This window comes from Triturus cristatus, chromosome 10, assembly GCF_964204655.1.
Source record: "Triturus cristatus chromosome 10, aTriCri1.1, whole genome shotgun sequence".
In the NCBI taxonomy this organism is placed as follows: Eukaryota; Metazoa; Chordata; class Amphibia; order Caudata; family Salamandridae; genus Triturus; species Triturus cristatus.
The window spans coordinates 1,048,023,540-1,048,095,628 of NC_140593.1; the positions used below are offsets into that span (position 1 = coordinate 1,048,023,540).

The 72,089-nt window shown below is 44.7% G+C and overlaps 1 protein-coding gene and 1 pseudogene across 1 annotated transcript; both read left to right on the forward strand.

Moving 5' to 3' along the window:
* Positions 1-478: 478 nt before the first annotated feature.
* LOC146796530 (actin, cytoplasmic 1-like) lies at positions 479-36,074 on the forward strand. The gene is made up of 7 exons (XM_085629146.1): positions 479-589; positions 3,334-3,458; positions 15,736-15,864; positions 18,421-18,636; positions 33,158-33,596; positions 33,710-33,891; positions 35,598-36,074. The coding sequence occupies exons 3-7, from the start codon at positions 15,742-15,744 to the stop codon at positions 35,739-35,741; spliced, it is 1,104 nt and encodes a 367-aa protein (XP_085485272.1). The 5' UTR covers positions 479-589; positions 3,334-3,458; positions 15,736-15,741; the 3' UTR covers positions 35,742-36,074.
* A 33,329-nt stretch (positions 36,075-69,403) lies between these two features.
* The window catches only part of LOC146796531 (propionyl-CoA carboxylase beta chain, mitochondrial pseudogene), a 42,402-nt pseudogene continuing 39,716 nt past the window's right edge, over positions 69,404-72,089 (forward strand).

Below are 72,089 nucleotides of genomic sequence, written 5' to 3' on the forward strand. Positions count from 1 at the left end.
GAGGGCCTACAGTAGAGAGTTTCTGTCGGTTTTCATGCACTGTGACCTCACATTTACTTTCACTGATGCTTGGCTTGATAATATAAATTTTTTAGTCTGACAGCAAAAATATACATATATACAAGAAGATATTGTCCTTATTTGGCACAGACCAAGTCAAGAGTGACGTTGCCAGTGTAACAAGGTGTGGGCAGTTCAGAGCATTCACCAGCTGAGGAATGCAGGTGTTGTGCCAATGTGTAATGAGGTCATCCTAGGTTTCTAAAGTAACACATGCAATGTAAATATATTGTATTCACTACAGGTAGGGAAGCAATAAAAGCGTTAAGCAGGTGTATCAAAAAAAGTTGTGCAATAAACATGGGACCTCGTAAAGCGTCTACGGAAGAGACCCATCACCCGTGACGATGACGTCATCGTGATCAGTCAACTCCAGCACCCGCCACACTTTAAAATGCAGAGCTGCAGCTGGTCGGTCGTCAGTCTGAGCTAAATTCCCCGAGGTGTGCATTCTTTCTACAGCGCCTGCTGCTCTCCTTCGGGCACGTCAGGCCTGACGTACTCAGCGCACGTGGAGGGATTTCAAAAGGTGAGAACAACATCCTTAACACTGCTAAGCCGGGGTCAGACTGGGAACGAAAATAGGCCTGGGCACCAGTGTAAAAGACTGGTGATAAACAAGCATTGGTAAAGCCAGTAGGTCTCGCCAATGGGCGTGCTATTTATTGGCTTTGACAATCGCGTGGGGTGGGTGACATTGGATAACTGGGTGGTTGGAGGAAGCAGAAACAGGTATGGGTGGGGAGAAAGTAAAAAAAGTGCTATGATGCGGCTAGCATTGACAGTCTCATAGTGCGTTTTTTTAGAAGAAATATTACCTGAATCAAAGTGTGAGCAGCGGATGGCCAGCGGAGGAACACTAATCAAATGTAATTAATCTGCACTTGGTCCCTGCGCCACAGAAAGAAAAGGAAGTGACACACGGCAAGTGCTGCCCAGCAACAAAGAAGAGTGACAATGATGCCAACGAATGAATTAATGGGAGGGTTCCAAGCCCATTATTAAATACATGAGGCTTATAAGCGAGAATGCAAGCTCACGCAGGTTCAACCAAAAAAGGGGCACTCATTTGCAAATTGTAGAATCTTGGAACACTGGGCCATATGTACAAAAAATTAAGAATAGTGATTTCGAAATTTGCAATGCTTACTGAATCAGTTTGGAAACTGAAATTCCAAATGTACCAAAAAATATATTTAAAACTAGCCATTCCTATTGAATATTAATGAGGAAGGTCGCAATTAGTGTACTACTATGAAGCACACCAATCACAGTGATGGTGGCATGCTAGTGTCACCAGACACCCATGTCTGTGATCGCTTTTTAACCCCTTGCATGCTTCTGACGGAACCACTCCGTCATGAGCCACGGGCACAGTGTGCTCATGACGGAGTGGTTCCGTCATGCTGCGGCCGTTGGCGGCCGCTCCGCCCACGCGGCGCTGTTTCCCCGCCTGTGCGGGCGATCAGCACAAGTGGGTGGAGTCATGACAGAACCATGCCGTCATGAGCACAGCTCGCCCGTGACTCATGATGGCGTGGTTCCGTCATGAGCATGGCGGCGCCGCGCTCACCCCAAACCCCCCCAGCGCTGCGGCGGAATTCGCGCCGCAGCGAAGGGGTTAAAAAAAGAAAACTTTTTTCTTTGAATTGCAGTCCGTTTTCCTTAGGTGAAAACAAGCTGCTTTTCAAAAGAAAATTGAAACTTTTAAATTTAATTTTTTAAGAGATGGCACTAGCCTGTGGGACCCTGCTTGCTCTCTGGACCATTGCCTGGTCTTAAAAAGTATATTTTTTTTAATTCTCAAAGGGTTCCCCCATGGGACCCCTTCCCATTATCTTTCAGCAGTCAGTAAAAAATGAATGCTTTGCAACTGTTACTCGGTCTCAAAACATTAATACATACCACTGTGAATTGGAATTTGAAAGGGATGCCTTAAACACGCCCCTTCCAAGTAACAAATTGCAATTTGGTATTTGTACATTTGAAAATGTTTTTTTTCCATCGCAAATGGCCCAATTTCTGCGAATTGGGCCATTTGCGACTTTCAAAAAAGCTTTGTACATATGGTCTTTTGTGACATGCAGTATGGATCCCCTCTGAGGATTGTGGGACCACTGACATTTATGCCTTCTGCTGGCAGTGATTGTGGCAATACTGGGGAATGCTACAGCGGAATTTATTATCCTCCCTACTTCTTTCTACACCGCGTTGTTGCTCGGTCATTGCCGACGATGATGAGATACTCACATCCGCCAATCACCTTCATGATGCTCTCAATCTTCGCTCCTCCTTTTCAACCTCCTGTCCCACATTTAAATCTCAGTTGTTGGGGTCACCTATCTGAGGGGGCTTGGCGAAGGTGACTCAAAACCAATTTAGAATTGTTTTAAAAAACATTTGTTATCTTTGGGGAATTAGATGTGAATCATACTAAAAAACCCACAAATCTGCAGTCGTAAGGCGCATACAAATCTAAGCTATATTTGTTTATGTAGGGACCTTGTGAGGGTGGCCAGGACCAATTTGGTACTTTTACTTTACATTAAGCCGAATTTGGGGCCATATGTATGAACTCATTTTCCCATAGACACAGAATGGGTAAAACCCTTTGATACATCTGGCCCTTAGTAATTTGTTTAGAAACTATTACAAATTAAATACAATAAAAAGCAATTGGAGTTTGATTAGGCAAAGAATATGGGATGGTAGGAAGGAGAAGAGGGGATAACTTCAGTCTCTTCTTGGGGTGATGGTGTTGTTGGCATTGGTAGTGAATGAAACCGGGTGAGGGCTTTGGGGCGGAAGTACAAGGGGACACCAAACTTGTTGGTAGCGTCCTTTATCCTTGTCCTGGGCTATGGAGTTGTTTTCTCCATAAATGCCCTGCCAACCGGAAAGTATTTGGTGCACCTATCTCACAAGTGCTGAAAGGGAATGCAATGCTTCCTGTGGCTTCTGATTCATTGGTCAGGAATGAGATATCCCGTGGTCGTCCTTGAAGACAGGGGAACATGGAAAGTGATTGGGAAGAAAGAAAGAAAAATGTTCAAGTTATTTTCCTTGAATGTTTGTGCGCTTTTATTTCCTTTTCTGTAGGGCTTCTGGGGGGTGGGTGGAGGGGGGTTCTTCATTTCCCTGGAATTTCCTATCTCAGGGCCCAGCATGCTCTTCCTGAAGCACCATCCAGGGCCCACTTTTCTGTGAGTATTTTGTAGTAAGGGGTTTTAGTTTTCTTATTTATCATCTTATATTTCCTGATTTGTTTTGCAGAGCCGTCGTTTCCTTTCCTTTGTTCTAGATTGAAGTAGTTGGAACATCTGTCTGCTACAGCACCCAAGACATTCCTGACCGGGGAGGCGGCCATTTCTTAATAGCTTCTGATCCCTGACATTATTGTGAGTTTGGAAGAGGATGTTGTCTGGACCACTGGCAAAAGAAGGTAGCCTGGTAGTGGTTTTCTCGGCCGCATAGATTTTGGTGCCGCTATCAACAGTGCAGCGGGTGCAGTGGCACTGGTGCCCAGGGGTGTGAAGGAACTCTATACTACAACTATGGCTGTATTTTACTACCTAACCATGAGGAAGGGGGCTCAATTTTCTTTCTTGTATTAGTGCCTTTGCTACTAAATTGGCTTAGACTTTACTAAGCACCCCCTACGCTTCTGCCTCCCTTAGCTCAAGCTGATTACTTCTTTCTGGGCAGAATAATCAGCTTTGCCCCTAATTGTTTAGAATCTATATGTGTGATTGGGCATAAAAGGATGGTATGTTTATTGCCTTCCATGGCAGATGATGAGGTGGGGAGAAACTGAGGGCAATGAGGGGGAAGGGCAAGAGAAGAGGGTGAGGTGGAGAGAGATAAGAGGGTGCGGAGGGAGGAATCGGGGTGTGATGTGACCGGGACAGCAAGGTGAAAAAGAAAGAAAGGAATGTGAAGCGGGGACAGAGAGTGATGTGGGGAGAAAGGAAGGTGACGCATAGAGAACAGAAAATATAAAGCATATAGACACTACCCCTAGAAATACAGAGTCAAAACTAGTAGTCACAACCCAGGCAGTCGGTAGAGTAATCAGCTAATCCCTCTACAAGATCATCCAGCACCCCCAGACCCAGATCTGAGACACCTGGGAGACATGGAGCAACCCATGCTTCCTCATGGCCCTCCCCTCCCCCTCTCCTTTCACGAATCCAGGACCCTGGCCTGGTAGTAGGTGCACTGATAGTGAGTTGGTGTATTTAATTACATCAGCCTCCCAGGCTGTAATTTGCGTGGCACGCATTGCTCTATCCTGTTGCCAGTGATTTTATAGGAGATTGATTTCATGGAATACTATTACTGAGAATTCATTTGACCTAAACTGTTTAATTAAAAATTATAGGTAGAATGGCATTTACCAGTTTATAGAAACTAATTAATAGAATTGTGTTGCAATCTTGGGAAAGGTTAGAAGCCTACTATGTCATGTCTGGAACTTAGCTGTGTCTTGGAATGCGGTGATGTATTCCTCTGGGCAGATCTGGCATTCGAGATCTGAGTATCCTGCTGTACAGTTGGTGCTGTATCTACATGCTGAGATTCCTGATTAAATCTTCTTTTACAACTACATGAAGAAGATGCCTTATTTCAACAAATTGCTTCTTTTTCCAAAATTGGCTTTAGCATTTTTTAAGTTGTAAAAGCAATGGATGCCGGTCTTACTTTCAGAAACAATTTTGCCAGAAGTATTTATATTAATGCTTTACTTTAGGGGGCATTATTTTGGATTTATGTCTTACATTGTCAAACAATTACTGCCAGTGCTTTTAATTTGCTGATCTCTCACAGTTCTTAAACAGCATCCACTCCTGACCCCCACACAACCTCTAAACACCATCCACCCCTGACCCCTAGCAACCCCTCACCAGACCTAAACTACACCCACCCCTGAACCCTAAAAGTCCTTTCTACTTCTAAGTTCCACCCATCCTTGTGCCCTAAAAATGTCTCACGACAACTAAACTCCACCCATCCTGACTGCTAAATTCCACCCATTCCTGAATCCTAAAAGACGTTTCTACCCCTAAAATCCATCCATCATAAGCCCCAAAACCCCTCACTACCTCTAAACTCTACCCATTCCTGAACCCTAAGAATCCCTTTCTCCGCCTACACACCAAACATCCCTGAACCCTTAAAATCACTCACCACCTCTAAGCATCACCCATCCCTGACCCCTAAAAACCCCTTACTACCCTTAAACTCCACTCATCCTGAACCGTAAAATCCCCCTCACTGTCCTAAACTCCACCCATTCCTGAACCTTAAAGCTCTTTCTGCCTATAAACCACACCCATTCTTATCTCTTTAAGTCCCTCACCACCCCTAAACACAACCCATTTCTGAGACCTAAAAACACTTCACCACTCTATCCATCACTGAACCTTAAAAACCATTATCAGCCCTACACTTCATCCATCTGTGAACCCAAAAATAACCCTCGACACCCCTATACTCCACCCATCCCTGAATCCTAAAACTCCTTCACCAGCCCTCAATTCCACACATCGGTGAACCCCTAAATACCACCCATTCTTGAGTCCTAAAAAACCTCTCCGTTCCCAAACTCCACCCCTCCCTGGACCCTAATACCCCCTTTCCATGCCTAAACTCCACTCATCCCTGACACCTACAGACCCCTCATCTCTCCCTAAACATCACCCAGCCTAAACTCCAAAATCCCTCACTACCCCTAAATCCACCCAAGTTTAATATAATGTTTGGACTTATTCATAAAATGATCTTTCCTTTAAATTGTATTCTTTATTTTTCAAATTATTTGTATTTCCTTAAAATCGGCTTCTCGTGATTTGATTTCCTGCAATGTGCCTTCTCAGTTTTTTATTTTTCCATTAAGTCACATACATCACTCTATTCACCCACCTGCACCTGTAAGTACTGTGCTGCTGCAGACAGTGCATACTCATGAAACTAATGGGTCTCATTTACAATATTAGCCCATCCACAACCACAAAAACAGGCTCACGCACAGCCACAAATCTGGCTGAAGCACTGTCACGCAAAGCTATGCAACTGCATCATCTTCCTTATCTCAGTAAGGGTAACCATATCTAGGGGCCAACCTATGAAAGCCAAACACTCGGTCTGAGAAACCTGCAACATTAGCTCACTCACTACGTTGGCTGTTTGTGACGACGCTCACGCCCATCAGTATGGATAACACTCTTGACCTCACAGAGCACTATATGAATTCAGTGTCCAAAATCATGGACATCCTTGCACCTAAACATCTAAAAAGGATCCTGGGGGGAGGAGCCTAGCGCGCAACCAAGATGGCCGCGTAGGCTTACGGCTCTCGAGGGCCTCCGCAACCTCCCACGTCTATCCTGACTTAATCCTGGTTTATTTGACGGGCTTTTGCAGATAAACTTGCGCTGAGGTGCCACCCGTTTTCCAAATTCAGATCGGACGCCGGGAACCGGACTGGTTGCACTCCGAAGTTTGCGGCCTGCTCTTGCCTTGGTTCCGATCTCGAGCTGGTGAAGTGCCCGGGTACGAAGTGAACAACAGCGGCTGGCTGGGCTTGACCTGTCACGGACCCCGCACTTTCACTTTCGTTTTCCAGCTTGTTTTCAGATATCGACTGAGAGACTTTGGTGTTTCAGAGGGGCGCGGACGACGGAGTGTCTGGCCTGACTCTCGGACTATACATGGGCTTACTGTCGGCGACGGCTGTGTTCAATTGAATTAGCTACCTGGTCCCTTTTTCCTGGTGCGGGCGGGTGCCAACCTTGGTGGCCTCCGGACGATGGCGGCTAGACTAGACGGAGATAAGTCGAAACCCAAGTCAACCCGGAGGGGTGCCTATACCCAGGTCAATAATATGGATCGATATGCGCAGGCAAAGGGATCCCCTAGTGGCTCGCATAAATCGCCTGAGAGGTCTAAAGAGGTCTCAGACCCATCGTCAGAATTGACTTTGCTGGACGTCATGGGCGCCATTGAGGAGATGAAGACCGCTGTGGGTCAGCAGTTTGATACCCTGGCTCATAAATTGGACGCGGTCCTGATCGATGTGAATTTGGTCAGGGCAGACCTGTCCAAAACTAACGAGCGGGTCGATTCCTTGAGTCAAGCGGCGTCGAGCCTACCTGTGGACGTGGCCGCCCTGCAGACGGAGGTCCGTAGGTTGCGGCTAGCCAGTGACCTGACGGACCGTCGACTTGAGGACTCCGAAAGCAGGGCTAGACGGAACAATGTTCGTATCATTGGAGTGCCGGAAAGATCGGAGGAATCTGCTGCGGATCTTTTTGTGGAGGACCTGGTGACCAATCGTCTTGCGCCCAAGGGACTGAGCAAGTTCTTTGCGGTGGAGCGGGCCCACAGGATTCCGGGTGGTGCGCCCAAAGTGGGTGCTCCCCCGCGGCCTATAATCGCCCGACTCTTTAACTTTCGGGATAGGGATGCTATCCTTCAGGCGTCGAGGGTGGCCGGGCCGCTGAAGTTTGAGAACTCTAATGTCAGCTTTTACCCGGACTTTACGCAAGCGGTCCAAAAACAACGGCTGGGATTTTTGGGCGTCAAACGGTGCTTGAGGGACATGGAGCTGAAATATGCGATGTTATTCCCGGCTAGGCTGCGGGTTGAGTTCCGGGGACGCTCACACTTTTTCGACCGGCCGGAGGCGGTTGGAGACTGGTTGGATGCCCTGCCTCGGGGACAGGATCGAGACAGTCGGATGGCGGAGAGCGGACAGGATTTGGTGGAGCAGGACTAGAACTTGGTTCCTGGTGATGGACTGGACTGGTGACGTTTTGTACCTTGGCTCAACTGGACCCTAGTTTGGCACAATATGCCCTCCAAATGCCTGGGGATTGTGGGGAGCTTATTGGGGTCCTTTCCTCCTTCTGGGGTTCTCTTTGTGGTATATTATAGGGCGACAGGCACACTGCGAGTTGGGGGGGCTGTTTGGGCTCAAGCAGGGGTGCAGGGAGGGGGGAGTTGTGGTTTGGGGATTGTGGGGGAGGGGGGTTGTTGGGGATTGTTTGTTTGTTTCGCAAGGCAATGTGAAGTTCTCTGCTGACTTATCCGGTTTGTGCTTTCCGGGATGTGGGTATCATGCACGGGAGTGGGATGGGGGGTAGGGGCTTGAGAATCCTTTCGTGGAATGTGAATGGACTGGGGGACAGGATCAAGCGCGGGGTGGTGTTGCAATTTTTGAAACGGATTTCGCCCGACATTGTTTTCCTGCAGGAGACACATTTGATTGGGAACTCCTTCCATGCCCTAAATAGGAGGGGCTATCGCCTTGCCGCCCACTCTGCTTTCACTTCTGGCTCTAGGGGAGTGGGCATTTTGGTTAGGGCCTCTCTCCCATTGGAGGTGGATGAGGTGCTTCACGATGATAGGGGGCGCTATGTGGCACTGGTGGGGAGATGGGAGGGTAGGACTGTTTCGCTCGTTGCTGTGTATGTGCCTCCGGGGTTACAGACGGCTACATTTGCTGATTTGGGGCGTTTGGTCCTGGGACTCCCTGGGGGGGTTCTGGTGTTGGGGGGTGACTTTAATGCTGTTGTCTCCGGGTTGGAGGACCGTCACCCCCCCAGGGATCTCCCTAGGGCTCAGGCCTGGTTGGGTGGCTTTTTGGACACTTTGGGACTTGTAGATTGCTGGAGATTGATGCACCCGGGACAGGCTCAATATACCTTTCACTCGGGGGCCCATGGGAGTCTCTCGAGACTTGATTACATGCTTATGCCGGCGATCCAAGCTGGTATGATTGGGGAGGTGCGTCATTTAGCCCGAGGTATTTCTGACCATTCCCCTATATGGTTGCAATTGAAGGTTGTCCCTGGGGCAGAGGGGAGAGTAGCACCCATTAGCCCCTGGTATATACGTAACCCTAAGATCTGCGCGGAACTGGTCAAGTCCCCTGATCACTACTTCGATGATAATGTGGGGTCGGTGTCGTCGGCCGTCTCCCTATGGGAGGCTTATAAAGTGGTGATCAGGGGGCAGGCCTTGTCCCTTATCTCCCATGCTAAGAGGTGCGAGAGAGCAGAGGTGGTTCGCTTGGAAACTGAAATAGCTGAAATGGAGGAGGACTTGGAGCGGGGAGTTACTGATGAGAAATTGCACGTTTTCAGCCTCAAACAATCAGATTATAGAGCGCTAGTCACGGAAGCCGCTAAAGGGATGAGTAGAGAGCAGCAAGGACGACTGTATGATGTGGGGGATAAGGCCGGAAAGTTAATTGCTTGGTTGGATAAGAAGGAGAGAGCGAGCAGGGTGGGGCCCGTTTTGGAGAGAATGGATGGAGTGCGTGTGACTGACCCGGTGGAGATCGTTGACTGCTTCGCGGATTATTTCCGCGGGGTATACTCTCCGGTTTCTGTGCGTTTGGAGGAGGATTCTCATCTGTTGCTTAGAGACAGTGCATTGCCAACCCTATCGGAGGCTGATGCAGTATTGATGGAGGCGAAGTTGTCGTCAGATGAGATCGCTCTGGCCACTCGCTCGATCGCATCGGGTAAGGCTGTGGGTCCTAATGGTCTTCCCATCGAACTATATAAGTTGCGTCCCGATAAGATAGCGCCATATCTTCGGGACATGTTTTTCGCGGCACGTGCGGCGGGCTTCCTCCCCCCTGACCAACGCCTCGCCAACATAGTTGTGATACACAAAGAAGGGAAACCGCGAGATCGCTGCGCCTCCTATAGGCCCATTTCGCTGTTGAACGCAGAACCCAAAATTCTGGCTAAGGTATTGGCTAATCGACTGGTTCGGGTCGTGGGCGACTTGATTCATCAGGATCAGTCCGGTTTCATACCCCATCAGAATACCGCTCTGAATTTGAGGCGGTTGCACGGCGTGCTTGCTAGAGCGGAGTTTATACGTGAGCCGGCCATCTTGGCATCTTTAGATGCTACTATGGCGTTCGACACTTTGGAGTGGCCGTATATTTGGGCCGTGTTGGCGAAATTTGGGTTCAGCCCTGAGTTTATTGGTTGGATGAAATTACTATATGCTGACCCACTGGCTCAGGTGGTGGTGAATGGTAGGGTGTCGGCTCCCTTCGCACTGGGGAGAGGTACGCGGCAGGGATGTCCGTTGTCACCCCTTCTCTTTGCACTTTCTTTGGAGCCTCTCGCCGCCTGGTTGCGTTGGGAGCCGTCGCTGCGAGGCATTAGATGGACGCCGGAGTTTGAAGTCCGTGTCTCCCTTTACGCGGATGACATCCTTCTGTATCTCACCTCTCCCCGACAGTCGCTAATTGTATTGATGGACGTACTGAATTCCTTTGGTCGCAACTCTGGCCTGGTCATCAACTGGGCCAAGTCGTGTGTTTACGTCCTCTCGGGCGAGGCCCCCCTCCTGCCACGGGATTGCCCCATCCAGATTGCTACACTGGGGTTCAAATATTTGGGAATCTTTATCTCTCTGGATCCCGCGGTCCGCTATGAGCGAAACCTTCTCCCTCCCCTCCAGCGATTGAAGGCCGACGTCGCGAGGTGGCGACGACTTCCGCTCTTGCCGCTCGGAAGGGCGGCATTGTTTAAAATGATGTCGCTACCTCGCTTCTTGTATGCTTTGCAAAATACTCTAGATGTTGTGCCAGCCCGTTATTTCCGGGAGGTGGAGGGTCTTCAGCGCCAACTGTTTTGGGACGGGCGGCCGCGGATCGCTCTCGCCAATTTGACGCTCCCTTGGTACGATGGGGGGATCGCCCTCCCCGATATTAAACGATACTATTGGGCGTCTCAGTTGGCGGCGGTGAACCACGGGATATACGGTCCTGCCCTGAATCCGGCCTTCGAGATGGATACATTTCTGCTCCCGGGTGGGGATTATAATAGGGCGCTGTACTCGGTGACCCCGGACACGCGGTTGACAGGACCCACGCAGGTTGCGGTACGTGTGTGGCACGCGGCGAGTGCTGCGATGGGGTGGAGGGATCGCTTGACTCGGGCGACGCCGTTATATGCCTCCGGGCGGCTGGGCTGTTTGTGGAGATCGAAAGGCTTTGAGAAATGGGATATGATTGGTATATGTAAGGTGGGTGATCTTTGGGCGAAGGGGTCTTTCAAAACGTTTGAAATGCTTAAAACTGAATATAAATTAAATGATAGAGAGTACTTCCGGTATGCGCAAGTCTACCATGCGCTGTGTTCGGTTTTTCCGGACGTTGCTGCTATCCCCGAGTATTCCCCACTGGAGGATAGAGTGTTGGACGGCTACGTGCCCGACAGCACTATTTCTCTGATCTATAAGAAACTCATTAATGATCGCGCGGACTTGCTGCTCCGTCTGCGGGAGGCATGGACGGGCGATGGCTTGGAACTGGACGATGAGGACTGGGTATCGGCGGTGGCCTCCCCGAAAGAGGTGGCGATCCCGGCCCGCTTACGATTCGTACAGCTGAAGATCCTTCATAGAGTGTATGTCACGGGGCCCGGTTTGCTGCGTATGGGTTACTCGAGGGATGGACTGTGTCAGCATGGATGTGGCCTGCCGGGTACCTTTCTTCATATCTTATGGGAATGTTCGGAGGTTGTGCGACTTTGGAACGGTATCCACACCGTAATGGAGGAGGTCACGCACGTTGCTCTGTTGCCAGAGGCTAGGAGGTGTTTGTTGAATGTCTGGGAACCGAATGATTATAATGCGGCACAGACGCAGTGGGTGACTTTGGGGTACATGGTGGCTAAGCGTAACATTGCACAGCTGTGGGGCTCCCCGAGGCCGCCCACGATCGAGGTATGGAAGGAGAATATGGACTGGTGTATGTGTAGGGAAAAGACGGTGTATGTGGCGAGAGGCAAGCCAGGGAAATGGACTAAGGTATGGGGTCCATGGAATTTATATCGTGGACGTATCTGCACCCCGCCTCTGCCATTAGAGGTCGATATTGCTTTGTCCCCCTAGCCACACATTCTGCGGGATTGTGTGAGGTGTGTTCCATGCTTTGTCTTCCCGTTGCCCCCCACTACCGCTTCCAGACAAGAACTGCTTTGGACACTGTACGTTGTTCCCCGTCCTGGGAAGAGCACGCTGCTATTTCGGACTCTCATGGCCTTGAGTGTGTTTTGTATTTAATAGAAAATGAAACTGTTTTTTCCGATTGCTCCTGGCCTATGGCCACGGCCTGTTACATGTGCTCGCGAACTGCCGGGAGCTTTGCCTCTGGTTCGTGTGAATGTGTGGCATCGCATTGCGGGCCCTCGGGCTCTATAGCGGCCGGCCTTGGTGGTTGTAGGCCCTTGTCTGTATTTTATCGTGTATTAACGGTTTCTAATAAAAAAAAAAAAAAGGATCCTGACCAAATGAACCAACCCCTGGTTCAACTGTGACCTTAACGAGGAACGTTGTCACCTCAGACTTGCAGAAAGAGCCTGGAGACATACCCCCTCCTTGTCCAACCTCAAACTCCTACGACAAAAAGGAGCATTTACAACTGACACATCAGGAACTCTAAAGCAACCTACTTCCAACATCAACTAGACACAGTAACTAATCGACCAAACAAGCTGTTCCAAATTATCAAAAACCAGACAATACGCAAGCCTCAGCCAACAAAACACTACCTAGCTGTGCAACCTTTGCCACCTTCTTTGCTGAGAAAAGCATGCTAATCTCCAGCGAAATACAGAACGCTATGCAACTCCTACCACCCATACCCCTCTTACATTCCACCCCTCATGATTAGGACGGCTGCTCTCGAACTCCTTCTCCCATGCTCACCCAAAAATAATGCCAGCTGGTGCAGCTTCAAAACCTTTGGAGAAAATTACATCCTAAACATTTTGACCTCTCTTAAATACTCCAACCCCTTTAACGACCCTCTCCCCTCCAAATTCCTCAACTAGTCCATCCACCTCCTACTCCCATCATGGACCATGATAATCAATGCCTCACTCACTCAAGGCATCTTACCTGATTGCCTCAAAAGCGGGCAGGTCACTTCTATACTAAAAAAAACCAACACCGACCAGTCTGATCCCAATAATTAGCGCCCTTTCTTCAACATCCCTACCTTAGCCTAACTCATAGAAAAATGTGTACACTTACAGCTTTGCATTCACATTGAGCATTTCCAACTCCTCGACCAATGTCAATCTGGCTTACAAACAGGTCATAGGACCGAAACGGCCTTGGTCCACATGTCGATGATGCCTTTCACTCACTCAAGCAGAATTAATCTTGCTTATTTATTCTTCTAGACATGTCAACAGCATTCAACACTGTCAATCCTTTTACCCTTTTGAACTTTCTAGAACACAGGATGGGTCTCCCTGGCACTGTACTAAAATGGTTCTCTTCTTTTCCCGACAACAGATCTCAGTGCATCCTAATGAAGCATGCTCTCTCCGGTCAGTCACCAGTGTTGTTGTGCGTACCCCAATGCTCTACTCTCTCCCCAACACTGTTTAACTGATATATGGAGCTCGTAACTGAAACCCTCAAACTTGCATACATTTTCAACCACATGTACGTGGACGATACCCAACTTTATATGAAAATCTCTCCTGATGGCATCAATATCCTCAACAATACCCTGACACAAACACAACATTGGCTGACACTTAACCACGTCAAACTCAATGCCCTCAAAACAGAATTCCTACTGATCTCACAACCCACCCTCACCTTCCTCATTTTACTGCCTTGAATTGTACCCCACATATCATTAATTTTGCTAAATACCTAGGTATAACCGTAGACAAAGCCCTTTACATGCAACAAGACATCAGTTCTACCACCAGAGGAGCTAATCATCAGTTACACATGCTAGGAAAACGTAAACCTTTCCTCCTCTTGGCAGACCTTTAAACAGGGATTCAAGCTTTTGTGCTATCGAGATTAGACTATGGTAGTGCCACCCTTGTGGGCCTTCTGACAATTGAGCCCGCACCCCTGAAAGCTACCCTAAATGCAGCTGCTAGGATCATTACTGGCTCAAGAAAACGTGATCATATCGCTCTCGACCTGCAATCCCTGAAATTGCTACCCTATGGGCCAGCTCTACCTCAAAATTGCTTGTATGACACACAAACCACTGCACCACAATACTCCCTCCTACCTGACCCAGAAATTGACATTATTGGGTGAAAACAGAACCTCTAGAAGCACAAGCTTCTTACAACTCAAACCACAAAAATTCAAGAAAAAAGAAGAACTACAATCAATCCTTCTCCGGAATTGCCCCCACAATTTGAAACTCTCTCCCCTACCAAGGTTAGATGCAACCCTTCCACCTCCATCTTCAGGAAAGAAGTAAAAACTCAACTTTCCCACAAATTCCTATCAAAATGAGGTTCCTACCTCCTTATCCTCATGAGCGACCATCCCTTGCTACTTTTACCATTTATATTTATATTTGTAAATATTGTTCTTTGTGATCAATATCATGTCTGTACATAATCACCATTTGTAGCTCATTGTTCATATTTGTAAAGTGCTCTGTCACCCGTAAGGGTCTTGTTTGCTCTACATAAAACTCTAATAAATTAAAAACAAAACAAAAAAATAAGTAAGGCTTTGAGAGGACCTTGATGCACCTGGCTGAAAGGTAGAGCATATGGTATTTTACCTTTATCATGCATGGAATTCTCTTCCTGAAACACTGAGACTTTCCCATGACTAATGGCATTTCCTATTACTGTTGAGTGGCTGTGCTCCACTGCACTCAGTAAAATATTGACGCCTTTCTGTTAGGTTTACACTATGTAGTCATATAGGTTTCTAAATGAACGGATAAATATTTATCTTGTAGTGACTTTGGCCATTCACCTCGGTCCCTTCCCTCGTGCTTTCTTGGGACAGGGCTTTACCAAATATCCCAGTAGCCTTTGAGGGCCGAAAAGGATGGGAGGTAGTGAAGAACTGCAACAGAACTAACTTTGGAAAATTTTAAATGATGTTGCAGGTGGAGGTACATGTACACCCAAGGTAAGTATTCATGAGAGTGACAAACAAGCGTCTGTGAAGTGAATTCACTACCAGAATCAAGCACGCTTAAGAAACCACAAAGGGGCTGGTGGTGCAAGGACAGTGAGTTATCCAGAAACTGAGATGAGTCCATAATGTTGCCTTGATGTTGTGATGGGAGCCTCTGTCAGGCAGATACCACCCTAGGGGGCAGCAGAGCTTGGGCACACCTGGCAAGGACATTTGAGGGAGGAAGGCAGCAAGATTGCTTCATGCAGCTAAATACTGCCAAAGTCTTCTATTAGATCAATAGTTTCAGAGTTCAGAATACTTTTGGGTTTTCTGTTTCACTTCTTTACAGACACCACTTAGTCTTGCCCAATTGATTATCACATTATCATTGAAGATATAGATATGGATCTGGTGACACAGAAAGAAGGAGTAAAGGAAATGTACCTAAATCAAAAGTTTTAATTTAGTCTAGAAAGCCACATACCAAGGAGCAAAATAGTTTCTCCTATATAAAACTTTGCTAATAAATAAAATAAAATAAATAACTAATATTGAACACACTGGGCGAATCGTATATTTTATTTTTGCATCTGTACTTGCTATTGATTCCAATGACAATATTTCTGTAGGTAATATGGGGCAGAATGAGTGACACATGTTTGAACATTACATTGCACGCCCCAGTTTCCCATGTCCATTATACAACAATACCAGTGACTTTTGGCCCATCCACAGATCACCATGAAGGATGATATTGGCACAGTGGTTATTGACAATGGAACCCACATGTGCAAAGCCGGATTCGCAGGAGATGATGCTCCAAGTGTTGCCTTTCCAACCATTGTCGGACGCCCAAAACAGCAAGTATGTGCTCTTCATTTACAATGAGCGAATGGTCTAGGTTGGCTGTTTATTTTATTTTATGAGTGCACTGGTTAACAAATATGACAAACTACAGCAGCACTAGGCCATAGGGTTTCTTTATCACATAAATGTTGATAAAGTGCTTCTCTAGCCCCAATTAGTTATTTTATTTACTGTGACCTATGAACAGCAATTCATGTCTATGCTCCATGCCTGAGCTGGAGGTCATATTCATTGTGAACAGGATCCATACCCCACCAGTCTGAAGTGGTTCAAACTCTGAGCCAGTTCTCAATCAGTCCCTAATGTCGCCGGTCATCATGAATGCGTGGGGTGAGTTACAATAGATGTTACGATGAGTTAGTAGTTATGTTATGTTAGTCAATAGAACTCAATCTCTGCTGAAGGGGGAGGGAATGGCAACTTTGTGTAGTTGTTGGTATTCCATTTCTGGTATGAATACAGTGAATTTCATATTTTTCTAAACTCCTGGTAGATCACTTGAAAACTTAAACTCTGGTTGTATTGCTTCCCTGTGCTCAGACCAGTTCTGCTTTTTTTCCTTTTCTCCTCGTGCTGGTCAATTTGTGCAGAATACTTAGATCTAAGGGTTCAGCTGGGTAAGTATTGGTTGGGACAGTCTCTGTAGAAAGGTTAAAATGCTCTGCAAGCACTAAGTCAAGACTAACTATTACCAAACGTATTAGAGGGGCGTTGACAAACTCATGAAACCTTAGTATTTTGTGGGCAGAGGGGAGGTTACTGTGCAGGGTACCACTCATGGGAGGCTCTTGGCCACCGTTGACTGGTTTGCCAGGGGATGGTGGTGTCTAATCCTATATGTGTGTAAGGAGATCCCGAAGCTGCTTGAGTGAGGTCTGAATATGATTTGGCGCCTTGCTTTTCACCTAGTCTCACAATTGACTTTGTTACCTTAACTCACGAAGATTATGGGACACTGGGCAGCTGTGCATTGAGTCCTCCTTACGGGCATTATCATTTCAATGGGAAATGTGAACCTTGATAGGAGTGTGATATCTTGAGTGTACATTTCCCCTATTTGTTTGTGTTGTATAGAATAAGAGATTAATTAGTAAAATACCTGACTCTATAGTGAATACTTGACTAGGGATTATCTGTGAGGACCTCTATTTAAATGTCTTCGTGCCATTATTTGACCAACCAGTTAAAATAAATAATAAAAAATCTCTGACACAATAATAACTCAAAAGACCAAATGTGAATATTTAAATAAGATCAGTAAATAAACAATTAGGAAGAAAGTAAAGGGCATAACTTATATTCACAAATTGAGTAATTGTTCAAAGAAGGAAAAGGAAAATTAAAAAATAAAAAGTTTTTTAGAGCCCAACGAAAAGTGAGAATGTTATTACAAAGATAACACGTCCCATCTAAAGAATTTTAGAACTGAAGAGGAGATTATGAAACAACTAGCTTACTGCAGAGTTCACCCCCATGTACATGTTTCGGCGCTAGCAAGAAGATAACGAAGTTAAATGCCTTTGTGTGCAACGCAATTTGAACGGAATCCTAGTTTCTAGTTAACAAGTACAATTCATATCAAACAGGGATGAAAATAGGACATGTCTATGTAGAAAATGCTAAAGCTTGCCTGCACTTGTTTAGCTATTTTGTTAAGACTCCACTAGTTCTAGTATAGAGCCATAGGCAGAAAGCCAGTTAAAAAAAACACAGTGTTAATTAGCAAGACATTCATCTGTCAAGAAGTCTACCAAACCTAGACTGTTTTAATGCAGTTTGGACTCCACAAAGGAGAGAGGCACTGTAATTATTCATTTTTAAAAACAGAAAGTGCCTCTGGAGAAAATGTTCAGTGGGGTTGTAGAGAGGGCCAAATGTAGCCATTCACCAGCCATGGTTTAAGATCTTCAGTTGTCCTTAGGGTAATACCTATTAACCGTAAAAACGTTCATAGCCTTGTAGGATTTAGAGTCGACAACTTAAGCTTACCCTGAATGTTGACCTCAATTCAAACATGTCTAAGAAGAGGAACCCTGTTTCTTAAGGTTGTGTGTGTTTATCCTTCAATTCAAACAGTAGTTAATTTGTAAAAAAAAACATAAGTGCCAGGATCCTCGTCAGGAGGTCACTGCCGCTTGCACCACCCATTGCCAATGACAGCACAAACACAACTACTAACCATCACACACCTACTATTGTGACTATTCATCCTATGCCAGGCCCCCAAAACTGTAAGAATAGCCTGGGCGGCAGGTGTTAGTCATTTTTTTTATGTATATTGAATTAATAAACAACTGTTGTTGTGCTGATCTCTAAATTAGACTAACAGTGCCACCATGTGGCAGACTGTCATGAGTGGTGGTGTTTGCAATTAAGTGCCGGTGCCGAGCACAGGAAACCACTAGTTCAAATTAAGCACTGAGTTCAAATGAGATGTATTGTACACGTTTTTTTCAAAAGATTTTAACCACTTATAAAAATGTAAGTAATGATTCCTTTCTACATGTTTCCCCTTTCCATCTTTCTTCGGGCATGATGGTTGATATGGGGCAGAAAGACAGCTACGTTGGCGATGAAGCTCAGAGCAAGCGTGGTTTCCTGGCCCTGAAGTCCCCCATTGAATACAGTATTGTTACCAACTGGGATGATATGGAAAAGATCTGGTATCACATCTTCTACAACGAGCTCCGTGTTGCCCCAGAGGAACATCCTGTACTTCTAACTGAGGCTCCAGTGAACCCTAAGGCCAACAGAGAAAAGATGACACAGGTGCTTGCTCCAAACTGCTTTGAAGATTTTACACTCTTAACTACTCTGGTTATTTGCAAACCTGCCTTGCTTTCCATTTACTCTAGTTTGCCGTTCACAGGTTTCCTTTCCATGACCTGACTCCTCTCTTGCTGGAATTCTGACAGGTTGTCTTTATTGAAATGTCTTTTCTGGATTTACTAACTGCTTAAATAACCAACCTTTCTCTAGTTATCAAAAATACTTACAGAATGGTATGTGCACTTTTGTTGTTTGGTTGGGTGTAGTTAGCCTCCCTACCCAGACAGAGTTCATTTTCCCCGACTGGCATTTTGGGAGCACTTCATAGGAGTCCACATTGCCAGATTAAGCACCAAACCTTTTACAACGAGCTGCATCTTGCCCCTGAGGAACACCCTACTAATCGTAGTACTAATCAATCCCAGACCGCAAAGAGAAAATATGAAACATGAGAGAGTTAAGGTACAGGATATATTGAGATAGGTATAGGGTGAGATGTAGGGTAGTGCATTGGAGATGCTGAATTAGTAGTAAAGTAATAAATATGAAGATACATAAGTACATGGAAGATATGTATGTATAAGGAAGGTTATATATTTAGATTTAAGTTGTATTTTTCTTGTAATTCAATAGTGAAGCAATTGTAGATAAATAGTTATGATAAAATGTTACTTATTCATGCAGTGACCTATATACATGTTAAACATAGAATACTATAACCATAAGTAATATGTACATTTATTGAGCAGAACTGACAAATATCTATGTATTTATAAACATAATTATTATACACGTTTATACAACGGCATACACATATGTAGGTATACACATATATAGTTCAAATAAATGCTTATATACACAATGATATGGTATATAATTATGCTTGAGTATGGTGGTGATGTGAGGAAGAGCCAACTCTTGAGAAGTCTTCTGAAGATAAGGTAGTTATGTGTGGATCTTATGTTTGGGAGTAAAGAGTTCCATAGTTTGGGTGCTTGAACAGAGAAGGATTCTCCTTGTATGGTGGGATTTTGAGCCAAGGTGTCAATCTAGAGAGAAGGTTCCATTGTTGAATGTATTTGGTGATTTTATTCCTGATGAATAGCGGTCCTGTTCTATGTATCACTTTGTGGGTGATAGAAAGCAGCATGAAGGTGGATCTTCTGGCAACCGGTAATCAATGTAGGGCCTTCAAAGCAGGGGAGATGTGGGCTTGTGGATTTATATGTAAGAGTAGTCTGGCAGCAGAGTTCTGAATCAGTTGTAGTGTTTTCATAGTTGTTAAAGATGATCCGTGACAGAGGCTTTTGGCGTAATCGGGTTTAGCCAGAACAAGAGAGATAGTAGCCTTGACCTTGTGTGGAATCCTAAGTGGGGGAAGATGCGTCACAGAGTTTTTATAGTAATGAAGGTTGACCATGCTAGTTTGTCCACTTAGCCATTCATTAATAGCTTGGAGTCCATGGTAATTCCGAGGTTTCTTACTTCCTTAGATACTTTAGGTGGTGTTCCCAGATCGTCAGGCAAGTGGGTCATAATTTTTCCAATGGCCACATGTATTTCCATTTTGAAAGCATTCAGTTTCAGATATCTCCATGTCACCCACTGATCAACGGCCCTGAGGCAACTGAAAATGTGTGAGTTTCCAATGTCTTTGGGGCTTTCCAGTTTAAGAAGTATTTGTGTGTCATCTGCATAGTTATAGTATTTGAGGTAAAATTCATTGATCAGTGATGGTATTGACTTCATGTAGATGTTGGAAATCATGGGTGAATGATAGAGCCTTGAGGGACCCCTGCTTTTGTGTAGTAGAGTTTGGATGAGAAAGGGGTGCATGGATGACATTCGTTCTGTTTTGAAGGTAGAATGCGATCCAGTCAAGAGCAGTCTCTCCATGCCGGCTTCGTAGAGTCTTTGTATTAGAGTGTCATGGTCAACCATGTCAAAGGCAGCTGAGAGGTCCAAGAGAAGTAGTGCAGCAACCCCATTCCGGTCAACTGTGTTCTTAAGGTCATCCCAGATGGGAATGAGGGCAGATTCTGTGCCTCTTCCTGGACAGATTCCTGTTTGGAAGTCCGAAAGTATGGAATTATCTTCAATGAATTGTGACATCTGGGTGAATGCTGCTCTTTATATCAATTTGCCCAGGAAATGTCAATTTGTAATTGGTCTCTAGTTGTCGGTGTTCAGCGGGCCCAGGTTTGTTTTCTTTAGTAATGGCTTTATATATGACTTTTTTAGATCTTCTGGAAAAATTCCTATAGTTAAGGAATTGTTGATGATTCTTCTTACTGGTGTAGCAGCAGAGGTAGTTAGAAGAATTTTCTTGAAGGTTTGTGGTGGACATGGGTCAGAAGGGCTGCTGGCAGGTCTGCGTGCTTTGACCAGGTCATACATTAATTGTGTGATATTTGTTGGAAGGAATGCAGAGGAGGTTTTTTGGGGGGAAATTGTTGATGCTGGTGGTTTTTCTTTGTTTTAAACAGTCCAACGTGTCTGCTTTGGTTGTGTTAGGCTTGGACAGTTTGTCTGTGAATTATTGAGTAATGGGCTGAGCTCCTTCTAGGCAATTTGGTTTACGAACTTTAGTGAGAATTTTATAGAATTCTTTATTTGCACATTTAGCATTTTGAATTCTGTCTGAGTATAGCTCTTTTGATGGCTGACTTGTATTATCTGTTAAGTTTCTTTTCTGTAGGTGAAGTTTGTTTTGATTGGTGTTTGCTTTGAGCTAAATGCGTTGCAGCTTTCTATTTTGCTGTTTTATCTCTTTCAGCTCTGTATTTCTCCAATGTGCCTGTTTTCTTTTGTTCTGTTGTGTTATTCTTAGTGGTATTAGGATATCAAAAGCTTCCAGTAGCCACTCTTATATACTTTTCAAATGGAATTTATTGTGTCTAGATCTGTACTTGATTTTAGTTGTGTTCATGAGTGTTCAAAATTGAGTTTGTTCCATGGTCGATAGGTGGATGCGTGTAAAGTGGTTTAAGGTGTGTTGTTTTGTGTTGTTTTATGTTAGAAAGCAAGCAAAGGGTGGGCTCCATGTGACTAGAGTAATTGTTTGAAAGGTAACTAGTTCTAGATTTGCAAAAATTATATCTAGGATGTGTCCAGTGATGTGTGTGGGTTTGTGGCCGATCAGATGTAGGTTCAGTGCGTCTAGGCCAGTGATGATTGTTTTTGGATGTGGCATATTGGGTTTGTCAAACCAAATGTTTCGATAACCAAGAATGCAAAGGTTGGAGTGTAGTGTTATAAGGTTTGAAGTTGTGTCTAGAAGTGTGTCTGGGAATGTTGCCTTGCTAGGTGGAGCTCTGTAAAGGAGTAGGAAATTACAGAGAATGATGGTGTAGGGTTGTATCTGGTGAAGAGGGCCTCACAACCTTGTATGGAAACGTTGTCAGCTTTAGTGATATTTAGTGTTTGCTTGAATCCAATGGCTAGGCCACTTCCTCTTTTGCCCATACAATTTTGTATGATAGTTTGATAGCCTAGCGGAACAGCTTCATGCAATACTGGAGCCATGTAATCTCCCAACAATGATTCAGTTATGAAGAGTAAGTAAGGTTATGTTGTTGCAGGGATTCTGCTTATACACAGAACTATGCGTAGAACCCCAGGACCTCAGTGAATTGTGGTGTACCAGAAACTCACCTCAGAACCCAGAACCCAGTATCCGGCTAGCATAAGTGTCCCATTCGTTATCCGAGGTTTAGATCGGCGGTCCCAATGAAAAGACAACCCAGAACAAGCGACTCAGTGTACTCTCAGGAATGGTGGGAATCGGAAATACCTGTTTGTATATTATTCTCACATCAGTCCACAACAAGAATAAACAAAGACACGGTGAAAATAAAAAGAGTTTATTTTATAGACCACGTGTCCTAAGATGCAGTACTTTGGCTAATACAAGCAGACAAATGATTATAATTAAAACCATCAGCATCGTTACAATACCATAGAATATAAAGGGAGTGATCATGTTATAAATGACAGTGGATACTACCACCTTCCCTTTACTAAGAAGCTAATATTATTATTATGCTTATAAAAGGTCTCTTAGGCTTGAATAGGGGACCCCATACCTCAAAGATCAGCTTAGTGAAATCACATCACAGGAGCATCAGAAGTCTTCTCGCAGGAAGGCTCGTCTTCGGTCTGAATATTAAACATGATGTCTGCAATATTAAAAGCACCAACTTTCAGGTATTCGCAGCTGCCTGTATGTTATGGCTAAATAGTGAGTCGATCAACCTAGAGTGGAAAACATGCATTGTCTAACGACCCAGACTGTTCTTGTTACACCATGTACAGACCAAGGTCGCTGCGCAGAGCTCGGGATGGTAACAACAGATTGCTCTCGTGTGAGGCAAAGCGCGAGCCAGCAGTTTGTTTAAACAATAACATGTAGATGCAGTGTCGTGCGCAAAAGCAGCAAGATGGCTTTCTAACATCTAACGTGGTTATGCTAACTTAACAATGTATGTACGTATTAGGGGTTCCTTACTACATGCCCCCTTGATCGAAGCACTAACCAGTAGGGAAGAAATGAGAGAACGCAGAGTTCAAATTCGACAGAGCAGAACAAGGTGTACTCAAATTGAAACCAAGTATCGGTGCAGAGAAAGTTCGAAAGAAAAAAGAAAAGCAAAAAACCTCAAAAAGGGATAGAAAAAAAAAATGAAAAATGCTGCTTCAGCAAAGTCACAGGTAATGTTTAAGACATGGTAGAAAAAATATAGTGGATGACAGTTCACCCAATCCATGAATGTGTATGCAGCATACGTAGCAACAGCTTCCAACAGAAAATCGTTGGCACGGCCACTAAAAGTTTCAGCCATCCAGTTAATCAAAGAAAAGGAACATACATGTTCTTCAATAAGCGGAGCCTCTAGCACCATCAGAGGGCAACCGACGTGTTCTTCCAGATAACTCATATCCAAGAAGTCATAGGCAGCCCTTGCGATGTCCCAATTACCCGGGATTCCATGCTCCGCACCACAGGCCATAATCCGAACACCAGAACAGGCAAACTCGTGAGACACTAAGGGACTCATCAGTCGATCATAATCCGGGACCGGAGACACCGTGTTGGTTAAGCACAAATCCAGAGGCCATTCAAAGGGACAATCTACGCAGTGAAAGACAGGTTGCACGCAGGTAAAGTAGGAATACCGGAAGGATAATCCATACGCCAGGCTCAAAGTCGCCAATGGCAGCGTACCATAATATTCAAGCATCCTGTCACGAAGAAGATGCAGACGGGGCAGGTTGTCGTGAGGCACAGAAAGTGCAGCCATTTCGTAGTATGAAAAGTAAAAGTAGCACGCCTGCCACCAGCGCCAGAATCAGCGGGACACCGCCAAAGACGCTCGAAAAAATAGAATGAAAAAATGCCGGAATCACACCAAAAATAGTTTGGAAGGAGGTCACGAGGCCTGAGCCTACAAGTTTAAAAAAATGAGCCAGGCCAGTTGTTGACGAGGCATTGAAGATTGTTTGGATCAAAGCTCCAAAATGCAGGGGGAGGTCAGTATTCAAAAGCGCCTGTACCTCAGTGCGCGTATTTGCCACGTGAAGGACAAATGTTTCTCGGGAGGAAGTCAATGGCACCTCCTTTTGGGACAATAGAGCTCTTATTCTGCTCATCTTGTTGAACTCTGCTTTCAAGGTCGGAATCGAAGGCCAGATGGAAACATCCAGCCGCCCATGCGGGGGTGGAAATAGAACATTATTGTAGCAGACTACTCTCTGCGATACAGTTACTATATATGGGATTCCCACTAACATCCCGCAGCAAGCTTCATTATTCAAAATTAAATAACTACCATTTGCAAGCAGCGTGAAAGATGGTGTAATCACTGGCACCGGGATTCCTTTGAGGACGCAGGCCAAATTTGGGGCATGTACATTGCATGCACCGTGTAACTGAATGTGCCTACATACTACAGAATGATCAGGTGTCGAGGTGCACTCCTCACCTTTCAGGTAAACCTCTTTACCGTCTCTTGTACATCTATACGTAAAAGGGAGAGATCAAACCTCATGTAGGAACGCGGTACCCAACTGTTCATATCTACCCAGAGCATAGTGTTTCATGCATGACGTAAACTTAAAAAGCGCGAAAGGGAGCGTGATCAACCCATGTACTAACCACACGGCTGAATCCAATTCCGCCACAGAGAAAGGTAACGGCTCCAATTTTTCAATGTGTAACAATGAATATGTAGCATCTTTCATGGACATGAACTGCTGCTTTACAGTAAGGTTAAAGGGAAGGAATAATGATGTCGTATTCATATAGTCCCAGGGGACCTTTCCTGCCTTTAACGTTTGTAATGTCCATGCAAACTGCACAACAGAACGCAACTGGTTTTGACCATGATACAATACAGACATATCATCATGTACAATACCAACAATTGAAGAAACAATATTGTCTAATGTATAAATTCTGGAAGAAAGAGTGTTAATGCTGTTATCCATAACGGCCAAGACCTTTTCCATATTTGCTTGATCAATAGCCCTCAATCTTGAAGCCGCTTCAATTTGCGACAATTTCCATACTTCGTTGCAAATAGCATACGCCCACCTCTGGCAAAGGAGTCACTTACTATAAGAGTAGTGACTCGGGGATCAGCAAACTCCAGTGAAAGCACCAGAGCCCGGAGCTCCGCCAGTTGCGCGGTACAATCACCCAACGACTGCGTATGCACGGCATCAGATTGGAATTCACCATTTACGAATGTACCCACGACAATTGCGCAAGCCGCAGAATAGGCATGCTTCGATCCAATCGCCGGCTGCGCCGAGCCGTCAGTGTATATGACACAATGGTATTCTTCGAGCGGGCGCAAAGACAGAGGAGCCGGATGAACAAATTCATACTGCAAGTACTCCTGAGTCTGTAAAGAGGCGTCAAAGATATAAGTGACATCTGGTGATGTCAGAGTCGTGGCCTATTGTATCCACCGTGGATGCAAAGCTTTAGGATTTGGTACACTTGCTTTTGTCACTGCCTCTAGGGCAGGATACGGTGTTACAACCAGTATGTGTTTTCCTTGTGACAGTGCGCGTTCTTTAAGGATCGCCATCTGTACTGCCGTCAGAACTTTCTCGACAGTGGAAAAACGCAACTCAGCAGAGGTGTACAAGTGTGATTTATACGCAATGGGGACTGTATCGCCCTCATTGAACGTCAAGTACGTGAAACCCACTGCGCCTGGTACTATTCTTATTACCAGGTTAGTGCGGTTATCACGCGTCAGTAAGTATTGTGAAGCAAGAAGATCAGCCTGTAAAGACTGTAGAATAGCAGAATGTTCTAGCTGCCAGCTAGACTTCGAAAAAGAAGGTTGTACCAAGGCGTAAAGCGGCTTGATATGCTGGGCATAATCAGGAATATACGTACGTCCGAAATTCAGAAAGCCCAGCAAAGATTGTAATTTTTTCAGTGTTGTAGGAGCACGCAGGCATGCGCACTTCTCCAGAAAGTGAGGAGCCAATCCCTTACCTTCATTGTTGAGCTCGTAGCCCAAAAACAACACTGTATATTCCGCGATGTGAGACTTCGCAAAATTAAATTTGTAGCCATATTCCGCAAAACTCGTAATGATATTGTCGACTCGAGACAGATGTGGCATCAGCTCATCATCCGTGAGGTAGATATCGTCAACATAGGAGTATGCGTCGGGGTCCATTCTTTCTAAGAGAGAGACCACGCGAGCGGCAAAGACGCCAGGGCTGTTTTCATAGCCCATGGCTAATCTTGTGAACTGTTTTTGTTTGCCGCCTGAAGTAAACACCGTCCACTGGCTACTCAGTGTGGACAGGTTATGGCTAAAAAAGCCATTGGAGATGTCAAGTGTCGTTTTAAATCTCTTACGCACGAGACTATCGACAAGAGCCGAACTGTGAGTATTTTGTACCGCGCAGGTCCGGCAATGCGAATTTAAGTGCCGGTAATCCAAAACTAAACGGTACGACCCGTCAGGCTTCGTCACTGTGAATAAAGGGTTATTCATAGGGGACACACAAGTTTCAATAACACCCTGATATTCCAATTGGTCAAGGATTGCAGCGACGTGCGGTCTAGCTTCACGACGCATAGGATATTGGGGCTGTGGCTGGGGCATAGACCGCAATGGAATCTCATGGCAGGGGGACAACCGGTCCCATCCCACCTGAGGACGATACAATGCCGGCGCTAGCGCCAGTGCCCACTCCTCAGCGTACACTTCAGCCCGGTCCTTAGGCACTGTGTGCGCAAAGGACGGGAGGATTACCCCCCCCCCTCTAGGAGCTTCTAAAATGAAAGCTGGGGGCCAATCTGCCTCCGCTAGGAGGATATCATAGGTGGTAGTCAGATTATCCCAAAAAATCCCTTTTATTGTACGTTGTATGTCACCCTCAATTAGTAAGACTATTTCATAGAGTCTGTCAGGGGGAGCCACTCTGGTGTCAGCTGTCTCAACAGTAACCAATGTATCAGTTGCTGTTGCCGCCAGAAATGGACGCAGAGCTTGACGGACTATGGTAATTTCCGCTGCGCTGTCCAGTAGCGTCAGCGCCCATGTCCGGTTCCGAAGCCGTGTCCGCACTATCTGAGGCATACCTTGCCATCAGAGCAGCCACTTTCTTCTTCTGAAACGGGGGTCTTTGTCTTGCGAATTCTTCTTGCTTGCCTTTACCTTCAGTCTGTCGGGGTTGGTCACGTGTTTGTGGAGCACCCCGACCTTTGCCACCGCCACCGGACTGTGAAGACGATGTTTCCTGTGAAGAACGAGGAGAACGTTGTTCAGAAACCTGAAATCAATCAGGAGACTTAATAGTAGCACGATCACGCAGATCATAAGTGCGCTCACTACCTGACTGAACGGGAGAGGCAGGCCGAGACCCCTGTTTCTGCTGCTGCTTTCCCTGTTGTTTTGACCGCCAACTCTGTTTCGGAAAGTTTGGACGGTCATCCTTACCAGAGGCTTCTGCCTTACCCTGCTGCTTAATTTCGGGAGTTTTTACAACAGGTTTAACTCCTAAAGAGCTACGACCCACATCTTTGTATGCCGTCGAGATTATTTTCGCGAACTCCCGCGGCTTATCCTCTTCAGCAACTTTCTTCAGTTCATTACGAACTTGGAATTGCATAGCATCACCCTTAAGGTTACACATTACCATGGTAGCCACCAGGTCAAACTGTCCGAGGAGCCGCATGCCTAATTCTATCGCAGACTCCGCACCGTGGTTATCTTGAACACGTTTAATAACGGAGGGCAGTACCGACATAGACGGAGTGCCAAAGCACTGCGAGTACGTCGCTGCAAAGACCTTGCCCCAGTTTACACAATCATCAATGTCGGGGACCAAGTCTTTAGGCAAACTAATGGTAAGGATCCTGTGTTTCTCCACAGGAGATGTATTCGGGTAAACCGCTTCTATTTGGTCAAATTTTTCAGCAAGCCGAAAAGGGAAATCATCTCTATTTGGGGGGCGCTTGCCCATAACAGAATTAACCATAACAGGACTAATGACCACTGCGTGGTGGTCAGTAGGCTGCCCCGCAACAGCAGGTGCCCCCACCTGCACATTGCGTGACACGTACTGCACCAAAGCCCTATGTACTGTAATAAGGGCAGTGTGCAGTACACGCAAATCAGCCACCGGCACCGTTAGGTAACGGGGATGAGGCGTATATCCGGCTAGTACCGGCCAAGTGGCCCCTGCAATTGACAAAGGGCCCATTCTCGACGGTATAACCGCATGGGGGAGGGCGCCATTAAACCAAATAAGATGCTGCCAAGCAGATATTGGTATTTCTTGTGTCCTATACGGTGTATAGTTCGCTGGCACGGCAGTGGCAGTGTAAGTATGAAAAGAGTTATCGTCCTCACTCACCGCCGGAAGCGTCACTCAAGAGTAAAACAACTCATAAGGATGAGCCGCATCGGCTCCTACCACAAAGATTACGTCCATACCAGTGTCCGGCACCCCATACTGCGTCAAATGACGTCTCAGAGGTGCCCGACTGTGCGCCGCTATATCGACAGCCATAAGGACAAGCTACACTCGAAGTAATTAGTAGCACAAGGGTTCAATAACCTTTTTAATGATCAAGCTTGAAGAAACCTATATCAACAGAAATAGGTAGGTTTAAATCCGTCAGACTTGTTATCCGGAAACAAGAATGAGGGTGCTGTGGACTAATATAAGCACTACTAAGGCGTTTCAACTCATAGACCAAACGTTAGGTGTGCCATGTTGCAGGGATTCTGCTTATACACAGAACTATGCGTAGAACCCCAGGACCTCAGTGAATTGTGGTGTACCAGAAACTCACCTCAGAACCCAGAACCCAGTATCCGGCTAGCATAAGTGTCCCATTCGTTATCCGAGGTTTAGCTCGGCGGTCCCAATGAAAAGACAACCCAGAACAAGCGACTCAGTGTACTCTCAGGAATGGTGGGCATCGGAAATACCTGTTCGTATATTATTCTCACATCAGTCCACAACAAGAATAAACAAAGACACGGTGAAAATAAAAAGAGTTTATTTTATAGACCACGTGTCCTAAGATGCAGTACTTTGGCTAATACAAGCAGACAAATGATTATAATTAAAACCATCAGCATCGTTACAATACCATAGAATATAAAGGGAGTGATCATGTTATAAATGACAGTGGATACTACCACCTTCCCTTTACTAAGAAGCTAATATTATTATTATGCTAATAAAAGGTCTCTTAGTCTTGAATAGGGGACCCCATACCTCAAAGATCAGCTTAGTGAAATCACATCACAGGAGCATCAGAAGTCTTCTCGCAGGAAGGCTCGTCTTCGGTCTGAATATTAAACATGATGTCTGCAATATTAAAAGCACCAACTTTCAGGTATTCGCAGCTGCCTGTATGTTATGGCTAAATAGTGAGTCGATCAACCTAGAGTGGAAAACATGCATTGTCTAACGACCCAGACTGTTCTTGTTACACCATGTACAGACCAAGGTCGCTGCGCAGAGCTCGGGATGGTAACAACAGATTGCTCTCGTGTGAGGCAAAGCACGAGCCAGCAGTTTGTTTAAACAATAACATGTAGATGCAGTGTCGTGCGCAAAAGCAACAAGATGGCTTTCTAACATCTAACGTGGTTATGCTAACTTAACAATGTATGTACGTATTAAGGGATTCCTTACTACAATGTGTCAGTGAGAAGGTCATAGATGTGATGCTTGTTGTTTTTTAGAGTGACCGATCATTTATTATGAGGCAGTTTAGAGAATGTGTTTTGGTGATGGTGTGACTTTGTTTTGTACAAGAGTGAGCAGTATTTTGTGGACTTGTTGCAGGTATGTCCTTAGTGCTGGCATTAGCTGTATGAGGATAGCAATAGTGTAGCTGTTCTGTACCGTATTCCTCATCCATCAAGCTATGAAGGCATTTTGATGGGTCTGCGTGTGTAGGTGGTGGAGATGGTGGATAAGAGTGAGTTGGTGAACTGCGTTGTTTTTGTATAGTAGCCTTGTTGTGCAGTTGACATGGAGATGAGAAATTGTGAAGAGTGGCATGTCCTTATTTTGTTTGTCTGTTGAGGGTGGAAGGTGTATGAGTTAGGGGTGGTGGTGCAGCATGTGGGTCATGTTGAAAGGTTCTAAATTGCCCAATTGATGACATGCGGTTAAAACAGAGTAACTATGTTGCTCTATAAGTGTTAAGTGTGGGGGAAGAAAGAAAGCTTGGTAGTGGAGTTGGTTTAGGGTGTGTATTATTTGTGTAGTCAGGAGAGTGGGAGTGGGTGTATGTTTGTACTTTGTGATGGAAACTATTATGAGGTAGTGTGTGTGAGATTTTGTTGTGCTGGTGTGTGTGTTATGTTTTGTTTTTGAGAAGTAATGAGAGGAGGTGATGTTGAATTTGTTTTTTTGAGAAGTATATGTATGTAAAGTATTGTTAGCGAGTGGAAGCTGCAAGGTAAAGGGGTGGTGAAAGTAGTACAATGACAAAATTCTTCACACTCTTTATGCTGCTTTTAACAATTTCAATCTTCCCAAGTATTGGGAGAATGGATTCAGAGGTTGAGAGGATGTCTGTAATCAATGATATATATTCAAAAAGGCATACTAAGAACTGTATACTATATACATCTGAGTTTGGCCTCTCTGAAGAGAAAATGGCTCTGCTGTTGTCAGGCTAGGAGCTGTGTGATGAACGCTGATGTCTAGTTGTAAGGTGTAAGACCACTCACAAACTGTGAAGTGTACCTCAAGAAAGCACAGAAGGTGGCCGCCTAATTCTTTCTCTTTATAAAATCTAATGAGCCACTGGCCCTGAAGACCTCTGGACATATCACCAGGCTTTGGCCAAGGAGTTGCCAACACAGAAGAGGAGATTATAGAAAATCTTGTTTTTCTGGTATTACATACCTATTATGCTGAGGAAATTGAAGAGGAAAAATTCCAAACTTTGAAAGCTTTTTATTCGATGTCCCAGTTATTGTCACTACTGAGAAATAAGGCAGGCTTGGGGAACAGAAGATTAATCAGCATTGCTTCAATTGCTCTTGTATGGTAAAACTGAAAATCATTTTCACTGAAAGATGGCACCCAAAGAATGAACACACACAGCGGTGGGAAAGGGAAAATTCTGACTCCCTTTTAAAATATTGATGACACAAATTCAGTAAGAACAAAACACTAATAATAATAGTAATATAATGTGACCCCACCTGGAATAGGGGTTCTCCGGAGTAGTATGTGTTTACTTATATTTCACTGACATATTTTCCACCATAAAGGATTTCGATCAGTACCTGTAAATAAAAAGCAACACCGCAGAATAGAAAGGGAGAGAAAAGGGGAACTGGTGAGTAGGTTATAGTCGACTGCGAATCTTATATAATGGTTTAAATGAGTGAATTGGTTGTCACCCACTGGTAACACAGAGGATGAATGAATAGTGTTAAGTTCCTCTGCCACTCATTCTCTCTCTCTCAGGTCAGTGGCATGAGGCATTCACCCGCGTTACTGTAGGTAGCCTGATCACTAGTGATCACAGCCATCTTCGAGATGGTTGCCGGGTAAATGTTATAAGCATTAACTTTAAGATGTCGCTTTCATAGTGGATGCTTCAAATGGCCCAGGTGTTTTTGCAACATGTTTGCTTCATGTCTAGTTCAGTTCAACCCATAGTCTCAGAGCTTTGTCAATTTTTGCTAATAGTAGAGGGAGAAAAAAGAGTAGTGCTTGTCATAACTAGTGCACTGCTGATAAAGAAGGCTTCCTCTGAGTACCAATGGTTACCCTACATCCCCAAGTCATTATTGGCTACTGATTCGCTAACTGGCCAACTAAAGTCAAAGAGCATTGGGAAAGCCAATAGGTGTGGTGTGGGCAGCCAACCTTATGGCTTTGCTAAGAATGTTTTTGTTTTGTCATGGCTTTTGCAAAGCTTTATTATGAGGGAAGCTGCCAGACTCTTGTCAAACTAAAAAAACCTTTGGTTTAAGACACAAATATGTTTTTAGTCTCAAGAAGCACACATTGCCAGAGAACTACTTTATGTGGATGGGCTCCTTGTGACAGGGCAAAATGTGTCTCTCACAGTGAAGTTAGCCAATGGCTGACCTCCCTCCCGCCCTATGCTGTAGTAGATGGAAGAAAAATGTAAATGCCAGGATAACAGACCATGGATGAAGAGGGATGGTTTATAGCCTTTATAAGTAAGTATATTATACAAATAATTTTAGTAAAAAATAAACGGTTTTTCCTAATGCCGGACCTAAAAAGGTCGAAATGCTGTTGAGTGACAGGGATATGGAAAAGAGGTTGAAAAGGTGTTAAGTCGTACAAGGGTGAGGTAATGTTTGATCACCGGGCCTTTGTTTAAAAAAAAGCTTTTAGAGCGGTTCTCGCCATCACAATCAAGTGGTGTCAGCTATCATCAATAATACGAGTATTAGGAAATAGAGCAGAAGATACTAATAAAGTATTCATTTCAGAGTTCAGATTTCTGCTGACGCTTACTACAGCGTATAAAATGAGGTTGTTATTGCCATGTCCTCTTATTCGCCCTTAATGTTATTAAAACAGCTTTTTATAAAATCTATTTAAAATGTAATTTTTAGATTGCCTGACCTAGAAATACGTTTAATTTTTGCAAAAAATCATAAGAGCCTGTGCCAAATGATAGATGTTACTGCAAATAGTTATTTGCATGGACTTCTTCAGATTTGTGTCATTCAACAGACGCCTATAAATTACTCCAGAACCATCTTTACCACATGCCAGCCACATTAAGATTACCACCTTTGTTCTATTGCATTTGGATTGCATTTTAACTTCTCCTAAGTCATCAATGGCTTACATTTATCTTTATGATGTTTCTGGTAACTCTAGCAATTGTGTTAAAATGACTGTTAATATTAACTGAAAATTAGAGCGTTTCTTTATACTAGCTAGAAGCTTTATCTGACGACCAACGTTCACATCCTTCTTGTTTCTCTATTTGCATTGTACATCATTTCTTCTTCAGATCATGTTTGAGACCTTCAACACCCCGGCCATGTATGTGGCTATCCAAGCTGTTCTGTCCCTGTATGCCTCTGGCCGTGTCACTGGGATTGTGGTGGATTGTGGTGATGGCACCATCCACACTGTGCCCATCTATAATGGATATGCCATGCTTCATGCCATCCCTCGTTTTCATTTCTCTGGCCGTGACCTGACTGACTACCTCATGAAGATCCTGACCGAGAGGGGCTACAGCTTCACAACCACAGCCGAAAGAGAAATTGTGCGTGACATCAAGGAGAAGCTCTGCTATGTCGCCCTGGACTTTGAGCAAGAAATGGCCACTGCTGCCTCCTCGTCCTCATTGGAGAAGAGCTATGAATTACCCGACGGTCAGGTGATCACCATTGGCAATGAGAGGTTCAGGTGTCCAGAGGCGTTTTTCCAGCCATATTTCCTTGGTAACCATTTTCTTAAAAGATGCAGATAAAAAGCTAAATCTTCCAGTATTTGGTGTGGTGGGGCTACTGATGTATAATGTGTGTTTTTAAGCTGCCACTTTAATTCTCCCCAGGCATGGAGGTCAGTGGTATTCATGAAGCTACTTACTACTCCATCATGAAGAGTGATGTTGATATTCGAAAGCATTTGTATGCAAATACTGTGATGTCTGGTGGGTCCAGCATGTACCCAGGCCTTGCAGACAGGATGCAGAAGGAAATCACTACCCTGGCACCAAGCAAAATGAAAGTCAAGGTGAGATGGTTGGCCTTTTGTTAAGAATGTTCTGTATCTGGATGTCTTCTGGCCTGACCCGGTGACCAGCTATGTGCAGGTTTGCACATGTGAGCAGGGGAAAAAAGGGGTTTGAATGTTTCCTTCCCATATTGGATTAGGGGTGGTAAACCTGTTCTTTTTAGTATAGACAATAAGCTTATTTATAAATGTTAATCGGGTACTTTAATAATAGCTGCTTTTTACTTTCTAGATTTCAAACTAATCTACCAAATTTAATGAGTGTTTTCTACTCCCCTTTAGTCTAAAAACGATGTTAACAATTCCAGGTTTATTCATAATCACTCCAGTTAGTACTAGCTCATTTACTCTTAGTACTGCCCACACACCCTTTTGCACCAGCAATGTTGCAATTAGTACTACTGGGCTCAATGCTGCTTGCATGAAACTAACTTCTACTGGTAGTTGAGGTTGTATCAGTACTTTCCCCTTTATTACAACTACTGAGATTGATACAACCTTTACTAGTTTACCCTCTCGTGGCCTAGTTAATGGTACCTTTAAGTATTTATTTTGCTGCAAGTAGAAACCTAGCTAACATTAGTACCATGTATAGCACTAGTGCCCTAACTCATGATACTAATACTGGTACCACTAAGGGCGTAATTATGAGTGGTGCAATTCCACCCCGAGCAATAACTCTGGATGGAATTACCACGCCTTCAACTACAGGTAGTTCTGAGCCGGTGACACAACACTTGTCTTCACTGCTGCAGGGACAGGAGTGAAGGTAGCACTACAGCTCAGGCCTTACCCAACTATTGCAGCATATGACGGGAGCAGAAAACTTCTGTTAGACAAGAAAAAAAGCTGCTCTGAGTACATGCACAGAACATGCCTCCGTCTTTCGCAGTATTGTGGAAAGCCGCATGGTAAAAGAAGCCCCATCTCCTTGGTCTGTGAGGTTATACCCCATTCTGTGGATAAAACTTATAATTAATAGATTATTTTACACGAATTTCGGCACAGGCTGCACCAAACTCCACTAAGCATTAACAATGTCAAACAGCTAATAATGCTATAAGCGAATGTAAACTCAGCTGTTAGTAGCAGGTACTCTTGTAGGCCTGTTCTTAATCATTTATGGAGTTTGAGAAATTTGACTAAATGACCACCTTGATATTTTTGAAAACTATTTGAGTTTGAACTTATCGCAAACAGTGCACTTGTAGTGATTGTGACACTCACAAAGGATAATTTTAGAGGAATCTGTGCAAGCACATTCAGTGTATTCTCAGATGTGGATTTAAACTGACGTGCTTGAAATTGGGACTCCGTCATGCTCCCTAATCCCATGTTTCTCTAGATAGAAGATTTCTGTTGAAGCGTGTTCTTTTAGAAAAAGGACGTAAGCTATAGCCATCTTCCACAAGGCCAAGTGGAACTGAATGTAGCTGGAGTCTACCATCTCAAGAGCCTAGTATAAAATGGTATGAAATTGCCATCAAAAGCAGCTGGGCAAAGTGAAGTCCTTTTTCTGGCCAGCTGTAAAAGTAAACTAGTGTTTAGGCTACCCGGTTGCAGGCCTTTGGTTCTGAACACATCCATTTTATATAGACAGCAACTTTGGTATTAAAAGGTTATAACTTCCAGTTTGTAAAACTAGAGGGCTCTTGCTTTGAGTAAGTGACTTCTAGTGGTATAACGCTTTCCCCTTAATTTTTCAGATCATTGCTCCACCAGAACGCAAGTACACTGTCTGGATTGGTGGCTCCATCCTGGCCTCCCTGTCCACCTTCGAGCAGATGTGGATCAGCAAGCAGGAGTATGATGAATCTGGGCCATCCATTGTTCACCGTAGATGCTTCTAAACAAATTATTATCATGTTGCATCAGGCCAAACAATTGCCCAGAGAAATCTGAGATTTTATTTGAGATGGTATTTTCGTAGTTTGCTTATGGTATTTAACTGCGGATTGGAAACTGGAAGACCAAAAAGGACCCAAGTATTGTAGAGAAAACATTCAGAATCCTGCAACGCATTCAAGGACTTATTTGGGCTCTGTCATTCCAAATATTCTGTAATATATTGTTACAAGTATTACTTGCATCCATGAAGGCTGACTAACTTGTGAAAGCAGAAAGGAAAAATTGCAAGTTAATAACATTTGCACACTTGACTAGTTCAAATAAAGTCCATGCGCTGAAAGTGAATGTTTTGACTTTTCTGTGTTATCTGCTTTACCTCTACAACACTTGCTTCAAGGGTTGATCATCTCTCAAAGTCCACTGGATTTTGGAGTTGTCTTTGAGAATTTCCATACATGAGGATCATTGACGGCGTTTGTGTGCTTGACAGGCTTCATTGCGGGGAGAGCTTTTCGCTTATGGAATCGATTAAAACCAACTTGTTGGCCATTAATCCTAGTGTTGGGAGGCTTGACAGTGTCATTCATTGTTGGTGGTCCACCAACCACATTGCTTTTTTTAGTGAGTGTGTGGCGAGAGGACCATTTGAGCCAGACTGCTACATACATAGCTGGCCTAAACAACGCATTTTCTTCTACCAATCCAATAAAGGAACAGGAACCTGTTAGGTTAATCACAGCTATCAAAGTTAGTTGGGAAAATGCTTATTTCATCAGATGACCAAGAGTAGTGCTAGTCCCTCATGTTAGATCTTAAAGTAACAAGTCACCCAGGAATCCTGGGTATTTACAAGTGTTTCATTATGCACAAAAGAAATATTTGACCGTTCCAGGTTTTACAATGAACTCTTTTATGTACACACTATATCCAGCCTTCCAGAGTAGCTACTTTGTTGTGCCTAGTTGCCATGTACTTCACATTAGTTTCCATAGATTCATGCAGGTCAAATCTGCTGGAGTGGTATGGTCTACCGCCAGCATATGTACTGTGCTTGGTGATGCAGGCCTCAACCTGTAACGTTATTGTTCATGCACCCATCAAGGATTAGCCCGGCTGCTGGACAGGTAACCAAACGTAGAAGGGCATGCAATATTTAAGTGAATTAATTTTCAAACGTCTGTCATTAGACTAGACCAATACCTAACTAGCCTCTCATTTCCACATATGTTGGAACACTTCCACCCTGTAGATTGTAAGCATACGTGTTCATACGTTCTGTGCAAATAGTTTCTTTGAGCACCCTTCTATGTCTTCCATGGACCTTGATAGAACTGTGCTATCTGGTCACCTGAATAGCAGTCATTATATGTGCTACGGCTGAGACAAAAGACTCTTCATCAATCCAGTCACACCACCATCATCATTGACCTCTACCTCCCAGACAAATCAAGCAATAAAAATAAGAGACACTAACTGTCATCAACACACTCAATGTGGTACAACATGTTACTGAACTAACAAACCCCGAATGCCGGATGATTAACCGCAACTTCTCAACCTCACCAATCATTCAGTGCACATCTCCCATAATCCTGGACTGGATCAATCACTGTGCCACTCACATCACCCTACTCATCATTCAGTCCTCACACAGTACAAAACAGAACAATACTTCATATCCTTCTAAGATTTCTTCATCGACAAGCTAAAGCTCAAACTCATCTCTCACCCCATTAACTCCACAACCCATGTTATCAACCTTCAAAACAACGTAGATGCATTTCTGGAAAAGCATATGTATATCCAAGCTCCAACACATCAAGTAGGTTCAAGCAGAACCAGTCAGCATCTTGGTTTTTAACAGTGTCAGTGACAACAAATGCTCCATCCGTAGAAGAAAGAAATTGACTTCATGCTGCGGAAGTCTCCCTTGAGGTTCCGTGTGAATCGGAACGACACTTTTTGGGTGTGTTTTAACATGGACGAATCTGGTATCAGCGAACCGCAAATGATAGGTTTAGTGGGTGTACGCGTTTTTGCTACGCTACTACGTACGGATCGTCTCATTTCTAGGTATGTCCATTCGAACCCTCGGGTTCCATTTTAGATGCGGCATCCATTTTGTCTCTTGCCCTCAAGTAGCCAGCGAACGGACCTTGTCCGCTTTGTGACCCTGGGATTCCCAAGCTTTTACGGAGGACACGTGTTTCTTTGAGGGTGTCTTTTATGATGAGGGAAATGACACGGCAGAGGCAGATGGCCCCGCTTAGGGCTCATCTTGCCGTACTGGTCTATTGTTTCAGCCATGCCTGCATTAGTCACGAGGCCTTTGATTCTGCGATCTGGTTTCCGTTATTACTCTCTACACTCTTTTCTAACCTGTTGTGCATCCTTGTTCTTCCTGTGCATCTGTTTCTGTCCCTTCTCTTAATGTGTTTACAGTCAGAATGGAATGTGCTTAACGTGGGGAAGATCTGTTTTTACAGTTGGGAACCGGCAATATAGCTGTAATTATGTTCCGGGTTTCTGAAACATGAATGCGACCCTTTTGAAGTTTACTCTGGGAACTGAATTGTAACCTTTGTTTGCCATGTTGTTCTATGGCCAAAATATGCATAAAAAGAGCGATCCACTTGTGCAATTTGAAGCAGTCTCCCAGAGCCTACACGTTGTGTACTTCTTGTGACTTCTGTATCCCTGCAGTAAATAAACGCTGATCTTTGACGCCGCCGGAAGTGTCCCGAGTCTCTGTGTTTTGTACGCCGGAACAGGTAACCCACGAAGGTTTCAGGTGTTGTCCCCTGGCACCGCTGGGCCTTAGAATAGCCCAGTCCTTCAGTTGGCGCCCAACGTGAGGCGACATCAGCGGTACCGGTCCAAAGCCCGACGATCGTGAGGAACTTCGTTGAAATCTCCGAGGGAAGGTGCACCCCGCTTCATCGATCCAGTTGTCGAAATAAGTGGCCCGAAGACTTTTCCCGCGAAGATTCCCGCCTCCTGACGGCTGCGACGGACTGATGCCCTGACTGTCGACCTGTTTTGGCGCCTGGCGTAGTCCTTTGTACGGCGAGACGATAGACGGGCCTTCCTGGTGACGCCATTGCTCTTTCAGTTAAGTATTTGTGGGTCGCTCCCGGGTTACTTTGTTATTTGCATGGTTCCATTGCATTTGTGGTTCTTAGGTGTTGGTTCTTAGTTGTTGGGTTTTATTTGACGATTGCAATTGCCAAAAACCGAGGGTCTTGCATTTTTTGCGAGGACATCGTCATTCGATAGCCCTTGAAGTTTGTAAACTCGGTTAGTGTGCGCGATGCCTGGCCGTAGTACTTTGTTTGGTTTCCCTAAATGTTGCAGCACGGATTCCCGACTAGAGGATTCATGCCCGATACCTCCGGTTGGAACTCCAATTTATGAGCTCTATAGTCGCCACGGCGTGGGTCCTATTGTATATAATGAATATTGGATTCGTTACACTAAAAATGATGGTGTTCTTAGTTGGCCATCACATGGTAGTTTCGAAACTGCAATCCTAGATAATCTTGAAGCTAAATTGTTTAAAAAGAAGGCTAGGCCGGCCATGTTTGATTCCTTTCGATTATGGCGCAAAGAGGCCAAGCAGAAAGAAATCAAACAGAGTAAGAAAAATAAGAGAGAAGGTGTCATTACGGTGATGCGAAATGCAGAACAGTATCAGCGGGACAAAGATGAGAAGGAGCAGGAAGTTAGTGCTAGACTTCATCATATGGCGGTGGATAGATGTTATCCGGCATTGCCGTCTAGTTCTGATAAACCAGGAGAGGAGGTGATAGAGGATCCCCTATTATCTTATCTCTTGAAATCACCACCTCCCTATGCTCCAGATATTGTGGGTCCGGTGATTCCTCCTGTTCCTCATCCCGTTGTTCTGGCGGCTGCTGGTCAGCCCGCCGTTCCTCCTGTTCTTCCGAATCCCCTTGTGCCACAGATTGTCCATCCTCCTTTACCGGCTCCTTTCCCTACTGCTCCTTTACCGGTACCTCACCAGCCTCTCGTTACCATTACTCCTGCTACCCCGACTACGGCTGCTGTTTCTTCGCTTACTCCTACTGCTGTTGCTTCTGTACCTTCTTCTTCATCTCCTTCTGTTCGTAGTCGAATATTTAATGCTGTCGCTACTCTCTATTCTCCGTTTTTTGGACCAGTACTTGGGTCAAATCTTTCTGATGTTGCTCAGAGTCGCAGTCAAATTCCTGATGGTAGGGAGCGTGAGTCGTTAGTGAAAATGGCGCGTAAATGGATTAGGCATCCTGCGAAGTATTCGTCGCGTATAGTTTTCGAGACGTTTTCCCAGTTTAATGAGCCCACACAAATATTCGTGTATGAGGAAATGTGTAAATTCTTAAGAGAAGAGTGGGATGATGATGCGGTAGATAATGTACCGTCCGAGATCACTGAGCCTCAGAATCAATTTTCGACTGGTACGATTGTAGGTGATAACGTGCGACATGCTCTAGAGCGTCTATTATCTTTTCGCTCTGCGGTACAACCTCGAGCATTGTTTAAGGATGAAACTGCGGAGTGGATGGCACAACCTGGTCAGTATCCTATGCAGGAAGTTCCCCCAGTGTGGATGCCAGGTAATCCTAATGCTCATCCTGCTATTCCACCTCACTTTCAGAGAGTTTGGATACACCTCCCATGGAAGCGATCGGAAGTTTTGCAGGTGAAGCAAACTTTGCCCGACCCCCGTAAAAACCCTGCAGGTTATTATAAGGAGTTGTCCCAATTAGTGGCTGCTACTGTTATGAATCTTGCAGATATTGACATGTTGTTTGGTAATGTAGTACCTCAACCGATTTGGGCGAAAATCCGTCAAGAGGATCACGCAGCTGAGTTAGGCGGTGATTGGGCTGCTCTTGTGGCGGCTGACGCCCAGCAAGTTGGTGGGGCTAAACCTGAACAGCTCATTGAAAATTTGCCTCAGAGGATAATTACACTTATGAAGACACTTATGCCAGCCATACGCGTGAATTGGGACAAATTGTCAGCGTGTAAACAAAAGAAAGATGAGAGTGTCTCCGATTTCTTTACGAGATTTGAGGAGGCATTTATTGACCATAGTGGTCAGGATATGAGCTCTGAGGGAGGTCAGCGATTGTTTGTTGATAAATTTGTATCGAATTTGTTGCCTGAACTGAGCATCAAGTTGAAGAATTCTGAAAGTTCGTGGGCCGTTTCTACAACTGCTCAGATATTAGCCACGGCCCAATACTATGAAAATAGGGAGAAGGAAGAAAGCGAACGCGCAGATAAGAAAACGAAGGATCTTAAAACTAAGGTCTTATTGCAGCAAGCATATCCCCCGCGCTCGAAGCAAAATGACTCGCAGCAGTCAAATCGATCACAATCGCAGTTTTCTAGGTCACAGCTGCGTACTGACTCTTCTACCCCTCGCTTTGTGTTGGGGTATAATAAATGTGCATATTCTAGGGGTGAGGGTCATTTGAAGTTTAATTGTCCGGTGCTGCGTGACCGCAACAATGGTGTTTCGGCTAGAGGAGGTCGCAGTGGTCCTCAACAAGCATCACGTGGTCGAGGTCGCGGTGTTACTCAGAATCAGAACGAGCGTCTTGCCACTTCATCTGATTCGCAAAATTGTTTTGATCGGCGCGATCCCTCGTCTGGAAGATCTGCACAGTATCATGTGGACGACTATTACGTCGAGCATGATGTTGATGCGGACGGTACTTACTAGGACAGCCATAGACATAGAAAGGGAGTAGTATCAGTTCCGGTTGATCAGAGAGGGCCTTATGTCGCAGTTGCCACATTGGGCGTAGTTGAGCCTTTTCTGTTGGACACTGGTGCAGCGAAAAGTTCCATCATGCATTCGAAACTCCCTGGCGCACCATTGTCTGGCTTGACGAATGTTTCCGTTGGATTCTCTGGCGCCCCCGTTAGCAATCCGGTTTCTAGCCCTTTGCCCCTTATGATTGGGTCTCGAGAGTTAGAAGCTCCTTTGATTTTGACTACTGGTTGTGGTGAGAATCTTTTGGGCCTGGATTTATTGAAGCGGTTATATGCGACTTTGTACTGCTCCCCTGCGGGAGTGGAGCTTACGCTAGGACGGAGAGTGATCTCTCCTGTGTATTTGTCGACTGATAAGCTCCCACCGGAATTGAGTTCTCTTCCTGATTCTTTGTGGGCGACAGGTCCCAATGACGTGGGCCTGTTGGACATACCACCTTATGTTGTTCAATTGAAATCAAACATGCGATTGCCACGCATTCCCCAGTATCGTATTTCTCTTGATGGTGAACGAGCACTTTTAGCGATCATTTACGATTTGATCGATAAAGATGTTATCGAGGAAACGCGGGGTAACGTGTGCAATAGTCCTGTGTTGCCTATTTTGAAACGAACTGATCCCTCTCAGCCTCCCGTGTATCGTTTTGTTATTGACTTGCGGGAGGTCAATAAAATTGTTGTTCCACAGTTTCCCGTGGTGCCTGACATTACAGCTTTGCTGACTCTGATTCCAGCTTCTGCATCATGGTTCTCGGTAATCGATCTTAAGAATGCGTTCTTTAGCATTCCGATTGCTGAGGAAAGCAGAGATTTATTCGGTTTCTCATTAGGTGGTCGCAGCTTCAGGTTCAAACGCGCACCTCAGGGCCACTGTGAGAGTCCATCGATCTACAGCCAAGCTCTTAAGGGCCAACTTGATGCGTTTGTGTTGCCGGCTGGTGCGGCTTTGATTCAGTACGTCGATGATCTGTTGGTAGCTGCCGACACTGAACAGATTTGCAAAACTGCTACAGTGTCACTGTTACAGCATCTATGTGCCTTACACCATAAAGTGTCACCTTCTAAGCTACAATATTGTTGTCAAGAAGTAACCTATCTAGGTCACTTATTGTCAAAGGCGGGTAGAAGGTTGACCCCTGAAAGAATTGCAGCAATTGCTCGAATGACTGTGCCAACAACTCAGAGAGATGTGCGTGCCTTTCTAGGTATCACGTCATACTGCAGACAGTGGATCCCAAATTTTTCACTGTTAGCGAAGCCATTGATAGCTCTCACGTGCAAGGATGTTTCGACTCCTTTGCCATGGACGGAAGAATGTCAGAAAAGTTTTTCTGAACTGCGTGATGCGTTGTGTTCGGCTCCTGTGTTAGGTACTCCTGACTACAGTAAGCCATTTACACTATACGTTCACGAGAGAGAGGGTTGTGCGTTGAGCGTTCTGACGCAACAATTCGGTGGTAAGCAGCGTCCATGTGCGTATTTTTCCTCGACTTTAGACCCGGTAGCTAGAGCGTTGCCCAGTTGCTTGAGGGCGACAGCGGCAGCTGCAGTGTCTATTCGACAATCTGCAGGTCTGGTCATGGATAATATGCTCATAGTGATGGTTCCGCATGCAGTTGACACTCTCCTGAATCGGACAAAAACTCAACATCTGACAAGTGCAAGGTTGTCAGGGTACGAGTTGACCCTTTTGGCAAGTCATATACAGATCAGGCGTTGTAATGTGCTGAATCCGGCGACATTGTTGCCGATTAATATGGAACTAGATGATGTACCACCACATGATTGTTATTTACGAACTGAGGAGGAAACGAAGGGTCGTGTAGACCTGAAAAACACTCCGTTGACAGATCCTGATGGCACTTTGTATGTTGATGGTTCGTGTTTTAAGTTGCCGAATGGTGATGTGACAACTGCGTATGCTGTAGTGACATTGAGCACGGTTGTGGAAACCGCGAGATTGAGTCAGAATTCAGCGCAAGCAGCAGAATTGATTGCGCTAACAAGAGCGTGTGTTTTGTCTAAAGGAAAACGAGTGAATGTGTTCACCGACAGTCAGTATGCATTCGGTGTTGCACATAGTTTTGGGCGATTGTGGAGAGAAAGAGGATTTATGACGTCGCATGGTACGAAGATCCAGCACGGGCAGCTCGTGAATGATCTTTTGGATGCACTTACATTGCCTAAACAGGTAGCGATTGTTAAATGTAGTGCGCACCGAAAGGTTACGGATGATGTTGGTCGTGGTAATGCATTTGCAGACGAGATTGCTAAGGAAACGGCTAAGAATCTTGCAACCCGAATGTATGTTACGGGTTCAGTGAGATGGCCGACGGAGACTGGTATGTGTGAAGACACTGTTGAAAGTGTGAAATCAATTCAGAATGAGGCCACTGAAACTGAAAGAACCAAGTGGAAAGAAAGTACGGGAAAGTTGGACATGCATGGATGTTGGGTTGATTTGTCGGAACGCCAGAGGTGGATGTTACCGGATGCGTATGTATTAGCTGTCGTAACTATGGCTCATGGGTTGTCCCACATTAGTGCGAAAGGTATATGTAAGTTATTGTCCCCTGTATGGAAGAATGATGGTATTGTTAAGTGTGCTGAAAGGGTGGTTAAAAATTGTATGGTGTGTTTGATGCATAATCCTGGCAAGGGCACCCCCACGCCACCTGGTCATTTTGCTCCTCCTGCCTGTCCCTTTGAGGTTATCCAGCTGGACTTCATCCATATGGAGAGATGCAATAATCTGAAGTATGTTTTAGTCGTGGTTTGTGCGTTCTCCAGATGGATCGAGGCCTATCCTCTTAAGGATAATACTGCTCTGTCCACAGCGAAAGTCCTACTGAAGGAATACTTTCCGCGGTATGGAATGCCAAGGATTGTGTGGTCAGATAATGGAAGCGAGTTTGTGGGAAGTGTGATGCAGAGTGTGTGTAAGGGCCTTGGAATTCGACAGAAATTCCATAGTGCCAATCATCCCCAGGCAGCGGGTTTGGTTGAAGGGTACAATGGTACCCTGAAGCTGAAACTTGCAAAGATCCAGGCTACGACTGGTTTATCATGGCCTGATGCCTTGCCTTTGGCTCTCCTGTGGTAAATATTTCATTACCGGTACTATTTTTTATGCGGTAAAGTCTAGTAAGAATAACTCAGTAAATATAAGAGGCAGAATCCGTGGTATTAGAGGTTCTAACAGGCTTTATTCCTCTACAAAGGAATTACAGTTCGAACTGCAGGCTTCAAATTCCATCACCATGAAGGTTCAGGAAGGAAGGCAATACATTATTGACAAGTAATGGTATTTATATGGAAAGCATTACATTAAGACAGATGCAAGAGGCGTAACAGCTGATAATACAGATATGATACACATACGTAATAAAAAAAGGCGGTAACATAGGCGTAACTAAATACGTCATTAAACATGATGTCACAAGTGGGTGGATCCATAAGAGAATCCTGCAATGTCAGCAGAAATATTTGGCAGAGATGCGCGCGCAGCCGCATGACGTGTGATTGACGTGCAACTAGAGGGTGAAGGGGACTTGACATTTAGCTCTACATGTGGAGACAGAAGTCTGGGGGGTCATGTCAACCTAATCCCAAATCATATCTAATATCTTATGTTTAAAGAACTGTATTATCCAAAAGGAAAGGTCTCTATGATGAAATCTATTCTATACTGACTGTTAGTGCGTGTACAAGCGTCTAAGTGTCTACATGAGATGCAAGGGGGCAGGAATCTTCCATGGTAACAGGGGCTATGAATTACTTGCATGAGGACAGTGAGGCCTGGCCCTTTGCACTGTAGCTGGAAGAATGTTTACCTAAACTACTAGACAGGAATGCATCGGATGAGGAGCGGAGCAGATAATCTTGAAGGTGAAATACAGTTTTTGGCAGGCAACAGGCTGGATCAGGCACCGTTAGCCGCGCAGGGAGTAGGACAAAGTTCATGGATACAGATGCAGGCTCGGACTGGAGCTTTCAGAGGCAGAAGGCAGGAAAAGGCTTGATGGCAGAATTCAGGGCCTACTCGCCTGAATCTGTAAAATGTGGAAAGTGAACCACATAAAGTCGGTGGCCTTTCATACTTAGGAATGGAATATCTGACCCATTCATGGCGGATCTGAAAGAGGACATGTTGACGGTGGACGCACATGTATTTGCGTCTTCATAACTGGAACTGGAGGGAACATACATGTACTTATAGCATGCACATGGAGCCGTTGGGGTCTACGATAGGGGACATAACTGATCACAAAATTCATATTTCCTCATTCCCTCCTTGTCCCCTACGGACCCTCAGGAGATATCAATCTTCATCAATCCATCGATCTGTTCATATAGCATCATTTGTTCTTCTTTCTTCTTCCGGGATCTTGAACGAAAACTTGGATGCGGGATACACGATGTGGCACACAGACCACAAATCGCTGGCCCACATTGTAGACATAAGCAGCAACTGAATAGTATGAGGAAGCCAATACCTAGGAAGGATAGGATCCTCCATCCCCAGGCTGACAACACGCTCCAGAACCAACCGGACCAAGTCCAGGTGCCTGGACTCTGGTGTATCTGGCTTATAATCTTATGAAGGCGAGTTATGGCTTTATATACTGACGGCGAGTTTTCTGGTATGAAAACACAGCAACTTGATCCGATGACCCTACAAGCTCCGCCCCTATCGGCCAGGATGACGTCAAGGACAAGACGATTTTGAAGCACAACAATCCGCATGGCAGACTGCTCTTCTGTTAAATTGCCTAAGGCGGAAGTAGTCTCGTTCACTACTGCTTCAAGGGTTCTAGTTAATCTACGTATCAGTTTACTATTAGTGACTGTACCTATATAGGGAAAGAAACCTTTATTGAAATATGTGTATTGCTCCCATGCCGTTTCAGTGTAATCGACAATCGGGAGATCTCTCTGCTGCCTATTGTGTACTAAATGGGTATTTCTGTGATAGTCAGGAGGGGCTAGGAAGACAGGTGGCAGAAGGAATGCTATGTAACAGGTACCATCCCAATCTAGAGGTAGACGTATATATGCAGTCTGGCCACATATGAAGTAGGAATGACGGGAAGCTCTAAACGTGGACTTGCCTTGATCACTGAATTTTATTACAGTGGTGCATTTACTATGGCCCATGTGTATGGAACCATTCTTTTTTACACATAATTCCCCTTTAACTGGGAATACTGACATAGCGGGCAAGATTGGCGTAGCTTCGGATTCAACATTCAGAATCAGGAGGTTAAGTGTAAAATTACCTAATCCATATACTTCATTTTCTAGATCAGTTCCTGTTCTTTTGGGAAGTCCCTCCTTGTTAGGGTAGCAGACTTTAAGCAAAACTAGGTTCAGGTTTCCCCATACCCAGTTGTCTTGATAAACTACTGAATTTGAATCTAGGGAATTAATCAAACTAAACCATGCCCCACAGGAGCCATTATGAGTGAATGGGTACGGAAAGAGGGGCAAAACTCCCTTATAGTTCTGATAGGGAGGGAGTCGGCCACATATCCAACAATTTGTAGCATTGCTGGTCTGATGGGAATGATGTAACATACTAATGAAAGTGTTGTTGCGCAGCGCAAATCTATAAGACAACTCATGCGGAGGTAGTTCGCTAAAAGAATGTTCAGCAGTAACATTGTAAGCATGCTTAGAAATAGGGTAATACATATGCAGCAATATACTAGAAATGATGATCAGAAGACTTAGGAAAAACAAAATTAATAATGTTACTGTGCAGTGACTACGAAGTGATTTACAATACGCATGCTTTTTAAGCTGCATCTGTCGATTTCTTTCTCTACTCCGGTCTAGAGGATACATGTCAGAGACAAATTCAACCGATTCACCTTGGAGAGGACTTAAACAATCAAATTGTCTGACTTGCTAGACCTTAATTTCAGTTTATAAAGTTCCGTTTTTGTCTGTTCAACCAAGGGGAGCTTTGAGTCTGTCTGTGAGGGAATGCAGGGCTGAGTGTTCACATCGGACGGTAGTCCATAAAATTTTTTGATATGACTCGAGTGCAACCACCCTTTACGTCCCTCGATCTTCACGGCTGTCCTTGTTGTTAGTAGAACGAGTTTAGGCGATTTCCACCTAGGCTCCAGTTGGGTCTTCCGGTCGAAATTCCGCACCAGAACCAGATCACCTGGAACCACGTCATGGGGCTTCACCTCAGTGTTATCGGGAAAAGCTGCAGCTACCTGTGAACGACAAGATTGTAGTGCAGACATCAAGGAAGCCAGGTAATCTGTCAGCATATTACAGTCAACATCAGTGATTTTGCGAGGTATAGGCGTCCCCCACATATTTGGTGGTCTACCGAAGATCACCTCGTACGGGGATAGCCCTGTTGGAGAATGTGCTACCATTCTCATGTAAAAGAGTGCAACTGGTAAGGCTACTATCCAATCGACACCTTTTTCTCTACATATTTTGGACAATCTGATTTTCAGAGTTTGATTATGGCGTTCCACGAGACCTGCTGCCTCGGGATGTCGGACACAGTGGAATTTCCATTGGTAACCTAACAGAAGTGAAACGTGTTTCATTAGTTCGGATGAGAATGGCTGGCCGTTATCTGAGTATACAACACGTGGTAAACCGAATCGTGGGAAGAATTCTCGAACTAGCTGTTTGGCAGTAGTCGGGGCAGTGTAATCTGAAACTGGGTAGGCTTCTGTCCAACGGGAAAGAGCACAGACAACTACGAGAACATATTTGAATCCTCAACATCGTTCCATCTGGATATAATCCATCTGGAGGACTTCAAAAGCATGATCGGGAGGTTGAAATCCACCCTGCTCTACGGGGATGCTTTTACCTGGATTAAACTGACAACATATCATACAGGTACGTACTTTCTGTTTGGCTGCTGCTCGCAAGTGTTTGTTGAACCAAATGTGTTGAATACTGTCTAGCATAGCTTTTTCTCCTAGGTGCGCTGGACTATGTATTGTGTTAATGATGACTTGAACCATGGAGTCGGGAAGAAACCATATAGATTTTTCCTTCGTCATCCATCCTTGATTCGTTTGGATCCCTCCTAATTCAGTCCATTTCTTTATTTCTTCTGGTGTAGCATGTGTCTGTATGTCAATTACATCAAGGGCGGGATCCTTAACTGTCATGCAATGTGTTGGTGTCGGAACTATTGTCTTTGTCGCGTCAGTTGTATGAGTCTGGTTCTGAGCAGTCTGTTTAGCTGTTCTGTCAGCTAGGTCATTACCCTGAGAAATGATATCGGTAACTTTTGTATGGGCTTTGCATTTCATAATCGATATTGCAGTAGGTAGATGAATCGCGTCTAATAGGGCTTGAATTAGGGGTCCGTGTTGGATGTGGGCACCGTGAGAAGTTAAATAACCTCTCTCTCGCCACAGCACGCCGAAGTCATGGACGACTCCGAATGCATAACGTGAATCTGTGTATATGTTGACTTTCTTATTTTTGGCTTGAATACAGGCTTGTGTCAGAGCGATGAGCTCTGCTGCTTGAGCTGACAAAGTGTTAATACAATTTGTTTCAATGACTTCAGTGTCTGTTGTGACTGCGTACGCGGCCACTAACTCTCCTGTACTTGTTCTCATACATGAACCATCTACATACAATGTCAGGTCTGGATCTGATAAAGGGATGTCTGTCAAGTCTTGTCTGGGTTTCGTCGTGATAGTAATGACTTCAATACAATCATGTGCTGATGGATCTGTTCCGTTTACTGGCAACAGTGTGGCAGGATTTAACGTATTACAACGTCTGATTTCTATGTGTGGCTGAAACAATGTCAATTCATAACCGGTGAGTCTCGCTATAGTCAAGTGTTGTGTTTGTGTGCGGTTCAAGAGAACCTCTACTGCGTGTGGTACTTGTACTGTCAATTGATGTCCTAATACTATGGCATCGCTTTGTCTGATTGCTAAAGCTGTTGCTGCCACCGATTTCAGGCACGCAGGAAGAGCCTGAGCTACTGGATCTAATATACTAGAGAAATAAGCACATGGTTTGTGTGATCCTGCTTGTTCCTGAGTGAGTACTGACAAGACAGTACCTTCGCGTTCTGTAACAAAGAGTGTAAACTGTTTACTGTAACATGGTGTTGCTAAAACAGGTGCTTGACATAAAGCTTTCTTTAAGCTTTCAAAGGCATGTGTATGTTCTTGAGTCCAAGGGAGAACAGTCGATGTGGCTGCCTCCTGTGTTGTCAACTGGATGAGTGGTTTTGCTAGAAATGCATATTGAGGGATCCACTGCCTACAGTATGAAGTGAGACCTATAAAAGCCCGCACCTCCTTTTGTGTCTTGGGTGGTGGCATGTTAGCGATTAACTGGATGCGGTCGGGTGTAAGCTGTCTTCCCTCCTTGGACAGCGAGTGCCCAAGGTAAACAACTTGCTGGACACAGAATTGCAGCTTAGAAGGGGACACCTTGTGCCCCTTGTCGGCCAGAAATTTCAAAACCGTCAGTGATGCTTTTTCACATTCAGGTTCGCTTCGGGCGGTGATCAGCAGATCATCGACATATTGAAGCAAGGCAGTGTTAACTGGCATGTGGATACTGTCAAGTTCTCGTTTCAGTGCTTGGCTATAGATGCTGGGGCTTTCTGTGAATCCTTGAGGAGCGCGTGTGAATTTAAAACTTCGTCCATTTAAACTGAATCCGAACAAATATTGACTTTCCGGATCTATTGGGACGCTAAAGAAAGCATTCTTGAGATCAATTACAGTAAAGAACGTTGCTTCTGAATCAATAGCGGTTAGTAATGAAGAGATATCTGGGACCACAGGGTATTGTGGTACAATACATTTATTTAATTCGCGCAGATCAATAACCAATCGATATACTGGTGATGCTTTCGGATCCGTTCTTTTAAGAATCGGAATTATCGGGGAATTACATACATTGGAGTCGGTTTCTACAACCACTCCTTGTGCAATAAGCTCGTCAATGATTTGTAGCAAAGCCACAACAGCATCTGGTGGTAACTTGTATTGTCGCATTCGTGGTAGTACTACTCCTGTTTTTAGTGTGACTCGATATGGTGTAATGTTCATGCAACCAACATCAGTTGGGTCTTGTGCCCATAGATGTGTAGGTAAATTCTGCAGCCGGTGATCCATGTCTCTGGACACGTAGTGACCTTTAAAGTCACGTAAAAATAATCGTACTCCTTCCGGAGAACAACATATTATAGCTCCTAGAGCTTTCAATGTTTTTATACCTAACAAGTTTTCTGGACATGATTTAGTAAGCAATAAATCTGTGGTTCGTGTCAATGGACCAACCGTAAGTGGTAGGGGTTGTGTTACTTCATTAATGATAGGTTTTCCTGAGAATCCAAGGGAAATATTCTGTGAGCCTGAGAGGGGTGCCCCTGGAACTTCACTGCGTCGTATAGTTGTTCTGCTTGCCCCTGTATCAAGTAAAAACTTTCTGTCTTCCCCTAATAGTTCACTATGTACATAAGGTCCCTCTTGATCTACAGGAACCTCGATAAGGGGTAAGCCAACTTCCCTCTCTAGGCTATTTCATGTGTATCGCTGATAATCGGGATAGTCATTTTGTGCATACTGGTACATCTGTTGCGTGGTTGCTTGTGTGGCAGCAATAGGCTGCGCTTGTGGTGGTGCTACGGTCTGTTGTGGAGCTGCCTGTTGCGGAGCTAGTTGTTGCGGAGCTGACCTAGGTTGTGCATGCTGAGGTATTTGTTGTTGATTCTGATCCTGTCTAGGTGTTCAACCATTCCTGGTATCGTCATTAAATACAATGTAGCTCGTCTTATACGTAGTGATGATAGTAGCAATCTGTCCTGTTTACCTGGCACTGGATCATATCTACAATCCACAAGATGTTCTTTAAACATGTCGGATGTCGCTAGTTGGGGTGTACGTTGGAGTGCTAAATCTCTAAGGGTCTGTTTATTTCGCGGCGGTGTGGCAAACATGTCTGTCGTACCTCCTGTAGCACCATCTGAGGTGCTGGGCAAGAAAGGATTTGTTGGACGTAAGATAGAAATTGTAGATGCGGGAAAAACGGTAGGAACGGACGGACCTGTGGGAATGGGCGTAGGACTTTGTTGTTGCGGGGATACAGACGGATGATCTTGACGTTGAACACCATCAGCAAGCGGTGTGTGTGGTATGGTATTAGTATACTCGGGAGCTACGTCATCTAAATAGGAGGAAAGGAAAACGTCTTTTGCTGTTTTAGGATGTGCTTTTATCGGGAGTAATGGAGGTGTCAGGTGTTTCGGTATTTCCGGGGTGGCCTGAGGTAACCCTTCGGCCAAAAGAGGATACATACCATTCATAAGAGTGTTTCGTTGTCTGTCTACTTGTTCTGCTTTTACTCGGGTACCTTCCTCAATTAATAGATTTTCTCGGGCTTTATTTGAATTCTCCCTACCTTTCTCTTCCTGTCTGAGCGCTTTTTCTGTACGTCTATATGATTCTTTACGCCATAATTCAATGGCATCTTTCTGTGACTGTCTGGCTTTCTTTTTCCATAATTCTTCTTCTACTCTCATGATGCAATCTGCATCCCAGGTCCCCGCTGCGGGCCATCTCTGACTCTCTGATAAATCCTTGGTGTAGTCCACCCATAAATCAAGAAATAACACGGCATCTAGGCCATGCTTATGATACATAAAGTATCCTGGGGTGTCCCTAGGTGGAATGGGAACAGCTTCTTCGAGTACCCCTTTTCTGGTTTTGATCTGTCTTAGTTTTGAAAAGAGCGGCATTTTTAGACCTTATTACTTGAACACACTTAATACAATAAACACAATAATGAACAATCATTCACACCACAATATGTAGAACGTATTGAAACATTTAACATTTAACAGTTTAACGGACGATGATAACTAATAGAAAACTAGTTACTGACATAATACTAACACTAGATAATACTTAATTATATGCAAGACATACTAGATATACTGCTAAACAGTACAGATACACTGCTGAAACAGTGCAGACCGGATTTGTGTACCCAAACCCGTCTTGACCGGCACAGACTATGTGCACGTTTAAATGCCTCCCCGGCAATGGTACTCACCGGGTAGCGCGGAACGGAAGGCCTCGGAACTGAACTGAAACTGGACCGGACTGGACTCGACTCGACTGGACTCGGAACTTCGGAACCTGGTGGGCCTCTGTATACCTCGGATCTTGCTCTCTCAGCTAGGCTCTGGTCGGGATACTTCGCACTTCTCACCGCCTCGTCTGGGTGTTGATCGCAGCCTCAGTCGCCCCCGCTTGGCCGGAGGGAGATACAGGAAATCCTGCAGGTACGCGTTTTTGTCCGTTCAGCTGTGGCAGGAGACCGGGCCTGCAACGCACCTCCGGCGCGTGAGATGAGAAAGTGTCCCTGTTCGGGCGCCGATTTATGTGGTAAATATTTCATTACCGGTACTATTTTTTATGCGGTAAAGTCTAGTAAGAATAACTCAGTAAATATAAGAGGCAGAATCCGTGGTATTAGAGGTTCTAACAGGCTTTATTCCTCTACAAAGGAATTACAGTTCGAACTGCAGGCTTCAAATTCCATCACCATGAAGGTTCAGGAAGGAAGGCAATACATTATTGACAAGTAATGGTATTTATATGGAAAGCATTACATTAAGACAGATGCAAGAGGCGTAACAGCTGATAATACAGATATGATACACATACGTAATAAAAAAAGGCGGTAACATAGGCGTAACTAAATACGTCATTAAACATGATGTCACAAGTGGGTGGATCCATAAGAGAATCCTGCAATGTCAGCAGAAATATTTGGCAGAGATGCGCGCGCAGCCGCATGACGTGTGATTGACGTGCAACTAGAGGGTGAAGGGGACTTGACATTTAGCTCTACATGTGGAGACAGAAGTCTGGGGGGTCATGTCAACCTAATCCCAAATCATATCTAATATCTTATGTTTAAAGAACTGTATTATCCAAAAGGAAAGGTCTCTATGATGAAATCTATTCTATACTGACTGTTAGTGCGTGTACAAGCGTCTAAGTGTCTACATGAGATGCAAGGGGGCAGGAATCTTCCATGGTAACAGGGGCTATGAATTACTTGCATGAGGACAGTGAGGCCTGGCCCTTTGCACTGTAGCTGGAAGAATGTTTACCTAAACTACTAGACAGGAATGCATCGGATGAGGAGCGGAGCAGATAATCTTGAAGGTGAAATACAGTTTTTGGCAGGCAACAGGCTGGATCAGGCACCGTTAGCCGCGCAGGGAGTAGGACAAAGTTCATGGATACAGATGCAGGCTCGGACTGGAGCTTTCAGAGGCAGAAGGCAGGAAAAGGCTTGATGGCAGAATTCAGGGCCTACTCGCCTGAATCTGTAAAATGTGGAAAGTGAACCACATAAAGTCGGTGGCCTTTCATACTTAGGAATGGAATATCTGACCCATTCATGGCGGATCTGAAAGAGGACATGTTGACGGTGGACGCACATGTATTTGCGTCTTCATAACTGGAACTGGAGGGAACATACATGTACTTATAGCATGCACATGGAGCCGTTGGGGTCTACGATAGGGGACATAACTGATCACAAAATTCATATTTCCTCACTCCTATCAACCAGAGCGACTGCACACTCTCGAGTAGGGCTCAGCCCATATGAGATTGTGTTCGGCCGCCCTGCGAATATTTAGGGAGTTCCGAGACCTAAGGCTTTTGCCAGTCTTGAGTATCCAATGCTAATTGATTACCTTCATGATCTGACTACTAAACTAAGGTTAATTCATCAACAGGTCTCTGAAGCTTTGCCAGCACAGACAGAGGGTCCTGGACATCGGCTCCAACCGGGTGACTGGGTCGTTACCCAAAATTTTGGCCGGAAACGTAACCTGGAGCCGAGATTCGTGGGACCCTATCAAGTGCTATTGGCCACAAGGACTGCAGTTCGGTTGGAAGGCAGAAAGAATTGGGTACACGCCGGCCATACCAAAAAGGTGCCGATCCCTTCCCCAACAGATAGTTGGGTGAGAACTGGTATAGCGGCAACGGAAACTGAGACCCCTTTATGTTTTGTGCCGTTTAGCGATGCTCAGCCTGTAAGAGACAATTCATTGCAGTCAGACACATCCGTTGAGTCGTCAGTTGAAGAGAATTCGAGGTCTGAATCGTCATCCAATCGACTGAACACTGTTTCACCAGCTGAACAATTGTTTGACGAGCAGACTCGACCTGGAAGAGATCGATATTTTCTTCGTCCACGTAACAGAGACTAATAAAATTTTCCTTATATTTTTCCTTTCCCGTTGCCAAGAACATTACGAACAATTACATCCTTTTCTGAATTTTTGAGTTTTTATGTATGCTTTTCACAGCTGAAGAGATTTGTATTAAGCTGCGTGTTTAGGAAAACCTATCATCCGGGTTAACCGTAGGGCCGTGCGGGTACTCCCTTCTGTTTAGCAGGTTTCTGACACTAGGTCGGTTACTTTTTGTCGACTCCTGGGAACTCCTGGGAATTGATAATCACTACTCAGAACGAAGTGCGTCAAGTACGTCACGGACGGTTTTAGAGGATGGCATTCTCTAAGCTGTTGGAAGTAGAAAGGATGTCGGCGCAAAGATCAAAATTGCATAAAATTGTACGAACGAAGTGTTTTTTGTTCCAGGTATTTCTGTTGTTTCTGACTGTGTCTCTGCTATTGGTGGGTGGAGTGTATTTCGGAATACAGTTGTTGTTGCCTTCCATTTCACCTACTCTTTCTCCTAAACCAAGTTCTATCACCATCGTTTCTCCACATTCCTTTCATCCTCTGCCCCAACATGAACAGGTTAGACGTGCGGAATTCATGAATAACTCCTTTGTTCAGCTCCTACATCAGCATCAGTTGGTAATGAATACTACCAACTGTTGGGTGTGTGGGTTAATGCCACATACCATGGATAGGGGTATTCCGTATCTGGTTCTTCCTTATAGCTCCCAAGGGTCAGCTCGAGCATTCCAAACTATGTTCCGTAGTGCACTAGATTCCTACCCCAGTCGAGAGCCACGCTCTGCAAACTTTGGTCCTGGTCCGTACCACAAGCCTTTGGTGATAGCGATTGCAGATTTAGATAGAGATGTTTTTGACGCATCGCTTATTCCAGATGAAGAGGTGCAAGCCTATAAGGACCTGACTGAAGCCGAGTATAGTACGTCAGTGGGTGATAGACAGCTCAAGAGCTCGTCTCCAATATGGATCGTACCCCACCTCGGTAATTTCTGCTTGAAGGGCCTTGGTCGAAAGCCGAGAGCGCAACTCGGGAACAGTGCTTGCACTGATACGTATGTTCTATCGATGATCTCTTCCCCTGTTTTTCTGACTGCCAAGGGTACCTATTTCGTATGTTATGAACGTGCATATACATGGTTGCCCCGTGACTTCTCGGGTACCTGTTATATCGCGAATCTTTTGCCACCGACCTTTTCAGTTGCCTCGGACTATCACAAGACTAGAATTGTGAGAGGCGTTATTAGTGAAGAGGATACTGCTGGTCAAGAAGCAGGAGACTTCTTTAAGGGTTTCTTGCCGTTTTGGGGGCCTATGGTTAATAGTAGAAACCTGAGACAGTTGACCCGTGTGGTAGAGATGACTGCTAACATAACTGCGAGCGCTCTTGGTAATTTAACAGCAGAACTTCAGGCGGATAGACTTATGACGTTGCAGAACTGTATGGTTCTCGACGTTGTTCTTGCAGATAGAGGTGGTGCGTGTAAAGTTATCCATTCGAGCTGTTGCATTTTCATTCCTGACAACGCTCCAACTGTTTACCAAGCCATCTCGAAGTTGCATAAGATTTCCGAGTCCATACACGTGGACGAGGGTAATTGGCCACTTCTAGGATGGTTTTGGGGCCTGATATCCACTTGGGGTTGGAAGATTCTGATGATCGTAGGGGTTGTTGTAGCGTTTCTATTCACGTGTTGTCTTTGTGTGCAGTGTGGTCCTGCCTTATGTAGTCTTTGTGCTACAGCGTGTATAAGACGGCCATCTGTTACCAAGGAGACATTGATGGATAGAATGATGTTCCAGCAACAGCTGAACGATCTGATGAATATCGAAATCGACTCCGATCTCGATTAGTGCTTGCCTACATGAGGGCAAAAGGAGCGTCTGAGGTTCCGTGTGAATCGGAACGACACTTTTTGGGTGTGTTTTAACATGGACGAATCTGGTATCAGCGAACCGCAAATGACGAGTTTAGTGGGTGTACGCGTTTTCGCTACGCTACTACGTACGGATCGTCTCATTTCTAGGTATGTCCATTCGAACCCTCGTGTTCCATTTTAGATGCGGCATCCATTTTGTCTCTTGCCCTCAAGTAGCCAGCGAACGGACCTTGTCCGCTTTGTGACCCTGGGATTCCCAAGCTTTTACGGAGGACACGTGTTTCTTTGAGGGTGTCTTTTATGATGAGGGAAATGACACGGCAGAGGCAGATGGCCCCGCTTAGGGCTCATCTTGCCGTACTGGTCTATTGTTTCAGCCATGCCTGCATTAGTCACGAGGCCTTTGATTCTGCGATCTGGTTTCCGTTATTACTCTCTACACTCTTTTCTAACCTGTTGTGCATCCTTGTTCTTCCTGTGCATCTGTTTCTGTCCCTTCTCTTAATGTGTTTACAGTCAGAATGGAATGTGCTTAACGTGGGGATGATCTGTTTTTACAGTTGGGAACCGGCAATATAGCTGTAATTATGTTCCGGGTTTCTGAAACATGAATGCGACCCTTTTGAAGTTTACTGTGGGAACTGAATTGTAACCTTTGTTTGCCATGTTGTTCTATGGCCAAAATATGTATAAAAAGAGCGATCCACTTGTGCAATTTGAAGCAGTCTCCCAGAACCTACACGTTGTGTACTTCTTGTGACTTCTGTATCCCTGCAGTAAATAAACGCTGATCTTTGACGCCGCCGGAAGTGTCCCGAGTCTCTGTGTTTTGTACGCCGGAACAGGTAACCCACGAAGGTTTCAGGTGTTGTCCCCTGGCACCGCTGGGCCTTAGAATAGCCCAGTCCTTCACCCTGCACAACATGCATACAACTCATCACGTCAGCCTAATACAAGTGTTATACCAATACCATCAATGAAGTTGCAAACAGAAGCAGAATACTTATCAAGATAATCAGGTACTGCATCAGCCACTGCCCTTTCCTTCTTGCCCCACTCTCCACGAGCAAGTGCACTGCCATCAGGGAAAAAATAAAAGCTGACAGTGCATCAACCACATCAAGCCTGGAAAGCTAGACAAAAGGCAGCGTAGTTCTCTACATGGTCAAAGACAGGCATAAATTTGATTAATAATACCAGAGAAAACTTGGACGTGGGTGGTTAAAGCATTGTGATGTAGAGTCTTCAACTCTTTCCTCCTTTGAAGGAGCATTGGTGCAGTGATGGTGCAGTCCTGATGGATGGGATGTTGTTCCAGATCCTTGGTGCACAGATGGAAAAGTCCTGCTGTCTTGTTTTTTCTTTTTTTTACACATTTCAGGCTGCAGTTTGATGGTGTCCTGGATGTAAGTATGCTGAGACCCACCAGAGAAGATGAACTTGTTGGAGAAGTAAACAAGGATACTGGCCATTGAGAGGATTTTAGAGTATTGTATGGTATGACTGTGCAGGTTTATCGTGAAATACACTTGCAAAACCTGTCTGAGGTCCAGTCAGGCTTGTTTGTACAACCTAAAGCTCAACCCATGGCTTTGAGCAACAAGGCTTGAATAAAGAAACTAGTGTACAGCATTTAACAGTACCAAACAATGAAATAAGAAAGCCACGCTACACGAAAAAAACACAATACTAATTTATTAAAATAGATTATATTTTTATGAATGTTTAGAGTCCAAGATTAGCAAAATCCACCAGAGGGTTCCGGAAATATGGATTATTAAAGGAAACGTAACCTTTACTCCAACTACAAACAAGCATTGGTAACCATAAAGTTTGTAAACTTTTGAAAAGTTTGTAAAAGTTAGTTTGGCTACTGTTGCCCGGCTTGGGTGACGAAATCCAACAGGTAGAATGTCTGGAGGGCTAATGAGGTAGATCTAAACATTTACCTGGCCACCACAGCGTTTTCCAGTCCAGTTACAAACTTCACCGCACAACACCCATAGATTTCAATGGAGTGGCCCTGATGCTGTGGATGTAGGAGATGAGGATGCTCAAGGATGCTCCAGGTACAGTGAGGTCATCAGGGGGGGCCTTTGCAGTTATTCTTCAGTTCAAGGGTCAGGTGGGATGATTTTGGCCACTGAAGTAGGGGTCCTTCGAAGTACTCTTTGAGCCATTAGAAGGCCAGCGGTGGCTGGATTACCGGTATCCGTACAGCGGTCCCTCTGGTATCCTTTGGCGGAGGCTGAAGTGCCTTTTGGGTGACTAATCTGGACACTCCCAGGTCTGGCTGACTTGGGGGAAACTTTTGACCACTGAGGACTGGTCTCTTGGGGAACCCAGCAGCAGTCAGTGGGAATTCTTCTGACCCTTGGAGTCACCTCTTTGGTCTGGGACATGACTTTTCCTTGAAGCAGGACCCACAGGCGCAGTCCTTTGTTTGCTAGCCCAAGGTGTGACAGGTGCAATCCAGCAGGCGGTATAGCCTCTCTTTCCACAGTCCAGGGGTGAGCAGGGCAGTCCTTCTTTGGTTTGGTCTTTGTTCCAGTTCCAATATGATCTGAGGTTTAGGGTGCCGGGGTGCCATATTTATTCCAAGAAAGTGCCCTGGGGGGATGATGTCGTCACTAGCTAATGGGCTACCAGGTCCCCTCTCTCTTGGTGATGACTTTCTGGCTATGTGTGACATCTGGCAAACCCAGACTGAACTATTCTGCTCACTCCCAAAATGTCGAGAGCATTCCTCAGATGTTAGGAGCCAGGTAGCCCACACTAGAGGTGTAGATACAGGTGGGCTACACGCCCAAGGGAAAACCAGTTAGGGCACTGATCTCCCCTGTCTGTCCCCATTGCCAGCCTGTCATCATGAACAAAGGGCAGCCCCTCAGGAATGTGATCGCCATTTGCCCACCAAAGGCGACTTTGCCTTTGAAGCTCGCCTTTTGGGCTAACACCATGAGTGTGTTCCTGTAAAGGGGAGGTAACACCTTACCCTGTAGCAGGCTGCTATTGGTCCTAAGCCTTGGAGTCGTTCAAACTACTACCCAGGAGGGCAGAATGCTTTCTGCTGGCCAGTGACATGTGAGGCCCCTGAACAAACTGGGCCACAGAGTGGCAACTTTCTAAAAGTTGCATTTCTTTAATAGTGACATTAAATTTGACTTGGGTATCAAGTTGGGTTTAATACCATGATTTGATACTTTACAGTACCCAGCTAGGTTCAGAAGTTAGCCAGGTTGAGGGATTAGCCAGTGACCCTGAGTTAGCCAATAGGGTTACTAGCCTTTCCACAGCAAAAAAAATTATTTAGAAGTGTTGCAGTTAAGACATATATAAAAATGCATGTCCTACTTAATAATATACACCTGCCTCCCTTAGGCGAGATTTACATATATTGTTAAGGGAAGTTGGGGCTTTGTCATTAGTTTGAATGGCAAAGTTGAACTAGCAGTGTGATGACTGCTCTTCCAGTCTGCATTGGCAGGCTGGGAGACATTTTGTAACTCGTCACTCACAGGGTGGCACAAATAGTGCTGCAGCCCTGGGTGGACCCTCTGCCTTACATGTCCTGGGTACCATATACTAGGGGCTTATAAGTAAGTTAGTCCTTGCCAATTGGGGATAGCCAATTTGATATAAACTTTGTAAGGGGTTAGAACACTGGCACTGAGGTCTGGTTAGCGGGTCTCAAAGCACTCTAAGAGTCAATAGACCAGCAGCATCATTCCAAAAAGTGTGGGGGTGAATATTCAAAAAGAGGCATTTTGTTACAGTAATGATGGTCCAGAGAAATTCTCTCGTACCTACTCACAATTGTCAATGTCTTCCTCTCTACCAAAGCTCAGAACAGATCCTCTTACTCCTGAAGAAACCCAAACTAGAATTAATCTTGGAGTCTGCTAGCGGGTGATACCTGCTCTCCTTACTGGGGCCTCCTAACGACATCCCTAATAAGCGGCCCCCCTGGGAACCCTGCTAGGAGGCAGGACACGCCTATGCTGCAGTGAACTGCATGGATGCTGTCCTGTCACTCTGTCACCTCAGAATGGGCAAAGCAGATAATCGGCAATCAAAACTGGCCTTTGAGACGTGGCACAAACCCAAGATGGTATCTCACAGACAGCCGTCCTGGGAGAGATGGACTCCCACCCCATATCTGAACTGGCTGGACATGACATGCAGGCACTGCTAAGGGTGATGCAGGACAGGCTCATCTCCATAGACACCAAAACGGAAGCCCTGACATTTCGCATGGACTCCATAACCAGCAATTTGGATAAGCACAAGGACCGCCTGACAGAGGCTGAACAACACATCTTCACAGTGGAGGACATGCTCACAATAAAAGGGAAAACGCTTCAAAATATGGAGAAGGTCCTCTGATTCATTGCTGTCAAAAACGAATATTTAGAAGCCTGATGACGCCTCAATAATATTCGCATATTAGGCATCCCAGAATGAGCTGATACTGCCCGAACGGAAGGCTATGTAGAATGTCTGCTCATGGATATATTCAGTGGGGAGACATTCTCCCGATTGCTAGTGGTGGAGGGGGCACTCAGGCTCCTGTCACAAGGTGCCCACTGGGAACCCTCAATACAAAAAACAATGGTCCTAACTCAATTATTACCAAAACACAATAGTCCCATCCAGTTATATCTTTTCAAAATTTAGAGCTAAATTGCAAAAGAAATCATTCAGGATAGCTCAAAATATTCAATATAACATTCTAACATGAAGCGATGCAACATCCAATACTTGATTCATCATATATGTATTTACAAAAAAACTCATAGATTATATAATGTTCGACACATGGTTGCTCCAGAGGGAACGTGCATAGAACAAAAGTGCTAAGAAGTGAGTGTGTAGAAGGAGTAGATTTGAAGGACAGTAGAACAAATATTAAAATCCTTTACAAAGTACACGGTTATGATTCACCGTTTGAGGTGTCCTGGTCACGTTTAGAGATATCACCAATGAGTTTAAGTATTTCATGCACAGAATTTAATTCACATTGTGGCACGTTTGGGAGATTGCGTGTACCAGGCTTGACAACAAGAGGGATGTCGACGTTTCGACCCCTCTGGGGGTACAGAGGTATTTTGAGACCTTGACCGTGCGGGTCTTCTTCAGGACAACAGGGGGGAGTTAGGGGCAACCTGGCGTGGTCCTTGACTTGACTCTGTATCTAATATGTATCCAGGTGATAATTTACCATAGATAACGTATCACGGTCAATCAATTACCATGTATGCATTCCTGTCAGGTATAATTGCACAGGCTGTCGAGCTGCAGTCGTGAAATCAGTCAATTCTGCAGTGTCTCGGGCCTCCTATTTAAAGGAAAGGAAACGGAATTCATTTGTGTATCTCGTTTCTAAATTTAGCTCTAAATTTAGTAAAGATATAACTGGATGGGACTATTGTGTTTTGGTAATAATTGAGTTAGGACCATTGTTTTTTGCATTGATTCTACTCCCAGGTCCCTGACTTTAAGGGTAACCCCATTTTTGTGATGGCCACTGGGAACCCTGGCACAGCCAATACTATCACAACCACTAAACTTTTGAGATAGAGATGAATTACTATGCCTCGCCAGAGAGAAGGTAAAATTAAACTTTGATGGAAACAACATCTTTATTTTTCCAGACTTCACACTAGCAGTCCAGAAGGCCAGTCAGAAGTGCATACCCATCAAGCAGCAGCTACTTAAGGCAACCTAAAAGACGCAATGCTCTACCAGGTCTGGTTGAAGTCACACATGAACTGCACCAACACGTCTTTCAGTCTCCATGGCAGGCGGCGATTTTCATAAAAGCCATCCACTGCAGGGCGTGGAGAGAGGGGACTGGCCAAGATGATGACAATTCCCCCCTATGTTACGGTGATTCTGACTGATCTGGTTCTGCCATCTGGTGGAGTAATCGCTTATCTGAAGCCTGTGTGTCACTGTTTGGCCTTTCCTGAGAACTCTTGCTCTTGTTGCCCTCACTCACTGTCCAAATGTTGGTGACTGGAAGTCTCTTGAACTCCCCTCGATTGATTACAGAGTACACCCTGTGCAACACCATTTTGAACAATGTTCCCCATGGCACCCATGTATGCTACACACGGAGGAGCCCCGTGACAGCTCTGGTAACCCCGAAGGGTATTTCCTTATCAAGTTCTTGGTACCCTAGTTTTCTGCTTTTCTATATCATTATCCTTCCCCATGACAGATTCTTACAGTCAAGAATGCCTTTGTTTTGCTATGTTGGGTAGGGACTGGGGTTTGTCCTGATAGGATTAGGCCATCAGTGTGGGTGGGTTAGAGTTGTCGCGGGTTATGTTTTAGACGCTTGTAACATACACAGCATTGTATACATGGGCACCATGTTGTTTGCCAAAACATTGATATTGATGGAGCTGTGGCTCACACAAGAGTGCACTAGGTGATACTGTAGTAATCCACTCACTTCCAAATGTTTAGGTTAGAGATGGTTTATTCAGGAGTAGATTAATATGCAGCAACCCTCAGCAATATATTCCAATACTGGTTCACTTGGAATTCTGTCTTAGCTGCATCACAGCTACCTCATGCAATTCTAGACATCACCACATATCTTCCCCCTTATAAAAATAAAAGAAAACATTTGAGGAACATTCCATATAGTGAAAATAAGAAATGACAATAAAACTGTTGAACAGCACATGGAACATAACATTTAAAACAATAACATTTTACAAATGAGAGAACACTCCATATAGTGAAAATAAGAAATGACTATAAAACTGTTGAACAGCACATGGAACATAAAATTTAAAACAAAGACATTTTACAAATGAGATACCTTACATAAATCTCCAACACTCCACTTCTTACCATCATCCAGTAAAGTCACGGAGCCTTTTACAGATATCACTTTATGGGGTTGAGAAAATTTGCTCTCTCCTTTCTTTACAACCCCAAACCTTCTTATCACAACCAAATCACCTTCTTCAAACACCAACTCCTTAACAGCTTTTATATAGTCAAACCAAACCTTGTTACGCCACTGACTTTCCACCGCTCTTGACTTCATTCTTTCTCTATCAACCCAAACCTGATTTTTCTCTTGCAGCCACATTGGAGACACCTTAGTACCAGGTTCCCTTCCTTTCATGGCAATAAAAGGAGAAATACCTGTTACCGAATGAGGCGTAATTCTATGACCCCACATCATCCTCCTTAATTCATCCTTCCATGACAAACCATTTGCTAATGAAAGTTGAATGCATTCCATCACGATTCGGTTCACTCTTTCCACGAGTCCATTGGCCTGCGGATGGAACAGGGCTATTCTGTTATGAGAGATCCCAAGACTACTTTAAAAACGACTCATTTCCGATTAAACCAGTTGAACCCCATTGTCTGTCACCAGTGTTTTGGGCACTCCTTCTTCCAAAAAGACTTCTTTGAGAAATTTTATTACATTAGCAGTGGTGACTTCACCCATAGATTTACATGTAAACCACTTGCTATGGTAATCTACTAACACTACCAAATACCGATTACTACTCCCTAGTTTCTCAATTCGGCCCAACACATCCAATGCCAATTTCTCCCATGGTCTTTTTGGCAACTCTACTCATTTCAAAGGAGGTTTTCTTGTAATATTTGCTTTATCGCTATTGCTGCACGCACTACATTCTCTCACCAAATCCTCCACATCCTTGTCCACTTCAGGCCCCAAAAAGACTCTCTCAATCTATGCTTAGTCAAACTCCTGCCTAGATGTCCTTCATGCACAATTCTTAATAATCTTGATCTCAACAAAACCGGAGGAACAATTCTATTCCTTCTCAAAATCTTATCTCCCTGTAAACTTTGCTCTTCTTTTACTGATAACAATTGTTTATGCAATACCATCCCAACAGAATCACTCCAACAATTCATGATGAGTTCCTTCAACCTCTTGTACTCATCATCCATTTCTATCGCCTCTTTCCACTCATCTTGATTAATGGCAAATTCAGCCTCCACATTTACAACTAAGTCATCCAAAATTTCCATACAAGAATCATCCTCTACCGACATCCTGGAGAGGCAGTCAGCAATAACATTGAATCCCATCCTCGTCGCCAAATTTGTAGTAATCCACTCACTTCCAAATATTTAGGTTAGGGATGGTTTATTCAGGAGTAGATTAATATGCAGCAACCTTCAGCAATACATTCCAATACTGGTTCACTTGGAATTCTGTCTTAGCTGCAATTCTATTGCATCACAGCTACCTCATGCAAATCTAGACATCACCACAGATACACACTCTTGTCATGACTGACACAGGATGCATCTACATACAAGCAACGGCATACATCATATGGAATGTGTGAGGGCTGGGCGATCCATGTAAAAAGCGGCAAGTACTGGCCTCTCTAGCTAGACGTAAAGTATCCATAGCCCTGCTACAGGAAACTCATTTTGACCCGAAGACTGACTCTGCTTTTGCCAGGAAGTGGGCATCGCACATATGTCTAGCTTCCTACTTCTCATATGCCAGAGGTGTAGTCATTCTGATTAAGAGGGAAACTCCCTTTCAGGTGAAGGAGTCAAACTCGGACCACCAGGGTCGCGATGCAATGGGGCCGGATAGATGGGGGAGACAACTCTCACGATTGTGAACTGCTATGGTCCCAACGTAGATGACCACAATTTCTTAGATGTTCTATGTGGTAAAGGGGACTATAACTTCCTCCTTCACCACCTCCCTACTTTTGGGCAGGAGACTTGAACTGCCCTCTACATGACCCAAGGACAGATCCCAGCCTCTTTCTCGTAGCGGTGCCCTGGCATCTGGCGACTGAGAGATATACTTGAGGACAATATGCTGGTTGGCATTTCGCGACAGCAACATCCTAACAAGCGGGAGGGCACATTTTATTCGGCTGTCCATGATGTCTGGTCCAGAACAGATTATTGGGTTGCTTCTCGAGAGGTTTGCCCATGGATCGCAGATGTGCGACACCTCGCCCGTACATTATCTGACCACTCCCCGGCCATGCTCCGTTTACCGCCGCCTGGGTCGCGGCCGTTGGGGAGGGAGCTGGCGATGGAACGCACAGGTGCTCCTAATTGGCATCATTACTGTGGGGCTGCCCAACGCTATTGCAGAATATTTAGAACTAAACCCAGGTTTGGTGGACAGCATGGGCGTGCCCAGGGAGGGATTCGAGGCCACCATCAGAGGGGTGTGTATTGCAAAGCACAACGGGATATTGAAAGATATGCAGGCATGACTGGACCAGCTGGAGACACAGCTGAGAGTCCTAGAGGGCAAACTCATCAATGGAAATTCGCCCCCATGCGCCAGGCTGCCTTTAGGGGCAAACGTAGAAACAGTGGTGAGGGGAGTCAAATATCATTGGAGATATGCTCGATCTCAAGCATATGGGGAGGGGGAACGACATTACACATATTGTAGATGATCAGGGTAACACACACCATGAGACACCACAGATCCTTTGTACTTTCCACACACATTACTCTAACCTCCATACCACCCGAGGAACTCTGCATCACCAATCCCATGGCGAATACTGAGAAGATGCCACACTGGGCTGGCTAACGCCAGAGCAGCATCAGTTCCTGTCTCAGTCATTCACACTTGACAAATTCAGGGGGGTGATCTCTGGCCTACCAACACAGAAAACACCAGTATAAGATGCTATCAAAATCTGCTAGCTCCACACATACTGACACTGTATGAAGAATCGCATGCATTAAATGTTCTCCCCCCAAGTCTGTGTGTAGCTGCCATCGTTACCCTGCTAAAGCCAGGGAAACTACCACAATATTGGGATTCGTACCACCCGTTATCCCTCCTAAATAGTGACAACAAAATCTTAGCCAAATTAAAAGCAAATTGTCTAATTGTCCTACTCCTGGCTCTTGTGTGGTCAGACCAGGCTGGGTTTGTACCTGTTCGATCAACTGCACACAACCTGTGGACCCTTTTCGCTTTTCTGCAAGATCTAGATCAGATCTTGACTCTGTAGTGGTCTTCCTAGATGCCGCCAAAGCATTTAATTCCCTGGAATAGGAGTATCTCTTCACCATTCTTGCCTGAATGGGGCTCCCAAGAGGGAATACAGTTATTTTCTGCTGCTATCCACTAAAATATGCATCCATGACAATTCCTCACCCCTCCCTTGCTGTGCAGAGGGGGACTAGACAGGGGTGTCTCCTCTCCTTGATCCTATTTGTCCAAGCTCTTGAACCCTTTGTGGCAAAACTATGCCAGTACTACATACAATATGCCATTCAATATACACCATGACACATACTCATCTCGCTCTAAGTGGATGACATGACCATCTACCTGAGGAATCCTAACATCAGTCTTAACAAGATACTTTGCGAGTATCTGCGCTCTAAGATGTTCTCTTGGGATACTATCAACTGGAGTAAGTCTCAGATCTTTCCCCTTACGCAGAGTGTGAACCGTTTCTCCCCGACTTCACCCCTGAAGTGATGTGAAGATTCTGTGAAGTATCTGAGGATTTGGATAAACAGAGATATGGACATGGTAATAATCGAGACCAATGGTCAGACAATATTAAATGATGGACAAAATATCCCATTGGAAATTGCTTCCCCTATCACTGGCGGCAGAATCAGTCTTATTAAAATGGTACTCCTCCCCAAGCTCCTGTATTTGTTTATCACCATTCCCCTTCTGCTCACAAAGTGCCTTCTCAAGTGAATCCATGCTCAATTCATAACACTAACTTGGGCTAACAAGCAACCCCGTATCAAGTGAGATATACCCTTACGCTCCCCTTTCACAAGGAGGGATTTGAGGCTCCGGATCTATACTACTTGTGTGCCCAGGCTCACTTTGCCTACTATTAGCTCTGCCCTGATGCTTCCATCCCACACATCGCTGTCGAAAAGGACACGGCCGTTTCCCGTGAGCTGTTAGGGGGCATACTCCTGTACAATCCTACATATATCAACAGCAGAATGCACCTACAGGGCTTGGAGCTTGCTTGGTAGGCAGATGGGATACAAGCTTCTCCACACATCCTCCCTACCTTTGTGTCAGCACCTGCCGCTCCCTGACACTCATGAATCAAAGCACTCTCTTGATTATCTCACAAAGGCATCTCTAAATGCGGAGATGTATACCTTTTTAATAAATTCAAGATGCGGGAAGAGTTCCTGGGCATAGCGCCCTACACTCCCCTGGGGGTTTACCTATATTACAGAAACAGAAGAGCCATTGGGACATGCACCACAACGTTTCCGACAAAACTGGTACCTTGCTGGACGCTGGAGTTCCTTCTCATGGCTACTTCCATGAAACAACTCATCTCCACATTGTACCGGGCCTCTTTGGAGAACACTCCTGCTCAGGAAAACGCTGCATGCACCCGGTGGGAGAAGGACATGGGCCTTGAAGTGACAACTAGTATGTGGTCCTTCTGCTGCGCACAGAAGGGCGTGGTGTCCTCTAGTAGCAGGCTCTGTAAATACATTATAAATTCTTACAGCGAGTATATTACACTCCCTCCACATTACATATACTGGGCCTTCACGAGGCGACCAACTGTGCCCGCTGTTGCCTCCCGGATGTAGTTTTTCTCCATCTGGCATGGTCATTTGGTGCTGTTCAGGTATTCTGAAGAGAGGTGCCTACCGCACTGTGTGCCATAATTAAGTAGGAGGTACCTAGGGACCCGAGGATGGCACTACTGGGGTGGGTGTGGGAGATACCGGTGACTCCCAGGAGATATACAGCTCTTTTATTGGCCAAGCGCCTGGTTGCCTGGAGCTGGGGATGTGGGAGATCACCCAAATATATGGCATGGTTGGACTCTCTTGTTTACTGTAATGAGTAGCTAGATATTTATGCCATGCTGCTACTGCCATTCTCCAGGCCGAGAGATATATGGGCCCCATTCACAGCCTTTCTTCAGACGGCGCCCACTGGTGACCGGGGCGTGGTACATTCCCCGGAGGAGTCCTGAAGTCTCTATAATGTACCACCTCACCAAGTTGGTGGGGTGGTTAAAGAGAATGCACCTGTGTACATGCCAAGTAGGGAAGAGTGCCGACTGACGTAGGGGGAGGAGATAAATAAATCAGGGACAGGGCTGTCCAGGCAGTCATGTAGTAAGTAACCCCTGACACAGTAACGCGGTGTGTGGCGTCCGTTTTATTTCTAGTCCAAACTGCGACCCTGGCTAAGTACTGAATTAGTGGGGGCCCACTACTACACTGGGGGCACACCACTTCAGTCTCCAACATCAAAGCCCGATGTCACACTGTGATACGACGCATGATGTGTGCAAATGTACGGCATGCCGCCGCAGTGTTATGCAGTGACTGTGGAAGTTTGCACCGGATTGTAGTTGTTATTGACTTCCACAGAACCGCTACCTAATGTTTTTATGTTTCTAATGATGACGGTACAGTGTCTTTATTTTTGTGTTGCTATTAAGTGTACAATTTTTTGTTTCAAGCACTGTAAAATTTAATTTAAAACAAATAATTGAGAAGCCCCTTGATAATTGGATCAAAGATTGTATAACTTACCCAAAGTAGTTATTGGCAAAGTTAGTCCCTCATCTGACATTTTAGCTCAACAAGTTAATAAGTGCCCATTGTATGCTTGAGAGAAAGGCCAGAAGGAATATGACCACGTTCTTTCCTGGTACCTCCTCATTAGGGTATATGTGAGGAATAAAGTATATGGCTAAAATTCATGATGCTGAAAGTGGACAATGCCAGGGTGAATCAGTCCCTTCGCCATACCCAATCAGGAGGAGATAAGAAAGTAAGAAAGTTCAACAAACTATTGTAAATCTGCGAACGCTTACACTTGCGAGTTCAAACATAGTTGTTACTTCTGCAGCCTCCTCTCCCACCCTGAAGCAAAATGTTTCAAAACATCAAAAGGAAAGGGTTATCAGAAATGCCTTTGAGGTGGATCATTTGGCTAGGTTCTTAATTTGTTTCATTTAGGTTTTGGGATATTTTGGCTAAATTCTTGCCCTAATGCAGTGGCTACGCTTTGATTATGCTCAGATTTCTGGCACTACTTCAGAATTCAGGTCCTAATGGGAAGAGAGAGAATTGTTTACAATAATTTACAGTATTTAATAGTTAGTAATGGGGTGGCTTATCATAAAGAAATTTGGTTGGACAGCATAGCAGGGCCCTCTTCAGTGCTCATTTGGATGGTTCTCTTTGCTTTTCTCTGGACATTGTACCTAGGAAAGAATCTGGCAGAAGTTTAGGTCACAAATTATTGGTCCGAAGGAAATTTCTGTAGATTATTTGATTTGATCCAAGGTGTTGTTCTTGTTACTATGCTTCATGGGATCTTGCTTTGGACAGCCTAGGTCCCATGAAAAAGCTGACAGTGAATCTGCTTTGAGATTGGTGTCTTTAATCCCACACAACTTCTGCCTGCTGGGCTTCCAAATCAAGAGGTCAATCTAATTTGGAAAAATATGTTGTCCTGAAGACTGTGTATATTTTGTGATTTTCAGTGGCTTTCTTGAGAAAGTGTGAAGGCATCAAGCAAAAACCAAAGGAGCTATAGACAAACGTGATAACCTCCTGACCAATCTGAGAGTTCTTTGGATACTTTTATTAAGGTCATGGGCAGGATGGTGTGACCTTAGCTAGGAAGAAGGCCATGGGCCTCTCAATGATGCCAGTGTTCCTAAAGAGATATGGTGGAAGGCATCTGCCACTTACCACAGGATAGAATGACTCAAATAAGGATGTCCATCAAGGTCATGCTGCATTAGCTGCAGGTGCTGGTAGGACAACTGAATTTTATCGTACACATCATACTGCAGGACCAGCGACAAGTAAGCAGATTACATGCGCAGAAGTATGTCAATTTCAGCCATTTCCCCCCAAAGACTTCAGAGGCACTAGAACTGTCTGGGAGCTTTACATCAAGAAAACATTAAAAAGTTGGGAATGACTTAAGAGAGCTGTCTGATAGTAAAAGGGCCATCCAAATTAACAATCTTGAAAAGATCAAGCGGTGCGTTACAAACATGTGTGCTTTCCACTACATAGCAATATTATGTCAAAGCAGTCTTTTTACCTATCCTTTCATGAGGTCTTATCTTAGAGACATCAACACAGTTTGCATTGGTCATAGTAGGAGAGAATTCATCATGAGGGCGATTCAAAGTAGATGGCAATGAGCATGACATGTATTTATAGTTTCTTATACTTAGTCATTCAAATCATTTATATTCTGTATATTGTATCACTAGTAATGAAAGCAGATGTAAGTAAACGTTCAACAATTCTAAGATCAAAGATGAAATGAGAAGTGTTTAGTCTTTCTTTCCCAAACAAAAATGTCAGCGACATAGTGAGAGTTACATAAAAAAAAGGACGAATGTGAACTAGAATGTGACGGCCCTCTTTGAATGTTAAGGCACATGGAGAACCTTGCTTCCCAATGACAGCTTTCCGTTTGCTCGCATCTCACTCAGTTTGAAGACTGGAGAGAGTTGTGATCTTCTCTGGAATATCCTTTTCGTGAAATCAGCTGAATTTCTTAAGTGGAAATGATTCTTGTTGGAGTGCTCCCATCTGTCTTTGTGTGCACTTTGACATTAATTCAAAGGCAGTATTGTTTATTGATGGATTCTATTGAACTAAAATTATGTTTTCATCTAGGGTGTTACAATCCACCATTTCTTATAAAGACTTTGAATCACATACTTCATGTAATTTTCTGAACATATTATAAGCTGCATTTGATATTACTCAAGGTAGTTAAGGAAATAGGTTCTGCATGCATATTACATCACACCCCATAGGAGTTAGACAGACACTAACATTTCATATAATTTGTTGTAGGTGAACCATTTAATAGCTGCAGAATGCTACCATACTCTCAAAGGTCTATTACATACAGTATTTAGACTATGTGAGATAGTTCAGTTCATCAGACAATAAAGTTACTGTTGTTTCTTTATTCAATTTAAGACTCGAAGATATGAAATTAATCCATACCAGGTCCAAAAGAGGGTGATTCCCAGTGACATCTGTCTTTCCCAATTCCACTTTCCCCCTTTGTTCTTGGCAGTGGCTTTTTAGCTTCCTCAGAGAGCAACATTGAAACCCAGACATCCCCACAGTGTTATTGCGAGTCTGACACTCTCAGACTAAGCAAGATTGTTGCTATATCTAACAATGTCAGCTATATTGGGCTACAATTAGAGCATATACAGTTGGGCAGTGAGTCTGTAGGCATAAATCTGCCATGTTACAAAATTGATTAACTTGCGCAGAGGGATCATCATTTTGCTGACGTCACCGGGGCATTTCTGATGCCTGGTTGACACACGGATTGAATTCATGTTAATGTGTACCACATGACATTAAAGCAAAGGGAGTCCTCCAGTTATTTATTG

Excerpts from the sequence above, each read along its gene's own strand:
- LOC146796530 (XM_085629146.1), top strand. The coding sequence starts at position 15,742 with ATGAAGGATGATATTGGCACAGTGGTTATTGACAATGGAACCCACATG. Across the intron at positions 18,637-33,157 it reads ACAGAGAAAAGATGACACAG|ATCATGTTTGAGACCTTCAA; the intron begins GTGCTTGCTCCA and ends TTTCTTCTTCAG. Across the intron at positions 33,892-35,597 it reads CAAGCAAAATGAAAGTCAAG|ATCATTGCTCCACCAGAACG; the intron begins GTGAGATGGTTG and ends TTAATTTTTCAG.